Source organism: Haliotis rubra, unplaced genomic scaffold (assembly GCF_003918875.1).
Source record: "Haliotis rubra isolate DU_JTF1 unplaced genomic scaffold, ASM391887v1 Scf196, whole genome shotgun sequence".
Taxonomy (NCBI): Eukaryota; Metazoa; Mollusca; class Gastropoda; order Lepetellida; family Haliotidae; genus Haliotis; species Haliotis rubra.
Window position 1 is genome coordinate 720,720 of NW_025765958.1, and position 72,089 is coordinate 792,808.

The 72,089-nt window shown below is 39.0% G+C and overlaps 2 protein-coding genes across 2 annotated transcripts; one reads left to right on the top strand and one right to left on the bottom strand.

The window, feature by feature from the left end:
• The first annotated feature begins 21,816 nt into the window (after positions 1–21,816).
• On the top strand, positions 21,817–23,356 carry LOC124274914. The gene is made up of 2 exons (XM_046710282.1): positions 21,817–22,195; positions 23,145–23,356. Exons 1-2 carry the CDS (start codon positions 21,817–21,819, stop codon positions 23,354–23,356), a joined length of 591 nt encoding a protein of 196 aa, XP_046566238.1.
• Positions 23,357–23,612: 256 nt separating this feature from the next.
• On the bottom strand, positions 23,613–25,865 carry LOC124274915 (putative nuclease HARBI1). Its single transcript, XM_046710283.1, is given in 6 exon segments — positions 23,613–23,678; positions 23,895–24,050; positions 24,302–24,625; positions 24,955–25,109; positions 25,111–25,280; positions 25,653–25,865. Coding segments are annotated over 6 exon segments (1,044 nt in total). The 3' UTR covers positions 23,613–23,652.
• Between the last annotated feature and the right edge of the window lie 46,224 nt (positions 25,866–72,089).

Consider the following 72,089-nt stretch of genomic DNA (forward strand, 5'->3'; position numbering starts at 1 on the left):
AGCAGTTTACTTTGGAGGCTTAACATGTGTTTGTCTGCCCAAACTCAAGCTAATTTCAATACAGAGGCACACACATTTTGTGAGAAGAGTAGTACTTGAACGATGTTAATTGGCACAAAGTGATGTGACCAACAGTGTGACTTAATGAAGTTGTTTAGATCATTATAGCTCCGTAGTTTCCTTTGCTTTAAAAGGATGGAACTTAACCGATTTTTTAACCAAAGCCTTGCTACAATTAACCTTGTCCATTCACATCGTGTGACTTGTTATCGACACATTCAATTCCTGACAGCTGTTAGCAGCAGGAGGAATGTTGATGATATAGAGTTCATGTACAGATATGTAGTTATCTATGTCGTTTAATACCACTTTCGTGCATTGTGGGTGGATGAAGGCCGGGATCTATTATTAATTGACACATGGTCAGTGGAATCTTTAAAGTGTAATTGTCCTTCAGGATATATACGATGATACTGTGGCTTTACTAACTCCAGATAAACTCACTCGCGTTCTCCGCTGCATGGTATAGACACGGGATAAGAATAATGACGTACCACGTTCTTTCAGCCCTGCTGGATTTCTACTCAACTGTCCACATTAATAACATATCTTTTTTTGCTGTTGGTTATCGCACCAGTCATGCCAAGTAAGTGTCACTACGTGTTTTGTTTGTGTAACATTTCTCGCCTCCAGAACACTAAAACTGATACTTCAAACCGCAAAATATCCTTCCTCTATCCTTGAGATTGCCCTAAAAACGAAATATATCGATCTTTTAGCTGTTTATTCCTTGATAACATAACACGTGTATGTGGCGCGATAATTTGTTTCCTGGTTGCTATAGGGACTAGATGCTGACGTAATCTGAGAAAATATCAAACTGATGTATCGACTAGTCACTACTTATCACATCGTACATGGCCCCTTGAAATCTTAAAAAACTGCAACTGACGGATTTTCTATTACACGGATCAACATTGCCGTTGGCATACCGAACATAACTGTGATGACTTAAAGCATTTACAGTTATAGCACAAAGTTTACAACGTACTGTACATGTTCTGATTTCTGGGTACATGGTGCCCTGAATGCGGCGCCAACATACACAATTTCCAACGAAATCAGAAAGACTGGAATTGTACCATTTGAAAATATTCACGTATAAAGCGTATAGAGTTTTGTTCTAATATTTGTATGAAATAGTATTTCGTGAAATATCATTCCAACGTGCGACATAAGAGATCAACATTTGTTTTCTAAGGTCCTCTTCTAGTATCACTGTAATAATGACCTTGCATACACAAAAAAAACATGCAAGAAAAAATACTGAAATGTTTTCATGAAAACAATGTTCAGAACATAATGTCTTCTTAACCGTATGTAACGATGTACGTGGGCAGATGCCCTCAGTATAAATGAACGTCTTGTATGATCAATGTCCAGTGAGGCGTTTTACCATTAATGACAAAACTTATTCCGATGTCTTTTGAAAGGTTGTCAGATGTCGCAAACGAGGCAAGCCGTGAACAATTCTGTTGTATTACTTGAGCCTAGGCTTGTAATGGTCACATAATGCCAGGAGCAAGTTCCGACAGAGGCACTAATTACAGAGAACTTGAGATCAAAAAGCAGGCTGACAGGAAACTGACCTCAACTACACCGTAAAACTATCAGAGTTTGTTCAGGAATAAACGCATCTTGCCTTTTCCAGTGCTTGCAGATCCAGTGTAAATTGATTATACATTAGGGTTAGTTTAATTTCCTTCTGGAGTTGAGCACAAATAAAGCACGATGAAGTGCAGGGTTTCAACACACGCAATCCAGCTTTGCTCCGTTAATCCAATTGCTCGTAACAGGTATTTTCTGTAAAGCTTCATCCATTCAGGGAACCGCTGGTTTGGTTCCTTCAGATAATTCCTTCCGAGGAAATATTTCCTGTGTGGAAACTTGATCAGTTGTATCATCGGCATAGGATTCTTATTTAGGTAATGGGAAGTTCGCACAGCGTCAAGCATGACGTGACATACCAGTTACGGCCCTCATTTCGTTTGTACGTTATTATTGTATGCAGCTGTTTAACTTGATTCTGTAAAGTGAGTGCACGAGTTGGGTTTCACGCCGCTTTGAACAAATTTGTGTAACCTCCTGCAGTGAACACATTGAATGATAGTAAACAGTAGTGTTTGTCATAACGCTTTGTGTTTTGAGGTATCGTCATACGTTGAACAACGACGTATCACCTATTTTACCTCGTAGCTCCAGATTCAGTGAGGGGCAGTGGTGTAGTATATTTAAACATGTGCTGCAAGCTTATTAGCAAATCAGCTGCCTTTGAGATTATTGTGGAATTTTCCAAACGTTTACTTGTCTAAGGGGATCGGTTTGTTGCCTCACCAGAAGATCAGCATTGTGTTTGATGATCCTAGCCTAGCGGGCCAAGGATTACGATAACGATATGAAGATACAAATGGCGTTGATGACAGACATCGATCTGGTCGACCAAGGGCGACAACTGGAAGAAAGGGCCCTGCCTCTTAAATTGGAAATGACCTCCACAGAGCTACAAAGGTTTAGAGTGAGTGTACAGACGATTATTAATCGGCTACACAGAAGGACCGACGTTCACGTGTTATCACAATACTGACGGATCATCACTTTACTGCAAGACGCCGAAACGTTATGTTTTGCGATAAATCGAGGAGTACTTCAGACTTCCTTGACCCAACAGAGTATGGTGAAGACAGAACGATCGTTTTCCGGTGCTTCAGAAATGATGTTGTGTTGGATCACTGTGACTGACAGAACACTGTTTCTCACGGACATATCAAAGAACAATATTACCGTGACAACATGCTGGAGGCACAAGTGGTGCCACTTGTGCGCAGACGTAGACGTCATTCCGTGTTTTATTCAGGATGACAAAGTAAAAGCTAATGAGAACATAACCACCTCACCATGGCCAGTGCTCAGTCCAGACTTGACCCCCATTGAGCATGTCTGGGATATCACTTGACGGCGTGTTGGTCACTGTGCAACTACCAACGACCACTCTCAACGAACTATGTGCTGCACTGCAGGACGAACGGCATGGAATGAACCATGTTAACATTGGTCGTTTGTATAGGAATATGCCTCGTCGAATCCGGGATTGTCTTGAGAATAAAGGCTGATTCATGGGATATTAATTATTTTTGATGGTAAAAGACATGATGGACAGAAGGGTACTTTGGCCAATAATCTGTCAAATCTGACGTTCAAAGACTGATGAAACCCTCAGTCGGATGTCCCTGTTATTCTGGTAAACCATGTATGTAAAGGTATACAATAGTTGTGACACCTTTACATTGAATATCCCTATCTCTTGTGAATAGTACAATTTAGTTGCGATCCTATAATGACGTAAATGGGTCATTGTTAACCCAGCAACCTCGCAAACATAGAACAGTGATTAAACATGGATCAATTAGTGTTTATCATATAATGTTACAACACCGATTAATTTAATCTATACATGTGTAGCGTAGTAAATGAGTAATACATATTACACAAAAAAAGAGTGAGTGAGTGAATGAGTTAAGATTTAAAGTCACATCGGCAATATTTCAGCCATATCGTGACTAAAACTAGTTCTAAATTTATAATACATACATATAATGTATAAAACCCTGTCAACGAAGGACAGTAAAACCACTAGATTATCACAGATTGAGTTAAAACTAGCTAGCATCTATCTTTAAATGTAGAAAATTATTTCTGGACAATACAATGTAAAAATGGGCTATAGATCGCCAACAACTGAAGGTAGATCACCATACTAGGGACCATGGGGACTTACAGTGCCTTTGCTACCTGCATGGACCCTAGTTTCACACAAAAAGAAGTGACTCTTGTTCGTCGTCAGGTGTTTTTGTAAAGCCCTTCTCAAAATCTTTTCAGTGGCTCTGGCCTGACGCATTACACACAATCGTCAGCACACTGATTCAATTAATTCGATAAAAGTAGGTTCATGAACACCGAACACAAGCTGATTTCAATACCGAAGCACACACGTTGAGAGAGACGAGTAGTACTTGAACAATCCAAATCGGTGTAATGTGATGTGACCAATACAACGTTTCTGTATGACTTGATGGCCATTGCATACAACGTTTTGTAATTATGGGCCTCTTGTGCTTGAAGAAATTTCTTGAAGCAATTACGAGATACCCTGTAAGTTCATCAGTTGATTGTGTCGACTAGCGCCTGCTGTGCTGATATTTAACCAGAAACATAACACAATAGAAACAGAATATGACATGAGTGACCCGTTCATCGTTCGTTTATGCAGTTACAAACATATTCTATGGATCATACATGATTGCGATTGTAAATTATTATATCACTATCAGTTCGTTGCCTCTACGTTTTCATTCAGATGTATATTATACTGAGTACATGCTTTGATATTGTAATTAGATCTTTGATTCTCTCCAATTTGGATTCTATGTCAGCATATATATCAGAGTTGCATTTCACTTCCTCTTTCTTACCTCAAACTAACACGTTGTACTACAGTATTGCTAAAATAGCAGCACGTATATAATAATACACCAATTAAATCCCTGTTCTGAGAATTGCACGTCTCCAAATGACATAAATCAATACACCAGGGCCTGGTCGTGAATCAGACAATTCTTGAGAAGGGCGTTTTCTCAACAGAAGGTCTATAGTGCGTACAATGGAGAAACGCCACGAAAAGCTGTAAATGAATATCACCGTTAAACAGATCGAACGATGATACCAATAGCACAACCTTTGCAATTTTTAGTGGGCCACTGATGGAATTGTGCTCAGTCTATCACTGACATTCATAAACCAATCGTATAGTCAATCACCGTCTTGAATATTTCCCTGGGTACGTACTGACACCTTTCATAAAAGAATTACGATCTTATTGCTGAGGTGTTAAGCAACTTGAGCAGCCCTTGACCACTTCACTTAATATCATACAGAGGTGTCTCTGAACGTCTCACCCAACATCTCATCTTGCAATATTTCAGCCCAATGTCCATGATAAATGCGTATAACATTGTACATGATTCCTATCCATACTTGTATGATGCCAAAGTTATTTTAGGTCAGTTGAATGGAGGTAACATTGAGCTGGTAGTTCAAATAAACCTTGTTTGAGTTTAAGAAGCTCGTATGCTGACATGTCCCAAAGATGTAAATGCGAAGACACTAATGTTTGTTGGCTTCTAGGTCGTTCCTGTGCTGCGTATGCTACTTCAAATATCGGAATTTATACAGAACTTTGAAGAATATTCAGTCAGGAGATGTGATTGAGCACAAGACAGGGGAGGGAGGCCAAGGAAGTTCAGTATTACGGATCGCCGGCGACTTGGTCAGAATGTGAGTAGGGGAAAATTGAAATGCGTTGAGAATATCAGAAATGAAATGTGTAATTCCTCAGGTATTAATGAAACCATTAGACAAGAATTACAAAGACCTAACTGCCTGAAAAAGCGCGGAATTCCTTCACCATTGATGAAAGATACACAAAAAGAAAGACGTTTAATCTGGTGTAGGGCTCACAAAAATCAAAATTGAGATAAAGTTCTCTCTGGCTTTTTCCGAAAAAAATTGGGGAAATTTAGACAAGAGATAATGTGAAACCTATCTACCAATGCCCAAAACATAGCCCGAAATTTCCCGGTGGGGGTGGGATATTATCGCGTGGAGTGACGCCGTTGTGTATATTTACTGGAAATTTGACAAAGGAACGAAATGTTGACATCTTAAATGATCACCTCCTTCAAACGGCCCGAACACTGTATGAGTTTATTGAGTTAAGTTTCACACCGCACTCAGCTATATGGCGGGAACACTGTATGAAGATAATAGCATGCTAACGACACAAAACAGTGGTTGTCGGATGAAAAGTTTTCGACTGGCCCAGAATTATGAATTTACTGATCAACAATTTTTATTATTGAACAACGGTTTAAATAATGTAATGGCAGTGAAAAACATTATTAAGAAATATGAAAATACAAGTTGATAATATGCTGGTCAGGAGAGAGTACATCCCCTCCTGTCCTACCCCTTCCATAAGTAATATTCAATTCCATAACAAATATGCATTGGAATAGGTGATCGTAAACATTGAAAGTATATTGATACAAAGCAATGATTTCGTCATTTGTTTGGCGTTGTGATTTGAACCAGAATGTGATGTTACCAAACGCGAATTGCAAATGCAACCCTCATTTTCCAAAACACTGTACGCGCGATTGTTTGTGTTATGGGGTTTTGGGTCAATGCACAGGAATAACTATTTCGGTTAATGCCTATTAGCTTCGACCATCTTGTTTTCGCGTTAGTGCCTGGAAGCCGCGTCGCGTAACGAATTGTATAGCAATGCTTGACAGAAAGGTTGCCGCTGCCTGTGATCCGAATGATACAGTGACACTCATCTTAATGTTAATTAAACTTGATGTAATCATCTTGGGAGTTTTTAGAAGTCACTAATTTCATCTAATGCCCATTAATGTCGATCGAACCGATCGCCAATATTATCGTTGACAATGGTACACAACGTAAGGAGACCGTTACCTCTTGCATGATGTAGCCACTCCACAGGATTTGACGAGTGGTGTAGTGTCAGCAGTATAACTGCTCCTTGGCATGACTGACTGACTGACTGAGTTTGGTTTTACGCCGCTTTTAGAAATATTCCAGCAACATCACGGCGGGGGACACCAGAAATGGGCTTCACACATTGTGCCCATGTGGGGATTCGAACCCGGGTCTTCGGCGTGACGAGCCAACGCTTTAACCATTAGGCTACCCAACCGCCCCGCTCCTTGGCATGCATATAGCAACACAATACACTTTCGTATAAATGTGTGTAATTGGTCGTTCGTTGTGTCTCATAATAATGTTGATTTCTTAACATGACTGGTGTTGCTCACCACAAATCGAGTCATGTGATCAGAACAGTTGGACATGGCAGATATCAGCTTTATATATTTTCCTCGCTTGGGAAAAGACATGAATGCGTGGGACACAATGAAGGATGGGTATTACATATCACATCCTACACATCGCATCGGTCGACGTGCAATCCATTTTGTACATGAACATGACGAATGTGTCACAAGAACATTTAACATAATGGCTTATCGACAAAAGAGGGATCACGGGTGTCTCATTCGTCTACATCCAACACGTCAACTCTGGAGCACAGACTCGAATATTCTGTGGAGTGTTAGTAGTGATGACGATTATGTGAATCCACTATCCGCTGTTCAGAATCTTCTGTAGAAACCTTTAATCCTGTGTTTCACAAAACACGTTCACGTCTAACACATGCTTTCCCTCATCAAGCAAACACACTGCGCCATATCAAACAAAAAGTTGTCAAACTAAATTGACTCGATGGTTACGTTTCACTCTCTGTAATGTATTTTATTAGTAAACAAATATTTCTGTATATTTGCAGTCCAAGTCACATTTTGTTCATACTTTGATCTAATCATATAACTATTTCCTCGTACATCAGACTGAAACGCTGGGTTACAATTGAAACAATGTCTACAGCGGCGTCTAAGCACGTTTACTTACTATCTCCAAAAACAAAATTGCTGCTCATATACGTTTTGGGATTATAATGATAAGCGATGAGGCGACAGGAGATTTATAGCTTTGGGGAGGCTGTTGGTAGCAAGATAAGGATTCTGTTTTCAAAAATCTATTTCATCGTTGTGCAAGTTAGAAACTTTCTGATGGATACACTTATTTCATGAATGAGACACATAGGATGTAGTCATAATGATACAAGGACAAACACATCACTTATCGTCGCTTGTATGGATCGATCAGGGGAGCTACAAGTAAAACCGCCGGTAAATCATGCGTTCCCGACATACCATAACATAATTACAATACCCGTGGAAGACAAATATATATTAGCAATACTTTAATGACGATATTTCGCCTCCACCTTTCTCGTCAAGATGTGATAAATAGTTGATCTATGTGCGAACACATGTACATGTGTAGACACAATCACACCTTGTCAAATTGGGAAATTGTGTGTACATATGTCATGCATTGTTGGGTGTTAATCTATTATCACCCATGCGGATGAAGAGATTCCCTGCAATATCTTTTTGATATTTGCACAGTGTGCAAGTTAGTTAGTAATTCTCGACGTTGATTGGTCGGTCGTATATCTGGATGTTGGAACTACTTTCACACCACTACGTTCATTCATAATATTTCATCGATCCACTGATTAATTGACCGTTTTGTAATTGCACTTATTCGAGGTTTGAAAATAGAACAAACACAAACAAACAGGATTTCGATTTTGATGCTCATTTAATTCTTCATTCATACTTCATTAACAATATGGCGTCGTTTACTTAACATCATGTTTTGTAATAAAGAAATTGTCTAATCGTATTTTGTAAACAACTATGGCTACCCAGTTAACTGCAATCAACGTCAATGATCTGGTCAAGGTGGATGGATACATTACTGGACGTGCAACGAGAACAATACAACCACTAAATTCCTTTCGCGTGTGTGTGATAAACACTGAACATGGTGAAATGGAAGTCAGAAGGTACTGAATAGACTGAAAGTGGTGCAGGAAACGATATCGAGCGAGTCGGTATCTCGCCAAAGTCCCCACAAACGGGAGAGTGTCATAAATGACATACTGCAAGATGACTTTTTGAAAACACACACACACACACACACACACACACACACACACACACACACACACACACACACACACACACACACACACACACACACACACACACACACATAGCTTTGGTAAGTTTATTCCTGTTTTTGACCATGGCATTGAAAACCTTTTGGCTGCAAACGAAAACAGTTGTCGGACTAAATTTAGAGTTATCGTTCCTGACAAAGTCACTGACGCGAGCCAAAACTAGGTCACAGTCCGTTTTAGCATTATGTTGACAAACGATCATAATTGTGTATTGTCTTCTCAAAAATAGGTTCACCATTCCTGCGTTTTATTGTTCCCTTGCAGATTTTCACTGTTTTATAGGTTAACGTTATAAAATTGGCAGGTTTTTGCTGTTTTGTATCCATTAACAGTCACTCACCTTCTCACACGAGTAGGCTAGATCGACACTAAATATTGAATAAATGATTGCACTCGTTGAAATTAAACTTAAACTTTACAAGAAAGTGTGGGTAATAAAATCGCCATCAAACGAATTTGGAAACTGTTGAATTGTGTTGTTTTTCATAACGTTTACTAAGTACTATATTGTGGTTCGAATGCGATTCCATTAAGCTTGAGCAGTTTGGTTTCATCCGCGCATTAATATAGATCAGCTGATTTAGTTGTTAACACTTACGCAATAAGATGCGGCTTTGAGTTAATAAATACTGGGTTCTCGGTTTAATTACAGAATGGGTAATACATAGAATAACCCAGAAGGTACGAGTGATTACGGGAAATATGTCCCTCGTGAAATTAATGTTCAAGTGCCTGGCTAAAGCTCGGGGACAGTGAACATTAATTTCAACCAGAGGTGGACATATTTCCTGTAATCACTGTTTCGTACCTCGTTGGTTATTATCTCTAGAATTATTAATTACCCATATGGTGAAACATAACCAGTGTCATATGTGTCATATGTGGACATATCACTTTGCCTGGCAACCAGTGTTTCTGTATTTCGTCGTTATTGAAGGCGAAGATCCTCCATTTTGTATCCCTTGTGATGAAAGAATCACAGTCAAGCATGTCTTGCTTGACTGCATTGAATATTCCATCACAAGGGATAAATATTTTAATGTCAAAACATTGAAGGATCTTTTTAATAATGTTAGTTCTCATTTAGTTATTGCCTTTAAAAGAATTAGATTTGTTAACAGATTTGTAAATAGCTAAATATTTTATGATTGGAAGTTCGAATTAGTACCACAGATTGTTAGTGGCTGTATCCTCGAGGGGGTAAAAGTACTGTAAAATTATTGTCCTCCCGAGAGGGTACGTAAGTCCTAAAACATTCAAAGTAAATTTCAACTTTCCATTTTTAATCGTAGAATATGTGTGATTTTAACGTATGGCTAGATTTATCTCAGTTGCTAACAGCTGAAGGGATGGTGTAAATCCAGCTAGGGCCCATGCAGGAAGCAAATGTACTGTAAGTCCCCATGGTCTCTAGTATGGTGACCAGTGTTTCTGTATTTCGTCGTCTGTGACCTCATGAAACAAATTGAACGTGACGTCAATGAAGAGGGACGTCACACTTGCTAAGTCTGTCTTACTGCACACATGTACACGAATAAAATGGATAATAAAGACATACGAAACTCGTGCAAAATTTCAAACACATTTCGTATAGTGAGTGAGTGAGTTAATATTTATCGTCACATCGGCAATATTTCAGCCATATCGTGACGAGAACAGTTTATAATTATATTATAGATCAATAAAGTAGGACATTAAAAAACCTGTTGACGAAGAACAGTAAAACTACTAGTGTATCACAGATATCCATTTAAAACTAGCAATTAAATCTAAAATATTGGAACTATAAATGACAATACAATATAAAAACAGGCTATAGATTGCTAACAACTGAAGGTAGATCACCAGACTAGGGACCATGGGGACTTACAGTACATTTGCTTCCTACATGGGCCCTAGCTGGATTTACATCATCCCCTCAGCTGTTAGCAATTGAGATATATCTAGCCATACATTAAAATTACACATAATCTACGATTAAAAAACGGAAAGTTGAAATTTACTTTGAATGTTTTGGGACTTACGTACCCTCTCAGGAGGACAATAATTTTACAGTACTTTAACCCCCCTCGAGGATACAGCCACTAACAATCTGTGTTACTAATTCAAACTTCCAATCATAAAATATTTAGCTATTTACAAATCTGTTAACAAATTTAATTCTTTTAAAAAAGCAATAATTAAATGAGGACTTAGATTAGTAAAAAGATCCTTCACAGTTCGGGATTTGAAATAGATATCCCTTGTGATGGAGTACTCAACACAGTCAAGAAAGACATGCTTGACCGTGATTTGTTCATCACAAGGGATACAAAACGGAGTATCCTCACCTTTTAATAGGTACTCATGCGTATATCTTGTGTGACCAATACCACATCGTCGTATGATGACCTCTTCAAATCTGGACTGACAACCCAAGTAAGTGTAACCGATGTAGGGTTTTATTTCATGTAATTTATTGATACCTACTTGGGTGTCCCACTTCTTTTGCATCAGATCACGGATATAAGATCTTATAGCAGCTTTGTAATCAGAGTATGGGATCAGAAGTGGTGTCACAGATTTGTTGAGTGCTGCCTCAGCAGCAAGATCGGCCATTGTGTTACCAGAAATGCCAACGTGGCTGGGTAACCAACAAAAGACGATGTCGCATTGGCCAGTAGCAAGCTCATTATACAATTCAATAATTTCTAATAAAAGTGGATGTTTAAAGGAAAGATGTTTTATAGCCTGAAGACAAGAAAGAGAATCGGAAAAGATGATGTATTGCTACATTTCGTATAAGTCGTATGACACACTTGCTCGTGTAATAATCTCTGTATAACATACAGGTCGTATATTACATTTTCATGCGATTTAGGGTATACGTGGATAAGTTTAGGCTTTTCATGGCATTTATGTCCTAAATAGTTACATTTTGGCATGGGCACTTAACCTGATCAATTCGCAGAGGCACTGACGAAAACAATTTATACAATACAAAAATGAAAATCTTGTGAAGAGTTAAACCTGTCGACGATGGACAGTAAAAATACTAGAGTATCATAGATATGAACATAAAACTAGCATGTAAAACTAAAACAGTGTAATTAAAGAAGACAATACAATGAAAAACACAGCTATAGATCGCCAGCATCTGAAGGTAGATCACCATACTAGGAACCATGGGGACTTACATTACTTTTGCTACCTGCATGGATGAAAATGCATTAAACTCTTCTGACATTTTCGTGAGGTATCATTGGAACAATTATCACTGAGTAGATTACGTCTTTCATACTTCCTAACAATTATTAATTTGGATAAAGATATTCAGGTATTATGTATAGTTTAGGTAAACAAGTCAAAACGTAAATGGAATGCCTTATTACACGTTCTCAAGGATGCGATTGTGACAAATCTGTAAACTGAAGCATAACTGAGTCTTCTACCAAACATATCATGCATTTGAATTCAGCACCCACTAAAGACTATCCTTTAAGTTAAGCCACACTTTGGTATTCAGGGGCTTATAACCATGATGCATTGTATTGTGATTTCCATTCAGTGTGTGAAGGAATTTCAAAGTTGTTAACCTGGTTCTATAATGCTACCGGATGACACGTAAGATATGCCGATCACCCTCTCCTATTGCCCTGTCATCAAAATTTAATCACAACACGTAGGCGATTTTGATTTCCGGATAGTGACAGGCGATGAAATCTGGATCCATGTCTGTGATGTCTAAATCAAACGAAGAATCTATTGAATGGAAATATTCCAAAGCCAACGTCTTACAGCAACCAGATCAGCTGCAAAAATTCTGACCATCTTCTTTTTGGACGGCAGATGAATCGACTCTTTACCACAGGTAACAACTATGGATGATGAATGTTTCGCCATCTTATTGAAAAGATGGAACGTGTCGCGACAAACGTCAGCATTGTCCTCTCCTCCATTATACGGCAGTCAAATCCACATAAGGCAAGTCACAATGGCTGCTCTTCGGGAATTTGGAAGATTTTCACCCCTTCCATCTTATTCCCCTACCTGTCCCCTTGGGACAAACACATCTTTCAGATTTGCATTGTCAGAGATTTAAAGAGGACCAAGCATAGTTTGCTGCTGTGGAAGGTTGTCATGTTTTACACCATGACAATGTCAGCTAGTTACCTAAAGTAAGAAATTACATTACATTACATAACAGAACATGACATGTCACAACATAAAAATTCCCAGACACATACATTCAAGAATGTACCACTGTTTTCACTGTTGTATTGTATACATAAAGTCAATCCGCGCAAGCTAACTTATAAACTGTCATCAAGCATTTTAAAATAAACTGTACAGGTCAAATACCTGACATTTACATTGAAACATGGAGAAGAGGAATCACAGAAAGAGACTATAGACATTATGACGTTGCGATATGTGTGGTTTGCGTAATTACCGAGAAGGATTTCCCTGAATGGTGTTTAACTTACAACTGCTTTGACGTTGATGCTGCAATTACTGATAACCGCAGTAAAACAGCATATTTATTTTATCTGTGACCTTTCCTACCGTGCACTTTGTTACCTCGCGGAAACATAACACATCGCCTCCTATGACGCCAAATCACGCCTACAGAAAGGAATGTGAGATAACAACTATGCACGACTGTGAAAAGCCAAAACACTACAGTGTGGTAAGGGACTGAAGCACAGCACCTTTCTTCAAGGGTTACGTTTACAGTCACAACTTCTTGACGCCCACTAATGTTTGAGTATCGATATTAGTTCATGGAGCATGGATTTTACATGTAGGATGGTGTGTTGTCGAAAACGTGTTTTGCTATATTTTAATGCGAATACACCATTTAAACTTACTCACTCACTCTGGTGACCCCCGCCGTGATATTATTGGAATACCTAAACGTGGAACATAAACAAACTCACACAGTCACTCATGACCTATAACAATTTAACTGGAAGAATGTCCTTATGTTCAAAGGACATGGACAATGTTCTCGCCGGAAAAGGGATTCGAACGCACGGCAATTTATTCAAACCTATGCCCAATGGAATCATGAAGTATTAAATGACTGATATACATGTATATTCAGTTATAAATAATGCATGTTGCTATACAAAATATTCATTTGAGTGATTTCCCAATTAGCGCTAGCTGACTGTTCCGATTGTCCAGTGGGTCATGACGCATGTGCCTTATGAAACTAATATTGCAGATGTTTTCATACTTCAGTCAGCATCACTGCTTGAACTGCGTAATTTTTTCCTGGATAAGCAAAACTGGAAATCCATGGCCATATTTGTATGCTAATCTTTTCATACACATGCATAAGTGCAATGTTGTTTGGTTCATAAGAACATTTAAGAAAACATTTCGTTACGTAGCGTTTTATTTTCTCCTCGACTAACGCTCAAGTGAGCGGGCCGGTGGTGTAGCCTAGTGCATAAAGCGTTCGCTCGTTATAACGAAGACCCGGGCGCGATTCACCGCCACGTTGACGAAGTCTTGAGTCAGTTGTTGTGACGTTGACCTTTTATTGGGGTGTCGTCATCCGGGACTGTGTACAACTCTTCGATCAGTGTATGTAAGTCGACATTTTCTTGTATTGGACCTGGTATTGTTATTTGTAACGGAACTTCTCGCTTCATAAACAGACGTGAACGTGCACTGTTCTACAAAGATACACGCGTTGTCACATATCTTTTGGGATCAACATTTCAGAAATAAAAGTAATTAATATGATGTAATAGTATCAGTAAACATCGACAACTGGTCATGCAAATTCAGTAAACTATCCTTATGATGAAGTTAAATGAAGCTTTGTTCGTTGTACGCATTACAGTTACCATATACAGCAAGTGTCCATGACAAAAACCAACCAAACAGTTCGTTTCACCTGTCAGTTTCTCATAAGTATGATCCCTCGTAAAGGTGGCTTACTGAATGCACTTCAGTACCTGGTTTAAGTTTATCACGTCTATCTCAAGTCCTACTTATGAAACTGTTACATGACCTTCGTTGGCAGATGCCGGCATAGGTTAATTATAGCCAGTGTCGTAGCCCCTTCTTCAGACTATGTTTACTACTCCATTAACACCTTTCACAATTAAATGTGACCAGCTGTTATGCTTTCTTAGTGCCATTTGGTACGGTTTTAAGGTTAACCTTTTTCTCCAAGTTCAGTGAGAATCTCATTCCTCATTGTTGACTGATTTCCGTCGTAAACATAATGCGAACAGGGAAGTTCATGTGCGGTTTCTTTATTGATAGCATAACAAGCAAATGTAAGGCGATATTGTATTTACCTGTTGGCCTTTCGTCTTAATGGTGCCTTAATACGACAACAAATATGGAACCGCTGTATTGAGCTGCACTGCATCGTTCATTGTATTTCCAATCATCATGTGATGACACATAATGGTAAAATGAGTGGAGGCAATGTGAACTGGGTGTCTCCCCCTCTCCTTACAGTTACAGACGGGCGCGGATCAATCCACCGACCTTTCGCTCTCTGTCCACAGGGCATGGATCATCCGCGTTAAACATACAGTTAACGAAGTAACTTTCTGTTTGTTTGTTGTTTAACGCCGCACTCAGCAATATTCCAGCTGAAACTTAAGCCGAAGGCCGTAATGACCACAAGTTGCCAGTAGCTAGTTTCTATAGAAACAAATTATCATTGAGAATGTGGCGATCGCAAACACACAGGAAACTGACAACGAGGTATGTCCGGAAGCAAGAGTATCTTGCATTCGCCAGAGCTTGAAGATCAACGGCTCATCTATCCTGCACAAGGATGGTTGTGGTGTGGGTTTGCACACAAGTCAATCATGATGAACTGCGAGCTCTCTGCACACAGGATGCCAGTTATTGGTCAGTGAATTCAGCTAACGGCAGGTGCTTTCTGTGATGCTTACTGCCTTCATTAATGATTAAATTTTGGGAACATAGACACTTCAGGTAAAAGAACAGAGACGGGGCTTTTATCTCTTTGAGCTTTAGGCTAGACTGAATTATTTGACTTATCCCAGAGACGCAAGGCAAATTCTAATGGATGTGTCCTCAGAAATGCTGAATAGGAACATTCTATCTGATTGATTGTTGATAGTGACGTTACATGATTCTCAGTATCCATAACTGGATTAACATTTTACACCTTCTTGCATCATGGACAGGCCCAACTGTAGCAGTAGGAAACCGATGTTTCGACTTTCTCAAATGTATTCCTCGACAATCTAAAGAATGATAAATATTGGATCAAATGGACACCAACATAACATTGACAGGCGAATATTGTTATCTGGATGAGCGGGAAAAGGGTATTTGTGTTCCCGTGTCGTTTTCTATTTTGAGCGACCACATAATTCCCGTGTAATAACTAGAAGTACACGGAATGTAATAAAATCCTCAACGTAAACATATTTTGAACCATTTTGGATAAAATATTCTTGGAAAACATTACATAATGTTAGGTAAGTAACCAGATGTAAGGACATGCTTTAATCCAACCTTGTCGAAACCCATCAACACAGATTTTCCCTTTGGTATTATCATGGATTTCACAGTAATTTAAAGCAACAAAGTCGTTGTTAAATATCTTTATTCTGAGCAAGTATTCATATGAATCACTATTAAACAGTGATGAAATTAGGCAGCATCACAAACGCTTGCAAGTGCAGCTCATCTGTTAATGTAAAACTACCCCTACTATTGGAACACTTGGATTGAGTCAAGACACGGAGTGGCAGCGGACATCCAATTTTCATTCAGACGTCAAAGTTTAAAATGCAAAACTGTATAGTATGACCAGAAGTTATTGAGAATTTTAGGAATATGTTTAATTGGATTTCTAGTATAAACAACCTTGACCAGCTATCAAGTGCTTGGTTTCATTCAAGAGAGACAACTGCGTTAATCCTTTTTCATTAGTTTGTGAAGAGTTATCCCCCTTTGTTTACTTGCTAGCAGACGACATTTTCAGTGATCCCCAGTATGGATGATTTAGAGAAGAGGAAGTTCATTTTAGAGTATTATAACAAGGACATCAGATCAGCTGAAGTGATTTCAAGTAGAACAGGTATCCCTTTGTCCACTGTTTATCGTGTTTTGAAAAATATTGCAAATGGACATGGCGTTGAGCACCAGGGAGGCGCAGGTAGGCCCAGAAAATTGACTGTCGGTGATAGGTGGCGGCTTGGTATTCTTGTTTCTAAAAACAAACGAAGGAGTTTAGAAAACTTAAGGCTGTATATGATTGATAGAGGAACTGTGGCTGTCTGTAAGGAGACAATTAGAACTGAGCTGCATGCAATGGGTTGGCAGAAAGGTCGAGGAATTCCATCACCGATCATGAAACCTGAACAAAAGGAGCGAAGGTTGAACTGGTGCTTATACAGCGTAGAAATTTTAACTGGGACAATGTGATTTTCTCAGATGAAAGTTCTGTGTGGCTGTTTCCTAATACACTGAAATTCTGGACCAAACAAACTGAAAAACCTTTGTATCAGCGCCTGAAGTACAGTCCGAAATTTAACGTGTGGGGTGGCATATCTGTGTTAGGGACAACGCCCCTCTGTGTATTTGAAGGGAAGATGAACAGTGAGCGGTGCACAGATATTCCCAAGGGACATTTACTTCCATCTGCTTACGTGTTCTACGGAAAGTTTTGGATTTTCCAGCAGGACAACGACCCAAAATATTGTTCAAACCTTTCATAGGCCTGGTTTCCGACCCAAAATATGACATTATTAGATTGGCCAAGCTATAGCCCTGACCTAAATTCAATAGAAAATGTTTGGGGACTTATGGAGGAAAGTATCAATAAGAAAAATCTGACAAATATTGCTGAAATGAAAGAAGAGGTGGTCCGATATTGGGACCGCATGGACCACGACTTTCTAAATTCTTTGATCAGTAGTATGCCCTGCCGCATTGAAGCCTGCATTGGTTCCCATGGTGACTTGACAAAATACTAACTGTTCACCTGTCTTTGAATCTGGAGTTATGTTCTGCTAATATTCACATTAACACGTGAGTAATGAGAGAAAAAAATAATAAAAATAAAATCTTTAAATTCTCAATAATTTCTGGTTGTACTGTACAGTTATCTTTCGTGGACTCGTTCCATGCATGGCATCAATTCGTATGGTGTAAACTGGAGACATGATGGAAAGAATTCGGAAGTAAATACGATTTCAAGCTGAGCTATCTTCCAATTCAATTCGGTGCAGCAGCACATCTATTCAATTTGTAGTGGAAATAGCTAAAAATCAACACTTTCTTTCAATTGATAGATTTTTAGTTGCATAATACAATTATTGATTGAAGATCGTGTACTTTCATAGCAAAGTGAAGCTCAATTTGTGGGATCGGAAACATTGTATTCGATTTAATTAAGTGTCTTTAGAAACAGTTATATTCCGAAGACAAAATGAGAATTTTACAGCTGTGTCTCTGTGGATACTTTTGCTTAAACTGTTGATCGAACAACGTCTATATCTAAAACAACTTCAATTCAGGACATATTTCTTTCGAATACATCTGTATGCTATAAATTTTTAATTGGCGGAAAAATTTTTTCAAAAGTTGCCATGAGCCAGTTCCGACTGAAAATTGTCTCAGTGAAATCCCAATGCACACGGGAAACCGAAATCAAATACACGATGAAAACACTGTGGCTTCTCCGGAGCCAAATGTCTCATCCCTTTTCTACCGGTTGCAGATCAAGATTCATCGATTGTGCAGAAGGATGGTTTTCTTCTGGGTTTGGCAGAAAGCAGACAGGACGGACATCAGGATGTCCATACATACGCTGCTCCAGCTAATGTTCAGTTATTTTGCCACCATACCACAGGTCTTTTTTCGGTCAGACTTCCCCCATCCATTCATAACGAATGACCAGCCAGGTGAACGGAATTGGGTGTTCTGGTTGATGATAAAATATAGCCTGTGTAACAGTCTACAAAAGGACAGGTGAATTGCAACAAGCTGCCGCGACCAAAACCTGATATAGGTAACATACACGAGTACATTTTATTGCATTAATCTGATTGATAAAATAGCAACACTATCGGTATGAGTGTAGTTGCAATCTAGAAAATACGGATGCACTATATTTATTAAAATAGTGTTGGTAAAAGGAGGTATGTATGCAGGTGTTTGACACACGTTTGTGCTTGTGTGCCTGTTGGGAGTATGGTTGACGTTCCAGATGAGTGTAAATATGCAATGTTGGTGGTCATGTATCATTGTGTTAAGAGTTTCCACTCTTGCCGGGCTGGGCGGGGCTGGAATGTAGTGGCCCAATTACAGTGCCACCAATGGTTATTTTGAGTTCCCTTTCCTATGGGTCTCTCGTTCAAATCAATCAGATTCTATCTATCGTGTCAGTTGCAACTCACCTGCGCGTAGTAAAAGACATGATCGAGAAGCCTGATCTACATTGTAATTTTACAGATCTTACGAGGGGTATTTCATCGAATCACTTGAACAAATTGATTAAAAGCATGCATAAATATTTGTCGACGCCCAGTTGATACAAGTAGGAAACGGGGCCTCGTCGAGATTTTGTGTTTCCAAGAAATCTGTACTGTCGCAATAGGCGACGTGATGCACCGGGTGTGAGTGTGTGTGAGATGGGCGATGACGTTCATTGTATAGGCGACGTACACAGACTTACTGGAATGTCGACACCAACGGCCTTATCTGTAGAAATGATGCATTATCATAGGATAGTAATATACCGCACATATCCACGTAACTGCTAGTATATGCTCAAGGCAACGGTTTTTCTCTCAATCATTGGATGCCAATCTCAACGGCACATCATATTATCAATCTCAACACCCTGGGGATGACACAACTCTTGCAACCAATAGGCGCACTAAGTTATTACGGCTTTCCTATCCTTACGAGGTACCTATTTACAGCTGGGTGGACTGGGACACTTGGTCACAGTACTTTGTTAAGATGACGTCAGCCCTCTCGTCATACAGTCTTTTGGATTAGGTTTTTGTCATTCTGAGTGTTATGAAACAAAATTGTTCACGTCAACTCTCATTGCTTTTTGGTTACACTTTGGAAGAGGCAAAACATCATAACAAGAAACTGAATTAGCTTAAAACAAATCAGAAGGAATTCCATTGTAATCAAAGGTATTCCAGAAAAGGCAACTGAGCGATAAAAACGAACTAGTGAGTGAGTGAGTGAGTGAGAGCCCTTTGCTTACTTCGAAACTGCGAAATGTTCACAAGGATTTGTATTCCATTAACACTCCACTGAATTCTTGCATAGACGTTTGCAGAAATATATAAAAAATATGTTGCCAAGGAAAGCCGGATAAGCAGCATTTCAAGAGAGTTTGGAATTGAAATTGCTCAACATCAAGGGTTTTTATCCACAAAATAGACGCTGTATTTACACAATACAACCAGTGCTCTAAAGGGCGGCTCAAATTGTTGATTAGAAATGTTTTCATTAAATACGTATACGTTTCTGTGTTCTCAGGAATATTTTCAGAACTTGAGGAAAACATTTGAAGAACTTGTTTTCATAAACACATGCTAAATGTTACAAAATAAGGCCCTTACTGATTGAAACAACTTTCCAGCAATGATTACATGTAGTTTGTTTTGTTCATGGAAGGTTATGGTATATCAATTTACTTAATCCATCACAACCTAAATTCGTTTCACAATATTTCCTCAAATTATAATTGCTTAGTACACCACTAGCATAGCAGGGTTCTACAATATAGTTTCCAAAAATACTTTGCAGTCGCTATAAAGAGATTTTGAAAATCTCCCTAAACACTCTCACATTGGCTCCAAACTGACTCAACACATAATATCTTCAACACACGGATCTAATTAGTTCGTGAAAAGCAGTTTACTTTGAGAGCTTAACATGTGTTTGCCCGCCCAACTCAAGCTAATTTCTATACAGAGGCACACACAATTTGTGAGAAGAGTAGTACTTAAACGATGTTATCTGGCATAATGTGACGTGGCCAACAATTTGCTTCAGTGTGACATAATGACGTTGTTTATGCCATTATGGCCCCGTAGTTTCTTTTGCTTTTAAAAAGATGGAACTTAACAGATTTTTCACCAATGGCGTCATAAAATTGCGGGATCGGAGAATGTGACCTAATACACATTCACGTCGTACAGCAAGAGGAATGTTAATTATATACGGTTTATGTACAGATATGTAGTTATATATGTCGTTTACCACTTTCGTTGCAATGGGGGTGGGCAGCTATTGTTAATTGAAACACCATCAGCGCAATCTTATAATATGTGTAATTGCCCTTCAAGATAATTAGATAGATGGTAAAATAGGAAGCTGATATTATGGTTTGACTTACTCCGGATAAAACCACATGTACTCTCCTCAGCATGCTATGGACACGGGTTAAGAATAATGACGTACCACATTCTTCCAACCCTGATGGATTTCTACTGAACTATCCACATGAAAAAACATTTTTGCTGTTGTTTATCACATCAGTGATGCCAAGTAGTGTCAACACGTATATATTTTTGTCTATCATATCTCGCCTCTAGAAAACTAAAATGGATACCTCGTAAAATAACCTTCCTCTTTCCTTGAGATTGCCCTAAAAACGAAATATATCGATCTTTTAGCTGTTTATTTCTTAATGACATAATACTTGTATGTGACGCGATAATTTGTTTACTGGCTACTGTAGGGACTAGATGCCGACTTGATCTGAGAAAATATCAAACTGATGTATTGACCCGTCACTACATGGCCCTTTGATATCTTGGACCCAGTTGTATCAACGCGTAATTATGTAATCATCAATTAAACACTAATCATTGATTAAATTCTTAATGTTTGATTAGTTAATGAAGTGTTTAAATACGGTTGTATAAACCCTTATTTAAACACCCATTAACTAAGTATGCCTCTAATAAAGGTCCCGTCATTAAACCATGATTAACTTAGGAGAATCCCCTAATTATTATCCATGATGCATTGCATGTAAACACTCATCGATCGTCTGCATCATGGCTGCCGCCAGAAATCGCAGCAAAAACTTTGAAAGTTGTGAAATACAACTTGAAGATCATATCGGTGTGCTAAACAGCAAACTTACCAACTCAATAACTAATGACAAAAAGAAGCAGATATGGGACAAAATAACGGCCGAGATCAATAGCCTTGGGGTAAGCAATAGGACGTCCAAAGAAATCAAGACAAAATGGAATAATATGTTTCAAAATGCAAAAAAAGAGTTTTCAGATAGAAAACTTCAAACGCAAAAAACTGGTGGCGGTCCATGTCCCAAGCCTGTTTCCTCTTACATCGAGAAAATCATGGATATTTATTCGGATTCCGCATGTTTCAACGGTGTGGCCGGAGTGGAATCTCCTGTTCCCTTGCAAGGTAAATATTTCTACAAACTGATAATAAAGATCATTAATTTTAATTTTGATTGATGTTAGTATAGATTATGTATGTCGATGCAAGTATTAAAACAAAATAGCAAGTAGACGAAGACATAGGCTAGCTTGCGACTTCAAAACATAATGTCGAAATTGCGGACAGTTTCATTTCATATTCTTACCTTCTGTACAATGCAGTTGAACTTTATTCAATCACATTTCACCCGCTGTACATAACGTGCGTCGTCTTTCAACGAATATCCAAATCAATGTGAAGGCCGTTCACTCTTTTCTCACAAGAGTGAAGTCCCCCTGTTACTATTTTTGTACATGGAACCCATCCCGTTACACTTTGCATACGCTTCCTATTATGTTTCTCACAATGCAAATATTTAAGAAGCGACAATATTAAAAAGGTTGTGCAAAAATATAGCAAAGTTAGTAACAGACAGACGCATTTGACGCTGCTGTTATTATTAATTATGCTTTAAAATTTAGAATATTTCAGGGAATTATCATCGAAAACTCGTAATGTAATTACATCAAATAAAAAACGCTGCAGGAAATACAGGCCTGTGTCAACAGTATCAGTAATGTGATGTAATTTCCAGAGACTTATACTGTATGTTAATTTCGTGTAGCATAAATATTTTCCATGAATTTAATTTTCGTTGGGTCCTAATTAAAGTGAGCACAGTAATCATCTCAGCTACACCCACAGAATTTCGACAGAATTTTCCGATTCCATCAGAATTAATTAAATAAAAATTGTGTTTTCTACACTACATTCACTTTAAAGTCTATTGAAATTAAGTTAAGTGGCAAATATTTTTGGCTCGGGTCCGTATTTGCATCTGTCATTTTTATTTTATTTTCAATGACTTTGTGGAAGGGTGGCATATTTTATATCTAATTTAAAAAAACAAACCAAAATTCCTATCTATTTTCAGAAACTCAAAGTGTAGAGATCCATGGCTCTCCTACAACGTTGGACTTGTTGAGTCGCGTGTTGCAGGAGCAACATGATAATGATGTAGCCGTCCCATCGCTTGATGCAGAGATGCCAAGCTGTAGCTACACCGCTGATATTGCAGCTGAAGGCAACTTACAGTCCTCCGTGGAGAGCAAGAGTCTGTGCGAAGACGGGTATGTAGATATATAGGTGTAATAGTTCCCTTATTCAAGTTTTCAATAATACCATGCAGTTTATATTTATTGCTACTGGCAGGAAGAGCAGTTTAACCTTTATATATAGTTATGATCACAAAATTAAGAATGACGGGATGTTTTATTACTTAGTATGACAAATATTTATGGCATGTAGGTTAATTGATATACATGTCGTAAGTTAGTGTAAATCAGAAAATGCAGTCATATTGACGACGTGTTTCAGAGTCACGGCATCTACTAGGGGAGAAGGACCGAGGATTTCCAAGAGGAAAGTGAAGCCTGATGATGTCACACAGCTCCAGTATGAGGTCCTCCTGGAGCAGAAAAAGAAACTGATCGCTGAAACCACCTACTACGAGCTGATGAATAAGAAGTTGCGGAAGGAGTTAGGCGAATGTTAATGATCATAATGTGATTGTATTACATGTATTCCACAGTGATTATTACAAGTGCTGACCTACATGTCAGTGCTACGTATTATGTCTGACTGAACAAGTAAGAGATAGTTATTGATTAAAGTTTCAACGCACTGATGAAGTTTCTTGTTATGTATTCCCTTATGTTTCGTCCGTCTTCCCGGCCAGCATAGTCAGCGCCGAAGTCGCCTTCTTCCTCCTCCCCATCTTCCGTCTCGCACATGGGTTCCCAGAGATCGATGGCGATGTTGTGCAAAACAGCACAAGCACCTGGACATGTGAAATTAGGAAAATGAGATTTAGGTTTGATATTCCTTTGATACTATTAGCACTCATATTTATTCTACACTAAGAATGACAGATATATACCTCAAACACATACCAAGTTGGAACCCAATCAACATTCAATGAAGGAAAATTGTTCATCAACCATTGTTAAGGGGTTAAACAGTCGATTTGGGAAATAAGGGTCCTGGGAAATTCACGAATTTTAATGTGGACGTATGTTTTTAAAATATCACCTATGATTGTACATGCTCTCCCTGGACTCAGCCTGATTTCACCATGTAGAACGTGGAACCTGCGTTTCCACCACCCAAATGCGCGCTCTATTGTGACCCTCGTCCTTTTCTGAGCGGAGTTGAAGTTCTCTTGGTCCTCAGAAGTAGTTCGCATGTATGGTGTCATAAGAAATGGACGACAAGCATAGCCGCTGTCCCCAAGAATAATTCCTGTTTGAAGTGTAGCTTTCTGATTTTGCAAGCTCTGTCCAAGTTGACTCATTTTGAAAACGTGACTGTCATGAGTGCTGCCAGGCCATCTTGCCACTACATTTGTGAACTTTCCTGATAAAACAGTAACAAATTATGTGTAAATACGTATCAATATATCATAATTAATCAATATATACTCTTCACATTGTAGAGAATATGAACAGGTGAAAATATATAATGTATTCATTCACACAATGACTAATTTCCCTTGAAACGTTTACGTAATATTTCGCATCTGTTTATTGGGCTTAAACGTATTCGAGTCAATAAAATGAATTAGGATTGGTGGACAAGCCGTTTAGCTTATTATTCACACCACTACCATACAACCTAGGTGATTTAGTATTTTATATACTTAATAGATGTACGTTTGAATTTCGTAAATATGTCACATCGTGTACCTTGATGATTGCAAACAGCTTGAACGTTTATAGAATGAAATCCTTTTCTGTTTACATAAGCTTGTTCGTCTGTTGAGGGACCTTGTATTCTTACGTGAGTTCCATCGATGCAGCCTATTACTCCAGGGAATTTAGCAAGACGATAGAACTCCTTTCTTATAATACTCTTCCACGGTAGGCCATTTAACAAACTGTGGTAGAAGTCGTGCTAGCGCTACGCTAACTTTTCGCACAACCCTTGACACAGTAGATATCTCCACTCCAAACGTGTCGCCAATCACTTGCAAGAAGCTGCCAGTTGCATAGAAGGGTAGTGCTATTAGCACCTGGAATAAATTCAAACTTTCAATAATCTAAGTATTTCGTACGCTTTTGAATGTATGTTTAGGACTTCTGACAAGAGTTCCTTCCCTTATCACAGTGGCCTTGACATTGTTGTTGGACAGCGATACGATAATTTTCAGATGGAGTGGTGTTTGGGTATGTAATCATTAAAATAGACTGGATAAGACATGACTATTGCTCTCCCCAAAGGAATATATATTATTTGTGATTAGTAATTATATCCATTTTTCATTAATAAGTGTAGATTCAGTTCTTCAATAAATACTGTTTTCAACTTAGTTACTTTCCGTGTGTGACAGTGCGTATTTCGTGAAAAGTTTCTATTTTAATAGACTAATCATTGTTAGGCGTACCTGTAATTCCACACTCAGTGCTCTAGATCTCGCTGTCATAGGACGTAGATTGTCGCCAATCAACCCACAGATGTACTGTATCGCTTCAGTACCGAAACGGTACCTCGCTCTGACTTCTTCGTTGCTCATATTTTCCAAGTGATTTATCCGTTCACGAAAATGTTTCTCTTTTCTCCGACGTCCAAGTTGATGGAACATTATGTCGTCTGCCATGTTGATACAGCTAATGATGAGTTAATGATACCCCCAAACCTTCATTAGCTTAATGATGGATTAATGAAGGGATTCCTTTATTAAGGGTTTCATGCAACTGAAGATAATCAATGATTAACTAATCATAGTTTAATTAACGATTAAAGCTTTATTAAAGTTTGATACAACCGGGTCCTGAAGTCTTAAAAGACTGCAACTGTCGCATTTTCTATTATACGAATCAGCTTTGCCGTTGGCATGCTGAGGTGGCTTGAAGCATTTGCACTTGTAACACATAGTTTACTGCACATGTTCTGATTTGCTCAGGATCCCACGTATCATTCCCTATATTTAGTTAGACTTGGCGGCCAGAGGTCGTACATGTGCACATGACGCCCTGAATGCTGCCTCTACATACACAATTTATATCGAAACGAGAAATACTGTAATTGTACCATATATAAATATTCAAGTATATAGCCTGAATAGAGTTTTGTGCTAATATTTGTATTCCAAAATCAACAGACGTTTCTCTTTTAATGTCCTCTTCTAGTACCACTGTAATAATGACCTTGCATATACAAAAACACGTGCAAAAATGTGCTGAAATGTTTTCATGAAGACAATGTTGAGAACATAATGGTAACCGTATGTAACAATGTACGTGGGCAGATGCCCTCAATGTAAATGAACGTCTTGTATGATCAAAGTCCAGTGAGGCGTTTTGATATTAATGACAAAACTTATTCCGATGTCTTTTGAAAGGTTGTCAGATGTCGCAAACGAGGCAAGCTCTGAACAATACTGTTGTATTACTTGAGCCAAGGCTTGTAATGGTCACATAATGCCAGGAGCAAGATCCGACAGAGCCACTAATTACAGAGAACTTGAGATCAAAAAGCAGGCAGACAGGAAACTGACATCCACTACACCGTAAAAATACCAGAGTTTGTCCGGGAATAGACGCATCTTGCCTTTTCCAGTGCTTGCAGATCCAGTGTAAATTGATTATACATTAGGGTTAGTTTAATTTCCTTCTGGAGTTGAGCACAAATAAAGCATGATGAACTGCAGGGTTTCAACACACACACTCCAGCTACTGCTCCGTTAATCCAATTGCTCGTAACAGGTGTTTTATGTAAGGCTTCCTCCGTCCACGTACCATTGGTTTGGTTACTTCAGATAATTCATCCTAAAGAAATAAAAGAGCTACACTGGGTTAGAGTCAGTGGACTGACGATTCTTAATCGGCTACACAGAAGGACCGACGTTCACGTGTTATCCCACTACTGACGGATCATCACTTTACTGCAAGACGCAGAGTCAAGGTGTCATCTTTAGGCAAACGTTATGTTTTACGGATAAGACGAGGGGTACTTCAGACTTCCATGACATGTACAACAGGGTATGGTGAAGACAGAACGAACGTGTTCTGTGGCTGTGACTGACAGAACACTGTTTCTCACGGATGTCTTCCATGCAGACAGCTTCGCTCCAGTAACAAAACCTTACTTCACATTCAAAAATGGAAGTTGAAATCCTATGGTTTTCGTTCCCATCAAGTGGCGGCCGCGATGAAGTGGAATGAGCTACCAGCCCACCTTAGAACAAGCCCAACAGTCACATGTTTCAAACCAAACCTAAAGACATAACTTATCTCTATGTTTTACAAGAGACTCCTAAATTCTATCTTGTCTGCGCTATGAGCATGCTGTCGGTGTGGATTTAGCGCAATACAAATGGACTAATTATTATTATTATGTATCAATGGACAATATTACCGTGACAACATGGTAGAGGCACAAGTGGTGTCATTTGTGCGCAGACATGGACGTCATTCTGTGTTTTATTCAGGATGACAAAGCTATTGAGAACATAACCACCTCACCATGTCACCATGTCCAGTGCTCAGTCCAGACTTGACCCCATTGAGCATGTCTGGGATATCATTTGACGGCGTGTTGGTCACCATCGATTACCAACGACCACGTTCAACGAACTTTGTGCTGCACTATAGGACGAACGGTATGGAATGAACCACGTTAACAATGGACGTTTGTTAAGGAATATGCCTCGTCGAATCCGGGTTTGTCTTTAGAATAAAAGCTGAGAATACATGACGTGATGGACAGTAGGGTACTTTGGCCAATAAACTAACAAATCTGACGTTCAACGATTAATGCAAGTCTCAGTCAGATGTCCCTGTTACACTGCCAAACCATTTATTTCAATAAATGTATAGTTGTGACACGTGGCAAATGAGTAATACATATCGCTCACACACACACATGCACACACAACACAACACACACACACTGTGACTTTTGTTCGTCGTAATAAGTTTTTGTTTTGTTTTTCTTAAAATACTTCCAGTGGATCCAATGTAATACACACAATCGTCGGCACACCAACTCAATCAAATCGACAAAAGTAGGTTCATGATGACTTCGGGATGTCAGCTTGTGTTTGTCCTCCGAAAGAAGGCTACTTCCAATACCAAAGCACTCATGTTGTGCGAGAAGAGTAGTACTTGAACAAACCAAATCAGTGTAATGTGATGTGGCCAACACATTGCTTCAGTATGACTTGATGGCCATTGCATACAACGTTTTGTAATTATGGGCGCCTTGTGCTCGAAGAATGTTCTTGAAGCAATTACGTGATAACCGGCAAGTTCATCAGTTGATTGTGCTGACTAGTGCTTAGTATGCTGAAATTAAAATAAAAAAATAACACAATGTGACACGAATGGCCTGTTCATCGTTCGTGTATCCAAGCGATGGGCAGTTACAAACAGATTCAAAGGATCATACACGATTATGATTGAGCAAGGTTATTATATGACTTTCACTTTCGTTTCGTTGCCTTTACTTTCTTCTGTGACATGAGAATTAATCTGTCATAATCTGATTCTCTCCAATTTTGATTCTATGTCAGCATATCTATCAGAGTTGACTGTCACCTCTCATTCTTACCGAAAACTAAAAGGTTGTACTACTAAAACCAGCATCACGTATAGAATAATTAAAACATCCCTGTTCTGAGAATAATATTTAAAGGGTGAATTGACAATTTAGTGGTCACTAGACAGTGGCACGTTTCGAAATGACATAAATCAATACATCATGTCCTGGTCGTCAATCAGACATTCTGGAGAAGGGTGTTTTCTCAATCGAAATATCCAGAAAGGCCTCATTAGTGCATACACTGGAAAAACGCCACATACTGCGAATTAATATCACCGTTAAACAGATCGAACGATGGTATCAATAGCACAACCTTTCATAGGTTTAGTGGGTCACTGATGGAATTGTGCTCTGGGGAACGCCCTGCCAGCCTTGTCTATCACTGACATTTATAAACCAACCCTTTATTCCATCCACGTCTTGGACATTTCCCTGGGTACGTGCTGACACCTTTATAAAACTTTACGATCATATTGCTGAGGTGTTAAGCAAATTGAACTGGCCTTGACCACCTGATTTAATATCATAAGTCTCAGTCAACATCTCATCTTGCAATACGTCATCCCGATGTCCATGATAAAAGCGTACGTTGCACATGCCATTAACTACCGGAAACTGGACATGTCTTCGTGCGACTCTAATTCAGAGGCATTTTGGACAAATGCATATTTTTCATTGACAACAGCGTATGTCACCAATTCATTCTATAGCTTTCAAAGGATCGTATCAGATGACAGACAATGGAAAATCGTGACTGGGCATAGCATATTTACAATAGTGTCTTTCAATATATTGACATGCCTGTTTAAACGCTCGAAATCGATCCTTCTTCACAGTACACGAGTTTTCCCTCACGTCCCTATGCTTTGGATAAATCTGTTATACCTGATATTTAGATCATCCGATGTAATTTTAGTGCTCTCGGTTTATAATGTTTGCAAAACAAAACGGTTAAGGTTTTAAAGACGTCCCACGGGTTGCATGTTGTGGTGAATACACTGAAACAGTAGCTGGACGTGGAATATGTGGCGTACATGCACCACGGCAAACACGGGAAAGTAATGTCATCACACAGGAGACCCCAAAAGAGTAGTGATGCATGGTATCTCATAATAGCGGTGTACATTAAACTTAATTACGTACGGCATACAGAAACTACCAGGAATTATGAATTAACTGATCAACATTCTTTATTGAAAGACGGTAAATGTCTGCCTAACAATCGACAAGTACATGTACATGCAATAAGGGAAGAAGTAATCGTTAAAACATGTAATGACAGTGTAAGAATTTATGAGGAAATATGAAAATAGAAGATTGGTGGCAGTATGCAGGTCAGGAGTGTCTATATCCCCTCCTTCCATGCCACTCCCGTAAATAATATTCAATTCCATAAGCAATATGCATTGCAAGAGGTGATCGTGTACATTGAAAGTAAATTGATACAAAGCGATGATTTAGTCATCTGTTTGGTCCTGTGATTTGAACCAGAATGGTATCTTACCAACCGCAAATTACAAATGCATCCCTTGATTGGCAAAACACTGTACACGCAGTTGTTTGTGTTACGGGGTTTTGGGTCAATTCACAGGAATAACTATTTCGAGTAATGCCTATTAGCTTCGACCAGCGGATCGGAAATACGATTGTACGATGGTTTTCGCGTAAGTGACAGGAAGCCGCGAGACGTCAGGAATTGCATAGCAACGTTTGACAGAATGGTTGCCACTGCTTGTGATCTGTGAACCGAATGTCACAGTGACGCTCATGTTAATGTTAATTAAGCTTGATGTGATAATCTTGGCAGTTTTTAGGAGTCACTAATTTAATCTAATGTCCATTAATGTCGATCGAACTGATCGCCAATATTATCGTTCACAATGGTACCCAACGTAAGGAAACCGTCCAACATCTTACATGATGTAGCCACTCTACTGGGTTTAACGAGTCAGCAGTAAAACTGCTTGTGGGCATGAGTATGGCAACACAATTCATCGTTCGTACAACCGCTACAAGAAACGTCAAATGCATTTAAACTGGCTGTTAATTTGCTGATGTACCAGCGGAATGTTATTGAGACAAGTTAACGATATCAGATTGGAACAAAATACATATTTCATGTATGTCCTTTTTTCTTTGTTTGGCAAATGATACAATTTTGCCACATAAACTATAAACACTAAAATGAGCGTGTGTTTGTGTTTACGTCGTTTTATGCAATACTCAAGAATATCCCGGTGCACAGCTAAAGCTTCATCAATGTTACATTTTTGGCAAGCTAGATTCCTTTTGATCAGGGGTTCGAATCTCCCTTCTCACTGATCATGTTTAGACGTACGCCAGCATCATGCCAATGTTTGTGGGCTTCAGCAAAGTGATCACCGTCCCAGATCTGCATTACAATAAACTGACGTGCAGTGCCCACCAATTTGAGCATCAGCTTGGAATTTATGAATACGCTGCTCGACTGGGTTCAACACGAAACAGCCTGTGGGATTGTTAGATGGGTGCAGTTTTATTTGTCTTTTACACATGCGCAGATATCGTTTTGTTTCTTGTGATTAATGTGTTAGCTTCAACTATTTTACAATATTTAGAAAATGGTAAAATGTGTCGTAACTCATGACGTAAAGTCTGGCTGTCGGTTGTTGCGATTATTTCAAACGTAAAATATTGATTTAGATGTCACACTTAATGTACATGTTTCTGTTCAAATTAGGTTTTAGTGTTCTCAAAAGCCGTGCACAATTTAATGAGGCATTTTTTTGTGTGCATGTATATATGTGCGTGAGAACTTCCATTACTATATTGATATGTTCATCACAAAAGTATATTTCTAAAAGGGGGAGTTTCTGCCAGAGAAATTTGACCTGTACCTTATTTTATCTCACACGGTGATTTTGCTGGTTGCGTCATCATCAGGAATGATCACATTTATTTGCAAATGGGAAGGACAATCCAGATATTGAATTTAATTTGTAAACGTTGCGAAACACTCCTCGAATATCACACTGCATATTTCTAAAAGGAACCAAAATGAATGAAATGTTAAAATCAGCGATTCCAACACAGCTTGACACAATGGACTTCCGTCATCTCTGGGGTCCAGATTTGACAACGTCTTTGATAGAATGAAGAAAGATACTCTTTCGGTGTCGGACCGGGAAAGCGAAATTGCAACCTAACATAAAGTGAAATTCATCCCCAATTTTACTCTTAAATGATGGACAAAATCTATTTTCTTTATCAATATTATGTTATCTACCAGTTTCGATAGGGCGTCTATGGTTACAGGTTCTAAGTTTTGTGGTATAAATACGTAAATCTAGATGAAGTTGCAACAAGTAAGTTTTAATATAAAGATTATCCTTAAAGATATTATGATATAGGCTCGTCTACTGTTTGCTCTCCCGGACTACACTGATCACGTCGATGACCTGATCCACATTCAGTGTTCAACCTCCACATGAGCATCAATGTGACTTAGCGATAAACAGTCCATGGCTCAAAGATTTATTGTTATTTATTTATTTATTGAATTTCTACAATGACTACGGTATCAGACGACGACTCACATTTCTTTGTTTTTCTTGTGTAATGAGAGTCCCGGGAACGCTAAATTCAGTGTTCACTGTAGCTTGGCGGTTCCCGCAAAAACGACACCTAAATTGATGAGGTTTGGTCCAGATTTCGCATTCCCGGGCCATAACCACTCTTTCTACCAAAACGGGTTATTTTGTTAGGGTTATAGAGGTTTTCAATAAAATGTACGGGACCGACTGTCACGCTTCGCGACGTTACTAATGAAATATACCCGTTGCTATGTTGCAAAACAACATGTATTCACTAATCATGACATATATCTGCATCAGTACATGGGAAACGTTCGGTCGAGACCATACTGTTTAGCGTGAACTGAAACAGTATGCGTAATGGGTATTCCCAGACGCATTGATTACCATGTATTCTGTTCAGATGTGCCCTTCTTTCGTGTAACCTTGTGTAATTGGTCGTTCGTGGAGTCTCGTAATAATGTTGATTTCTTCGCATGACTGGTGTATGGGTCTTCGTGAAGAGAGATGGTAAAGTACTCTGAATGCAACAGTATCTGAAACTTCAAAATATATGATGATAAATCTTTGAAGGGCATTTAGAAGTGGAATGCAGAAGGAAAGCAATATTTATGGATGTCAACACCTTTATTGTGAATAACATGACGTTTCCCACATATATGCTAGCTCCTTAATCAGGTATACACTCACTTCATCAGCACACACTCCGAAACGTCTTGCTATTCACAACAAAGAAGTTGACATCCACAAATATTGCTTTCCTTATATACTCAGCAGCAAAAACAACAACATCAGTACGAATTGAAAATTAAGTAGGCACTGTAATCAAATCATTACAGAAATTGACATAAGCATAAGCGGATCAAAAACATTTTTTGTGTACAATATCTTGACACATCAAGGAGTAACTCAGCAGAATTTCAAGACATTACGTGAACGTTTGCAGTCTGTTCATTGCAGTTAATGAAGGCCATTGGCACCTGGAACCACATTTTGAGAAATGCCTGGCGCAATTAATCGGCTGTGTTCGGCCTTGGTATGACATTATTCAGTCAGTTCAATTGGGTTTAAATCAGGACTAAGGGCTGGCCACTGTATAATGTTGACACAGTTCTGCTGTAGGAAGTCCCGTGTAGCTCTGGCAGTATGGGCCCAGGCGTTATCATGCTGGAAAGTGTTGTTCCGGTGACGTGCGAAATGTGGTATGACGTGGGGTCTGAAAGCTTGGTCGATGTAGCGCACCGCTGTGATGCCGCCTCCTCTCCCTGGACCAAGTTCTGGAACACCACCCACTCTCTGGTTTAGGCCTATTCCACCCCATACCATGATGCTGGCACCTCCCCATGAGTTTCTTTCCATAACACATTAGTCTGAGTAACGCTTGCCACGTCGTCGCAGTACCGACTCTCATCTGTGAACAGAACAGTTCTCCATTGGCTGTATCGCCAGTTGTGGTGTTCTAGGGCAAACTGTAGACGTTCAAGCCGATGACGAGGGGTGAGGATAGGTCCACGGTAAGGTCTACGGCAATGGAGGTTCCCGCTGTTACGACGTCGGCGTACTGTATCAGTACTGATTGGTCTTCCGTGTGTTCCCACTGTCAAGCGTGCTGTTTCGGATGCCTGCATGAAGGGATTCTGTACATGCTGTCGCACAACATGGCGATCTTGTCGTCACTCATGGTCTGCCAGTACGGGGGCGATCATTTGTGGTCTTGGTGGCACGGAAACGTTGCTGCAGCCTGTAGATGTTCCCAACATTGACCTGGAAATGATTGGCAACGGCTTGTGCAGTGTGGCCAGCTTCAAGTCTTCCTAGCGCCTGGTTCCCCTGAGCTGTCGTGAGTCGTGGCATCCTGTTGACGTTGTAATGTGAATGTTTCAACCATGTTTTGGGGTGCATTTTATAAGGCTAGTCCTTGTGAACAGCATGAGTTGCATGAAAAACATGGAGAACACCGTACCATCTTCGAGAGCAGGTTGCGTTTTTGAGACCGTTTCCTGGGTTCCATTCCGAGTTTGGGAAGGAATGTCTTTGCTCAGATAAAGTTGGAGATGTTGCCAAAGATATACAATCAAAACATTAAATGAGTTTACAGTTATCCGTTTCTGCGAAGGACGTTTCTTTTGCTGCTTAGTATATTTTGGTAGTTAACATAGATGTGAAAATCATATTTTGTATGCATGGATATTAAAGTTCTTAAATGGCATTTTGAGGTTGGACGAACATGAATACATGACATGTTTCATGGATAACAACTTCTTCATCAAGTAAACAATGAAGGAGCAAGAATTAGCTGTGAAAGGGCGTGATAAAGAATAAAAAGAAGTTGCCTACCATTAGGTTTTCTTCGCTAGAAAAAAGACAGGAATGCGTGGGACACATTGAAGAATGGGTATTGCATGTCACATCCTACACATCGAATCGGTGGGCTGTGGAATCCATTATTTACAAGAACATGTAACATAATAGCTTATCGACATAAAGAGGTGTCTCATGCGTCTAAATCCAACACGTCAATTCTAGAGAACAGAGACTCGAATATTCTGTGGAGTGTTGGTGGTTATGTGAATCCACTATCCGCTGTTCAGAGTTGAGTCTTCTGTAGAAACAGGAAACCTTTAATCCTGCGTTTTAAAAAATGTGTTTACGCCTAAGACACACTGCGCCATATCAAACAAAAAGTCGTCAAACTAATCTCGACGGTTAGTTTTCACTCTTTGTAATATATTTTAATGATCAACAACTATTTATGTATATTTGCAGTCAAAGTCGTATCTTGTTCATGCTTTGATTACAATATAAACTATTTCTTCGCACATCAGGTTAAAACGCCGTGTTATGATTAAAACCATGTTCAGAGCGGGGTCAAAACACATTAAAGGTCACATGCAACGTAAATCACAACTTTGCAGATTCTGATACCTTTCGGTATGGACTTACCGAAACAAATCATCAAAAATGCAAATTCGACTTATAAAGTTGAAAAATAACGCGATGAAAAAAACCGCGCGAAATCGGAGTTCAAACGATTCACTAATTTTCCCCCAGCGCTTGGGGGAAAAAGTGGTTTCAACAGCTGGGCTACGCTGCGCTCATAGCACATGCGCAGTGAAATAGGTTCGTGCAGCTTGGAAGCGGGTTGTCCCGTGAATACTCGGTGAAGGCTTTGGTGTGAGCTATTTTTCTAATGTTTTGTTGATATTTCACAGGCGCGAGCTTTTTATATGTTATGACAGTAGATTACCGATTTAACTGTTTACATAATTTCATTTGTCTATTTCACCACACGTTCTTCTTACCGAGTCACTTTCTCAGTTCGATACTTAAAAGCAATGTCATTATTTAGCGTTGACAGAGTTTCTAACCATGATATAGATATGTCGTTGTTTTATTGACACCTATGTGTCTGCCCGCCTGTCTGCTAATGACAATATTCAATACACAAATTCGATCACTGACCACATGCAATATGAACTGAACCCCGATCAGGCTATACACCATAAACAAAACACATTGATTTATGGCCCGAGTTCGGTCTCTGTCACGTTATGTAATTACACAGACAGGCAGGTGTGATACTTGTACACATGACATGTTATGATGTCTGTTGATTGCAAAATGTTATACACAAAAAATGAGCATGTATTTACAAAACCCAACATCTCTATATATACACACACAATGAGCCGTGAGGGCATCTGCATATGAAGCAGCCGTTACACTTGAGTGCACACCCACCCGCTCTGACTGGGTTCGGTATCCCGGGTGCTTCGTTTCTTGGGAAGTAAACCCAAGTACAAAATATTGCACTTTTGATTTGCGATTGTACGCTTATAATTTTGTTAATATGTTTTTTCATAATCAGCAACTGTATATTATATGTCATGAATAAGTGATAATTGTGTTTTAATTATGTTTGATTTTTTGGTTGCATGTGACCTTTTAAATTACTGCTCATATCTGCTTTGAGGATTATAATGATCAGCAGAGAGGCGACAGGAGATTTATAGCTTTGTGAATGCTGCTTGTAAAAAGATAAGGATTCTGTCTTGAAAAACGATAATTACAGGATGGTTGTGCAATTATAGGAGACACTTATACGATGTAGGGATAATAACACAATGACAAACAGATCACTTATCGTCGCTTGTATGGATCCATCTGGGGAACTACAAGTAAACAGCTGGTAAATCATGCGTTGACGACATACCATGATATAATTACAATAACTGTGAAAGAAAAATAGATATTCTAGCACGACATTGTGTGATACTCAATTCTGATTGGATGAGAGCTCATCAAAACCGCAGTTGAAGGACCGCTAATTAAAGTGACCGATGGATCGCGTATGAATACAATGAACACGTTGACTCTTTAGTTTGTAAACAAACATGTCGTACATCGGCAATTTCAACCTCGGCAGCATCTTTGATGTTTTTGAAGTAAAAACCGAATGGTTTGAAGAAGAATTTATTTAGCTGAAGGAACTTCGAAGCAGGAAAATTCTACAGGTAGCGATAATTCGTCAGCAGCGCAAAAGCTGCAGTATTCCTCCATACTTTAAACCGGGTTAGATCTGGCGGGAATGACATCGACAACACACGTCCAAGCCTGTCCGCTTCCGTCCCAGTCATAATGCCCAGTCCTTCCACATCTACTTCCACTGTGTATGTTTCCCACATAAATGCTGGCATGTCAGGTCTTTTCCAAATTGGGAATAGTAGCGTGGTTACCAACAGTTACTTCCGTGAATAAAGTTAGCGGCGACTAAACTTAGCACCTTCACTGCTTGAATTGGGGCGAATCGATTGTCATACAGTAGGGGATATTAGTAACTCGCTTGAGAAAAGTCAAATATTATAATAGTATTTGCTCACAATATAAACTGTATTTTTGTAATCTATTTATGCTATTTGTTACAAATACAAGCATATTGGTTCCGGAAATAAAACATTCATGTTGTTGAAAATGTCTTGTTTTGTTCATTACACAACCTGCCCCTCAATGATACGATTCGAAGCATTTTTCAAGAAAACGGCCCCTTCACGCCTTGTGTTCTCACAAAAGAGTCCGGTTTGAAAACGCGTGTCAGTCGTGCTAGAATGAAGATAAAGCTACTCTGTTTTCAGTTTTGCAGTCCTTTAGAGTTGATTTAAGACGGCTGAATGTTCGGTTCGGCTTCGGTTTTTAAATTACATTTAGCAGTCTGAAATTAACGATAAAGGACAGCAAAATTGAAAACAGAGTAGCTTTATCGTCTAATTAGCAATATTTAATGATAGTATTTCCACGTGTCTCGTCAAATGTGATAAATAGTTAATCATGTGCGTAAATGGTGAAATTGTGTGTATATATGTATCGTATGAATGACAATGTCGTACATTATTGGGTATTAATTTAAAGACATACAAATAGTATTACACTGGCATGCGGTTTAAGGTATATGTGGACACGCTTAGAATTTCCATAGCATTTATGTCCTATATAATGCCCCTACATGGTGGGAAAGACACTTAAGCTAATCAATTTACGACTCCCAACGCTTTACAGGGGCTATTTTCCTTATTACCAGAGCATATGTTCCATATGTGCATAAATTGTACACAAAACTCTACCGTACGAACAATCAATGTCCTATAGAAGATTTTTGAGAATATCTGTTTAAACATTTTAGACAAATGCATTGAACCGTTCTGACATTTTCGCAAGGTATCACTGGAACCATTTTCACTGAATAGATTTCATTGTTAGTACTTCCTAACAATTAATAAATAGGATAAAGATATTCAGGTATTATGTATATTTTAGTAGGCTAATTCAAAACGTGAATGGAATGCTAGTTTGACAAATCTGTCGACTGAAGCATAGCTGAGTATTCCATGCCCTTGAATACAGCACCTCCTATAGATTATCCTATAAGCTGGGTATCCAGGGGCTGTTAACCAACCCCACCCAGTGATGATCCATTTCCGATTTCCATTCAGTGTGTGAAGGAATTTCAACGTTGTAAACCTGGTTTATGGGTTTCAAGAATGATACCGGAAGAAATGTAAGTTATGCCGGTCACCCCCTCCAACTGCCCTGTTATCAAGATTTAGTCACAACATCTGAGCAAATTTTATTTCAGGATAGTGGCAGGTGATGAAACCTAGATCCATATCTGTGACCCCGACATGAAACGAAGAATCTATTAAATGGAAATACCTTTCATATTCCAAAACTAAAGCTTAAAAGCAACCACACCGACTGAGAAAGTTCTGACCACCTTCCTTCTGTACGGCAACAACTTTTCAATGGGTAACAACTATGGATGATGAATGTTTCGTCATCTTATTGAAAAGATGGAACGTGTCGCGACAAACGTCAACATTGCGCTCTCCTCCATTATACGGCAGTCAAATCCACACAAGGAGTGTCACAATGGCTGCTCTTCGGGAATGTGGAAGATTTCACCGCATCCATCTTATTCCCCGATCTGGCCCCTTGGGACAAACACATGTTTCAGATTTGCATTGTCAGAGATTTAAAGATGAACAAGCATAGTTTGCTGCTGTGGATGGTTGTTGTGTTTTACACCATGACAATGTCAGCTAGTTACCTAAAGTAGGAAATTACATGACAGAACATAACATGACACATGATAATATAAAAATCTCCAGACTCTTACATTAAAAAATGTACCACTTTTTTCACTGTTGTATTGTATGCATACATTTTAACTATTGGAGCCATGACACTAACTCCTGCAATTACTGATGAACAATCAAACAGCATATTTATTTTGTCTGTGACTTTTCCTACTGTGAACTTTGTTTCCTTGCGGAAACGTAACACATGTCCTATTGTGACGCCAAATAACATTTACAGAAAGAATCTGAGATGCACTATGCAACTATGCACGAATGTGAAAAGCCAAAACATTACAATGTGGGAAGCCACAATATCATTGTTCATGGCTTATCGCCAATGCAGATATGTATATCCGTTAAAGGGGTTGAGGCAGAGTACCTTTCTTCAAGGTTTAAGTTTACAGTCAGAACTACTTGACGCCCACTAATGTTTGAGTATCGGCATTAGCTCATGGAGCATGGATATTACACGTAGAATGTTGTGTAAAAACGCCTTATCGAAAACGTATTTTGTGACATGTTAATGTGAAAGCTGAGACAGAAATTCTAATGACACTATTACCTTCCGGACAATTAATATCCTGCTCTTTTATTGTGTCATTGTTTTTTCTACGTATTTTTACTTGCCGGAAGCGGTTCGTTCGACTGTTTGTTATTTTATGTCTCAATCGGCAATAATCCAGCTATTTGATGGGGGCCAGTAAATAATCAAGTCTGGGAAGACAGTCCAGCTATCAATATTGTGAACAACAGTCCATGGCACTGTGATGTGTTTACGTGCAATAAACCACGTCACCAAGCAAGCAAATGATTCTGTGCATGGAGGTGTATAATGCCACCATTTATATGTATGCGATAATATTGATTCTTTTAACTGGCATTTCTGAAACATGTACGCCTTGTGCAACTGACAGACATAAAATGTTGACTGTTTGTATGGACTATACTTTCATTTGAGGATTTGACTTATACTTAACCCAGCGACCTCGATTAAATGCTTACATATTTGAAACTTGTTCCGGGCAATCCACCATCCGTCATCATTAGACAAATAACGAAATCAGCCCACTGCATCCGTAACCCACTGCGTGGTCAATGGTGGCGGAAGGTATTCCAACCTCTGCAGGTCCATCACGAGTACCTGCGAGCGTTTCCCCACAAATCGTCGCACCTCTCAATTTACCATGATAGCGTTATGTATTCTCGACACACGTGACTGTTAACACAGGGAATATGATATTAAAATCACTTCAAATGACAACTTAAACTTGTGAATTTTATGTGTACGTGGATATATTCTAAAACAGAACTGGTCCCCTTAACTGACGATTATCGTAAGTGGTGATTTGATTCAGGTTCGATTAATTTAAGGGTACTGTGTGCGTAATATTCACGAACTTACGAATATTCAAGTGTGCAATTGTATTCTTGCGACGACAAAGCACGAAGGAAGTTTCTGGCAAGTCGAGATGGGTGAGTAGTAGTATATCTCTCGTTATGCCAAGTTCGTCCTATTAATTTCACAATTTAATAAATCAGTCGTTAGGGAAGTATTTGCAAATTTGCATTACATCCAGTGTTATACACTGAAATATAAAATGAATTGTACTGGACTTTGGAGGTGGTATACCATCTCAACGCTTCCCTTGTCGCTCTTTTTGTTTGAACAGCAACATGGATTTTGTTATCATCGCAAAATAATTTAAGACACAGGACATTTATATCCGTCCTCAATCCTGACACGTATCAGGCACTCCGGCAAAGAAGAGGTTATCCTCACGACACTCCACCATTCAGGGTTCTAAGTGTTCACAAACTTTGTGGTTTATGAAGTTCATGCGATTGAATAAAGACAGTTTCTGCTTTATATGTCTGACTTCTTTTCTGCATTTGTATTCAGTCTAAACTCTGTAAAGAAGGCCGACATGTGCTTCTTGTTCAGTTCTATTCATGAACACATGCTGATATGCAATCTCATGTGCTATTTGCGAGTTGATCCCACTTTCGAGGAGCAGACACTTTTAGTAAATATGTTGAACTGCACAGATACATTAATGTACCAAATGGAATCACAACGAAAGGTACTCAGCGTCCAGTATTACCTATACTACACCATGTCAGCGTAGTGTGCATGAAACGCACCCTAAGAGTTGTATTTAGTCTTCCACTCCTTCGTTCCTGTTACTGTCTGAAACCTGAGTTAGCGGTCAGCATGGACATGGTCTCGTGGTTGTTAAGCTGCCAACGTCATAAAATGATGCTGTGGACTTTCAATTGACGTGTGACGACACGCTGTAAAATACCGGATTCCAATGTTCCTGTTGCACATTGTGTGACAGCTTTCGATTAGTCTCAGCATGCTGAAATTTCAATTAAAACGATCAAAAAGCAGTGTATGTCTGAACCCCGCACTTTTGAAGATTGCTTCGCGAGGTAGACATCTGGGATTGGATATCCGTCCTTTTATAGTGAACGATGGAAGCATTTTTTCTCGAATATGAGTTTCATTTTCTCGTAAACCAAACATGCAATGTTAGCAACTTTTAGCTAGGTGTATTTCTTCTAGCTTCCTTAGGTCAGTACAGGCTTGTGTGAAGAACGTATACGTAAGATTAATTATAGTCTTAACTATTGTAAATCACGTCGACAACGAGTTTTTACTTTTTTCAAAACCCTTCTTGAGACATGGATTTTGCGATGTGTGACAAATTCATATAATCTCAGTGTCCGATACAGAAACAAATACCATGCAAACTTCATGTCAGATAATATGACTGTTTGCATTTCGCCCATACTCTGAACATATTAACAAATTTTCGTATATAAATGCGATCTCATGCAGGATTACCTTCCAATGAAGGCCTGATGAGCAGCCACATCAAGGCACTTTGAAATGGAAATTGCTGCGAATCAACGTTTTCTATCCAACATTGGATGACGTGTTCACATCAATGACACGGGGAAGCATACATTTATATTAAGTGAGAGCTGCAAACGTCGCTAGGGGAACTTTAAATGTCAGTTGCAACCGTACTAACTTAAATCAGATTTATTGTTTTGTTATCCACGCAACTGCAAACAGATCACATCAAGTCTATATTTGTTGGTTCATTTTCTGACGTGACTGGGTAACTATAAATTTATGATCAACGAAAATAAACTTTAATAATTGCAACTGGGTTCACACTTATTTACTTATTATGATTTACAGACAGAATGGAAATTGAATTAATTTTAGGGAGTTGTATGTAAACGTGTGGAACATTAAATGAGTAACATTTTTAACAGACGGAAGAAAAGATCACTCATGGTCGATTCCTAGAGCTCTTGTGAAATCGTTCGAAAATTGCTCATTTTGGCTCCGGACTGACTCGAATCCATGGGCTTCAACACAGCAATCAAATTATCACGACAAAAGTAGGTTCACTTAGGGAGCCTAATATGTATTTACCCTACTCCATAATCTGTTTTGATGTTGAAGCTAACACGTCCTTTGAGAAGTGTAATTTGATGTGAACAACAGAATGTGAAAATTTGACATGTATCCCCATATTACACGTTGTTGGGGATTTTGTGCGCGCATGTCCTACCCTGCCTGAATTCATTTCACTTATAATATCATTCTAACAAAAGTATTATCTAACTCTAGTAGGATTGGAGTATGTGTTATTGCCATAATGATCACAGCTGCAGGTAACAGCTAGGAGGGTAACATATTACATACTATTATTACATGGGTCGTTCGCGCATATTATCTAACACTCATACCTCATAGTGTCCATATCTTGGTTTATAAGTGCTTCTTTCAGATTTATATTACAGCGAGCGACTGATATTTATTAAATCAGCCTCCACGCATATTCTTTAAATATGTGTTCCGTTGTTATGTAGATCAATGTTTAAAGAATAACCATTACAATGAAAAGCAATACATGAATGCACTGTGATAGTTAGTTTTGTTTCATGGACCGATAAGACTGATGCCATCAACAGCTGTTTGACAGAATTATACCTGACATGGCTGATATCACACCATTAGAATCAGCTAGAATAAGCTGTATACCTATATTGAATTGTATTTTTGTTTCCTCCATTCTACAGGGCGGTTGGATAGCCTAGAGGTTAAAGCGTTCGCTCGTCACGCCGAAGACCCGATTCCCCACATCGGTACAATGCATTCAGCCCATTTCCGATGTCCGCCGCGGTGATATTGCTGGAATATTGCTAAAGGAGGCACAAAACAATACTCACTGCACACACTTGCATCATTATCTACATTTTCAGTAAATGTAATATTTACCACATTAAATATTAGATGAACAGCGCGTTTCATGAAATAATCTTTCTTTCGGTCAGAACGTGCTTCTGGATGACTTCAGGAAACGTCATGTTGCCGTTGGCATTTTGAAACTTAACTTTCCGTTGAAACCTCCCCCTAACGTATGTCCACAACTACGTTGACACCTTGGCAATGTAGTCACCACCACCACCACTTGGGCCAATGTAGCTGACTTTTTATTGGCGTGTCGTTCACCTGGTCTGGTCGCAACTTTTTCGTCAGTGTATGAAACCTTCACGTCTTCAGTTGTGTATACAAGTATAAGGGTATTGCTATTTTCGAGGGCATTATCATTTGCAGAAGCCCTAGGTCTTCCATTAACCGCCCGACGAAGGAGGAATTTGGTATTTGTGTTGAAAAGAAAAGGAACGAAGAAGGAATTTGACTGTAAGTTTACCCAAAACAAACTTCTGACGGGGTTGACTGACCGAATGCAATTACGTCATCGAACAATTCAAGTGACGTCACAACAGAACGTGACGATATTCGACCTTGGCCTTTGACAAGACCATAGCCTGCAACATGTCAAACTATGTCAGACACAACGTCAGTTTTCAGTGTTCGGTTTTGGTCCAATAACAACGTTTATAGTGCAATTGTTAAGGTTAGCACCAGCAAGAAAGCTAATATTACCGCTTTTTAAAGCGGGAATTCGGGTTGCTTTGACTTGTTTGTCCCAGAATATCTACCAGTCCAAAGCCAATGTCGAATGAACCGTAAGCCCACGCACCCACTATGACGTCACTTGACAACAGACACAGATATAATATAAAACTAGCGAGCAAAGCTAAAACATTCCAACTAAAGAAGACAATACAATATAAAACACGGGCTATTGATCGCCAACAACTGAAGGTAGATCACCATACTAGGAACCATGGGGACTTACATTACTTTTGCTACCTGCATGGACCCTAGCTGGATTTACACCATCCCTTCAGCCGCTGGCGATTGTATGATAATTTAGCCGAAATTTAAAAGAAAAAAAATACTACGTTTAAAAACTTGGTACCTGAAAATTTTACTTTGAAAGTTTTTGGGACTTACGTACCCTCTCAGGAGGACAATAATTTTACGCTACCTCAACCCCCTTTGAGGATACAGCCACTAACAATCTCAGTGGATAATATGAACTACCAATTATAAAACTTTATCTATTTACAAAACATATATCAAAATTCATTTAAGAAATCTATCTCTTTTAAAAAAATCAATGATTAAATGATAATTAACACTAAAAAGGTCCTTTACTGTTTTCATATTGAAATATTTATCCCTTATGATGGAGAATTCAATACAGTAGAAATAAGAAATTCATTACAATGACAATTTGTCATGCAAATTCAGTAAAGTATGCTTAGAACGAAATAAAACCACCCACAATTCAAGTTCGTTATATGCATACTTTGACATTTTACTGGGGTGTGGTCATCCGAGTCTGTTTAAAACTCCATCAGTGTATGTACGTCAACAATTGTGCATGTTAATCACGTATGAGACAGGTATTGCCATTTGTAACAGAACTTCTCGTTTTACAAACAGACATGTACGTGTCCTTTATTCCAAAGATACGTGCCTTATCAAATATCTGAGATTTGAGATATAAGAAATTCATCAATATGACTTCATAGCATCAATACACAGCAATAACTTGTCAAGCAATTTTGATAAACTATCATCCTTGTAACGAACGATTACAGTGTACAGTAAGTGTCCATGACAGAAAACAAAACAGTTCGTTTACCCGTCAGTTTGCCATAACCGTGCTCTCTAGTTTACTGTATGTACTTCAGTACCTGGTTTAAGTTTATCACGTCTACCACTAATTCTCCTGATGAAAACTGCAACATCACCCTCGTTGGCAGATGCCGACATAGGTTAATCATAGCCAGTGTCATAGACCCTTCTTCAGACTCTGTTTACTACTCCATTAATACCTTTCACAATTAAATGTGATCCACTGTTATCGCGGTAGATACGCCCTCCGATTGTCATTAGGTACGGTTTTAAGGTTAACCTGTCTCGCCAAGTACAGTGAGAAACTCATTTCTCATCGTTAACTGAACTCCGTCGTAAACATAATGCGAACAGGGAACTCCATGTGCGGTTTCTTTATTGATAGCATAACAAGCAAATGTAAGGCGACATTGTATTTACTTGTTGGCCTTTCGTCTTAATGGTGCCTTAATAAGACAAAAACATGGAACCGCTGTATTGAACTGCACTGCATCGTTCATTGTATTTCCAATCATCATATGTGATGACACATAATGGTAAAATAAGTGGAGGCAATGTGAAATGCCTGTCTCTCTCTCGCTTTCCTCTCTCTCTCCTTACAGTTACAGACGGGCGCGGATTAATCCACCGACCTTTCACTCTCTGTCTGGAAGGAACTGTTTGTTTGTTGTTTAACGCGGCACTCAGCAATATTCCAGCTGTATGATGGTCGTCTGGGCCAGACAGTCCACGAATTGGCATCGACCTGCGTAGTAAGGAAACAGTGAAATGCCTCAAGTAAGTCACCGAGAAGGAACACCCACCTCTTACGACAGTGGGTTGCTGAAGACAAATTCTAACCCAGATCGTCAGGGGTCGCCATGTTCTGATTTATATTTCATCATAACATATAAAGAATACAGTGGACTTTTGCGATCAACCCTTCTGCACTAATTGTCCTGTGAGACATTTATACACTAAATGGTAAAACCTAATCCTGATACATTTTGATTAGTTGAGGCCAGTGCTGAACTATACTGCTGTGAAACTTAAGCCGAAGGCCGTAATGACCACAAGTTGCCAGTAGCAAGTTTCTATAGAAACAAATTATCATTGAGAATGTGGCGATCGCAAACAGACAGGAAACTGACAACGAGGTATGTCCGGAAGCAAGAGCATCTTGTATTCGCCAGTGCTTGAAGATCAAGGGCTCATCTATTGTGCACAAGGATGGTTGTGGTGTGGGTTTGGGCACAAGTCAATCATGATGAACTGCGAGCTCTCTGCACACTGGATGCCAGTTATTGGTCAGTGAATTCAGCTCACAGCAGGAGGTTTCAGTGAAGCTTCCTTCCTTCATTAATGATTAAATTTGGGGAATTATAGACACTTAAGGTAAAAAAACAAGAGACGGGACTTTTATCAGTGGTTTATAGCAATTTGCCCTCGTTTAAACCATCTCTTTGAGCTTTGGGCTTGACAGAATTATTTGACTTATCCCAGAGACGCAAGACAAACTCTCATGGATGTGTCCTCAAAAATGTCGTATCAGAACATTTGATCTGATTTGTGTAGGGTTGACAGTGTTGTTACGTAACTTTCAGTATCTATAACTGGATGAACATTTTAAACCTCCTTGCATCGTGGACATGCGCAACTGTAGCAGCAGGATACCGATGTTTTGACTTTCTCAAATGTATTGCCTCGACAATCTAAAGAACGGTAAATATTGGATAGCATGGAAACCAACATAAACATTTACAGGCGAATATCGTCATCTAGGTGACATTACGAGAAAAATGGATTTATCTTTTAAACAAATGTTATGTTATGAGCGGGAAAAGGGTATTTGTGTTCCCGTATCGTTTTCTATTTTGAGCGACCACATACATTTTTGTGATATACCAAAAGGAGGTGCAAACTATGAGTAACTTCTAAAATACACAGAATGTATTTAAAAAATCAACGTAAATATGTTTTGAACCATTTTGAATAAAATATTCTAAAAAAAGCGTTATATAATGTAAGGTAAGTAACCAGATGTAAGGACATGCTTTAGTCCAACACTGTCGAAACACATCAACACAGATTTTGCCTTTTTTATTAACATGGTTTCACAGTAAATGAAAGCAACAAAAATCATTGATGAATATATTTGATTTGTGACCTTATCATTAGCATGCATTTATATAAATCACAATTAAACAGTGATGAAATTAGGTACCATCACAAAGGCATGTAAATGCAGCTCATCTGTTTATGTAAAAATACCCCATTGGAACTCTTGGAATCAATCAAGACAGGGACTTGCAGCGGACATCCTTTTTTCACTCAAAGGTCAAAGTTTAAAACTGTCTACCAATCACAGATCACCCGGTTACATCAGATACGGGGCACCAACTTAACTTACATAGATGTTTAAAGGCTAATGGGCTAAAAGGTCCAATTATTTTTTTCGGGTCTTATTTTATGTCCGACATCAATTCTTATGGTGTAAATTGGAGACATGATGGATAGGTTGCAGAAATACGATTTCAAGCTGAGCTATCTTCAAATTTAAGCTACTATGCGGGTATGTAAGTCCCAAAACATTAAAGATACATTTATACTTACCAGATTTTTTAAACCTAGTATGTTTGTCATTTTAAATTATGGCTAGATTTAACTACAATCGCCAGTGGCTGAAGGGATGGTGTAAATCCAGCTAGGATCCATGTAGGTAGCAAAGACACTGTAAGTCCTTAGTATGGTGATCTACCTTCAGTTGTTGGTGATCTATGGCCTGTTTCTATATTGTATGGTCTTCAATAGTTAAATGTTTTAAATTTAATTACTAGTTTTAAATTTATATCCTTGATAGTCTAGTTGTTTTACTGTCCTTCGTTGACAGGTGTTTATAGTTTACTTTTAATCATTATCAATCTATATACAACTTGGTTTGGTCACGATATAGCTGAAATATTGCCGATGTAACTTAAAATCTTAACTCACTCACTCACCCCATGGTCCAGGAGGGGTAGTATGGTTATCTACCTTCAGTTGCTGGCGATGTATAGCCCATTTTTACATTGTAATGTCAAAAAAGAGTTTTCTATACATATATGCCACCTAGTTTGAACTCATTTTGTGATAATCTAGTAATTGTACTTCTAAACAACTTCAATTTAGGACATATTTCTTTCGAACACATCTGTATGAAATATATGTTTAATTGGCGGACAAAGAAAAATGCAAAAGTTGATAACATAACTGTAATTGAAAGCTAAAACATACAACAAAACCATTTTGAAGGCATGTCATGTGGAAAGAGCAACGTCACCTATGGCACTGAATGTAACCTTTGTGGGTTCATTTATTTGGAGAGTTATCAGAGATCGGGCATCAAACATCATTTTTCTAATTGTATTCTCCAAGATTCTATTTCCGCATCCATTAGCCTACCTCAGAAAATGTCCGACTATCGTGTAATGTCATTTGGGCATGACACAGTACCACGTACGGTATGCAAATGTCGACTTATTTAGTCTGTTTCACAAGCAAGGCAATTATTAACTTGAACGAAACAGTTTACAAGACACTTTTTTCAGAAAATGGTGATCTTGCAGGCCAGGGTACATTTTAACTCAATAACATTGTTCTCATTTCTGCTGCATAGCATGATCAACATACTGTCCACTTCAGAAGCTGTCCGACATGCGACGTAAACGTTGATGTTCTGCCATCTGGAATGAATGGCTTGGTGCATCGTATATGCGTTGATTGTTTACGACTGTCCGCGTCGATGCCTCTCTATTGCTTTATATATTTAGATAATGAGTGTTACTGTCTGTAACCCGTCTCTAAGGTACGTCCTTTGAACGAGTGGGCCGTGAACATGGACACGGTCACGTGGTTGTTGCGTCATAAGTTGCTAGCGTCATAAGGCGCCATTGTGGACTTTGAACTGACGTGCTGTAAGGTACTAGATTCCAATTTTCCTGTTGTTCTATGTAATAAAACAGGACACGTGGTCCATTTCAAAACAGTAAATTACATCACCACTCATCAATTATGCTTCAAATTTGGACATCTCCTCTGCGCGTCTTCATCAAACAAATTCCGAGCAAGAGTCATATGAATGACACTCTTTGATATCTTGGTACACAAATCACGCCCAATTGCACCTGAAACCTGTGAAATGTAGACACCAAAGACTGTAATATTACTCTATTGAAAGGAGAAACGCGATGTAATTTTTCTTACAACAGAATTATCGATAATTTCTGTCACTCTCAATCCTTATGGATAAATCATGAAACATGAAACCTGTTGTTATTTTGTCGTTATACCCATATAACAAAACTATGTCACTATGCAATTCATTATGCGTGAGACTAAGTACGTCTTTCGGTGGAATTAAAGAAGATAATTATGTCCAATTGCAAAATACAAAATCATATGAAACATCTACTTTATCAATGACTGTGATCATATGTATGTGATCCATTGGTCAGAATGCAAAATAAAAATCCAAAGAACGACTTGATCCAAACCTAACGACCGAGTTGGACAAAAAGTCACACGAGGGAGCCTCCGTATGTTTTTTTTTCAATAATTGCGTCGCTGCATGTTGCCTACATGTTGTTAAGCAATCATTTTAGGTCTACACAGAATACGAGGGATGAGCTGACTAATTACAACGGTAATAAAACGGTATATTAACACATCATTGGCCAAAAAAGATACTATTTTGGAAACTGGACCAATTCATTAAGGTACAGAGACTCTATAGTGCTATTCCCACTATATGCCGTGTATAATGTTTCATGACCTACATGTATGGTGCTTATATAGTCTCATATGTTCTTACAGGGGCGGTGGGGTAGCCTAGTGGTTAAATCGTTCGCTCGTCACGCCGAAGGCCCGGGTTCGATTCCCTACATGGGTTCAATGTGTGAAACCCATTTCCGGTGTCCCCCGCCGTGATATTGCTGGAATATTGCTAAAAGCGGCGTAAAACCCAACTCTCACTCACTCACTCATATGTTCTTACCAACTGAAACTATCTGTATATATGAGTTTGAAATTCTAGAATATTATGTTCATTTCAATAAATATCCAAAGTTTCAGACGTCAGCCTATAAAAGTTCGAAATCAAGCAAAGGACTAGTTCTGTTTGCATAGAACCTGAAAACGAAAACAGCGTCTGTACCAAGCTTGATGGCAAAAGGGGTAGTCATCTTTTGCGATTATCCAATCGTTAGTGTCCCTACATGTACTACAGTATGACCTCAGGATTTCGGCCCTACATTTCTCAGTGTTTTGAGACTCTATTTGATATATTATAAGTACTCCATTTGCGAGGAAATGAACTTTTCTATCATTGTTTAACATAAATGGTCGGGTTTAGGAATTTTATTCAGGTTTACGTTAGATGGTAGCGAGGTAGATTAATTAAACTTAAGGGGACTTTCCTCTTTTGGGTTTTTTGCAATTTAAATAACAATGTATGAAGATATAAAAAAAAACGTAATATTCTAAATACAATCAGCTATACAAAATGTTTGTATCAATATATTATCATCTAAATATATCGCAAATAACAAATGACACAATTTAAACGTTTTCAGCTGCACGATGTTTACACAATTGGATACGATCACACCTTCCAAAACAATCCTGTTTTTGTGTTTCCATGTTTAACGTTGTTATTTTCACGAGTAACTTAGCTGTCTTGAATCATCAACACAGTATGTGACAGTTTTGGACACGTATTTCGAATACTGAAGACACCTTCCACCCCCACCCAACAGTTGCACGTGAGTCCATATAGTGTTTTAACAATTAGTGTTTTAATTCCTTGATGATATAATACCACGAAAACCATCAATATTGCTCTGAAGTGCATACACCCGCTGGTGACCAAAGTGTTGGGAATCACGTAGGAAGCAAAAGTACCCGTGATTCCCAGTGAGGTGAACACGCTTTGGTCACTAGTGTACTATAGCATATCTGCTGAAACATTCATGGTAAACATCGGTACAAAATCTGTACCATAACTTCAAACTCATAACATAGAAGTTTTCATGCAAACATTTCTCAGTATTTTATTACTTACAAGCATCGTTTTGCCACTGTGATTAAAATTTAACGTTTGGAAAATTGAGGGTTATACCCCACTATTATTTAATGATGGTATGGTCTGTAATGGACAATTCTTTGATATTCTCACGTAAATAAGTTCCGACGTAAATAAGGTGTACATTTAAGAGGAATATAAATTTTGACACAAATCGTGAACAAAAATGTTGTATTGCTAGAGCCAGAGATCCTTATGACATCGAATTGCCATAAGCCAGTTCCGACTGAAGCAAAATGTCTTAGCAAATTAAGCACACAGGAAACCAAAATCTAATACACGATGAAACACTGTTGTTTCTTAGGAGGCAAATGTCTCTTGCCTTTTCTCCCGGATACAGATCAATTCATCGATCAAGTACGCAAGGCTGGTTTTCTTCTAGGTTTCGGCAGAAAGCAGACAGGACGTGCGGCAGGATGTCCGTACATAGTCTGCTCCCGCTAATGTAATGTTATTTTGCCACTTACTACAGGTCTTTTCGTTCAGACCTCCCCCATTCATTCATAATTCCGTTTGTCTGGATAATGACCAGCGAGGGGAATAGAAATCGGTGTTCTGGATGATGATTAAATGCTTTGTATTTGGTCATCAGTGTACGGGCTTCTTCAAGCTCAATGGGTTTCTTCTTGATATGTCGAAAGATCAGGACGAAAGGAACGATTCAGCCCGAGATTACAAAGGTGACGGAAAGTATGTTTCGACGCAAATATATACCTAGATGCTTGATCGGCATTTTAGAAGATGATATTAGATGAACATAGAGATTTTTTCTGGGTTACATCTTCTTTTTATTCTCGAGTACAACGTTTCAGGGCTTGTTCTGGCCCCATCATCAGGTAAAACTGAACAGTAAACGGCATCTTATATATTCATAATAACATGTATTCTATTAGCCATGTCATCTGTATCTATTGACCACCACATGTATTGCGTCGTCATAGCATTGTGACGTCATAAGCATTGTGACGACACGGCCAGAGTTAACAGTTACTGTTCAATTTTACCTGATGATGGGGCCAGAACAAGCCCTGAAACGTTGTACTCGAGAATAAAAAGAAGATGTAACCCAGAAAAATCTCTATGTTCATCAAATTTATACCTGCTCAACTGTCTACAAAAAGACAAGTGAATTCAACACCGAACCAGATATAGGTAACATACATGAGTACATCTGCTTGCATTAATCTGAAAGGATCAAATAGCAATATCATCGTTATGTGAGTGTAGTTACAATCTAGAAAGTACGGACACAGCATACATTAAAAGAGTATTGGTTAAAGGAGGTTTGTATGGAGGTGTTTGACACGCGTGTGTGCCTCTTGAGGATATGGTTGACATGCCAGATGAATGCAAATACATGTATGTAATATTGGTGGCCATGTAGTGTTACTTTGACTCATGTAGGGAAGGGCAGAAAGTTGTGGTTCGATTGCAGTGCCACCGATTGTTATTTTGCAGTTCCCTTCCATCTCTGTCCCTGGTACAGACCAATCTGTTTTCATCTCTCGTGTTAGGTGCAACTACAATGTATCTAATGAAAGAGATCTGATCGATAATCCTGATCTACATTCTAATTAAACAGATCTTACTTGGGATGTTTCATCAAATCTCTTGAGCAAATTGATTAAATACATGCAAAACATATTTGTCGACGCCAAGTTGATGCAAGTAGGAGACAGGACCTCGTCGGGATTTTGTCTTTCCAAACAATCTGCACTGCTCGGAAGAGGCGACGTAATGCTTTGGCTGGTGAGGATAAGTGTAGGTGGCATGGTCGATGACAAGGCAATTTGGCCAAGAAGTTTAACTTTAGATTCCGGTACATCGATGATGTAATATCATTCAATAACCATCAAATAGCCACTTGCCTCCCACTGATTTACCCAACTTGAAATTAAGGAGACAAGTGAGGTCACCTCAAATGTTTCATATATGTATTTAGATCTATGCATAAAGATTCAGGGTAACAAAACTTTCCATCAGTCACTTCCCTTTCATTTCGAGCAATGTTCCAACAGCTCCAGCGTTTGGTTGTACTTTTGAGGTACAATCGAACGTTCTCTTTTTATCAGGATTTCAAAAAGCGTAATACCGCCATTGCTCAGAAGTTTTTGATCAAGGTTACAATATTCAAGGCCTCATTAAAGTTTCGAGACGTTTTATGGTAGACATGTGGAGTGGAGGAAATTTTCATATTTGATGCATCAGTGACAATAATGATGCCCAATGCAATTCCCTATTTTGTCTTATACCATACGTACCCGAATGACGGGTGCCACCGGTGGGACAAGATACACTTACTTTGTATCGTCACTATTTCATAGTGATTCATCGAATCACTGGATTGTCTGGTCCAGACTCGAATTGTTTACAAACATCATCACACAGCTGTATTACTGCTGAAACATAAATATACTCATGATTTAGTCATAATCGACTGTGCTTTTAGCAGAGAGATCTTATGAATGTGGAAAGGCATATACAGACCTACTGAAATGTCGAAACCAAAGGCTGGAGCTGTTGGAATAAACATTTGGAAGTTGAAGTCAGCCCTCTCGTCATACAGTCTTTTGGATTAGGTTTCTGTCATTGTGAGTGGTATGAAACGAAATTGTACACGACAACTCTCATTGTTTTGGGGTTATGCAAGTCAGATTAGAGCACATTACAAAACATGATGCTAGTAAGAAACGGGACAATGGTCTGGATTTTGTGTTTACAGCCACCTATACCGCTCGCATGGTTGTTGAGTTGGGCTTTACGTCACATCGGCAATATTTCAACAAGAACATTCATGGATATTTCAAGTACAAAGTCAAAATGAGTTTTAGTGTAAAAAAAATATATTCATTACATTCTTATTCAAAAGCAGAATATGTCATAGCACCAAATCCAGCGGCAAGCGATTCGTTATTCACATTACATGGTTACAATTTATGATACACGTCAACTTCCCTCAGGTAGTTAACAATGAGATGCCCGCTCACGTGGGAAAACAGATCTTTCAGATTTCACGCAGACCGCCTCCGTGGTGTAGTGGTTAGAGCGTCCGCCCGGAGAGCGGAAGATCGCGGGTTCGATCCCCGACCGCGTCATACCAAAGACGATAATGGTACTTGTTGGTCCCTGCCTGGCGCTCGGCATTAATGGGTACAACAAGGACTGGTCGGCTCGGAGTCAGTATAATGTGTCTGAGTGGGGTATTCATGCTTCACTGCGGCATGGTATCTCAGTGGGCTAGTACAAGCAGATACACATACACACGCATGCACATCGTGATATATGCGAAATATTCTCAAGCACGACGTTAAACCCAATTTCACCTCACCTCACCTCAGATTTCACGCATCATAATGTGAATCCCTTGCGAGGCGCCAAAGTTCATCGGGTGGTGTTCATGGTAGCAGCGGCGTACACAGACGTACTGAAATATCGACACCAAAGGCTGGAGCTGCTGGGATAATGCACTGGGAGCTTGAAGTCAGCCCTCTCGTCATACAGTCTTTTGGATTAGGTTTATGTCATTGTGAGTGGTATGAAACAAAATTGTATTTCAATGTATTCTAGAAAACGCAACTGGGCGATTAAAACGCACTAAAGCGACAGGTTTTCCGCTTACTTCGAAATGTTCACATGGATTTATCTTCCATCAACACAATATGTTTCCAATAAAAGCCGGATAAGCAGCACATCGACACAGTTTGAAATTGAATTTTGCTCAATCCACATAATAGATGATGTATTCACATGATGCAATCAAAGATAAAAAAAATACATTCTTTTGTGGGCAGCTCAAACTGTGGATTGGAAATGTTTTCATTCACGTATACGTATACGTTTCTGTGTTTTCAGAACTAGAGGAAAACATTTGAACAGCTTGTTTTCATAAATACGTACTAAATGTTTCAAAACAGAAAGAAGAAGTACGTTCCTGAATGGGGCAGTTTTTTAATAATGATTTGGTCCCTAGTATGGTGATCTACCTTCTGTTGTTGGCGAACACTAGATTGTTTTTATATTGTATTGTCCAAATAGTTTTATTAGTTTTAACTTTCCACGCTAGTTTAAATTCTAACTCTGATAATCTAGTTGTTTTACTGTCCTTCATCGACAGGTTTTTATAATATACATATATTCCATTTCAATGTCAAATATGTTCTCGCCACGTTATGGCTGAAATATTGCCGATGTGACGTTAAATATTAACTCACTCACTCACTCTAATAATGATTTGCTTGTTTCGTTCACGCAAGGTGGCGGTAGTATCAATGTACTAAATTGGTAATTGTTCAGTACACTATCAGGCAGAGCAAGGTTCTAAAATATAGAGTTGGATATGTCATAAACAGACTCATTAAGCAAAATCCATAAACCGTGGCGTGTAGAATCCATATTTGTACAAGACTAAGCGAGTAGCTGGTAATACAGATTCAAGAAAATCAAGGGATTTTGTAAAATCTTTTAAACATTCTCATATTGGCTCCAAAATGACTCAACACACAATGTCTTCAACACACCGATGTAATTAGTTCGTGAAAAGCAGTTTACTTTGAGAGCTTAGCATGTGTTTGCCCGCCCAACTCAAGCTGATTTCAATACAGAGACACACGCATTTTGTGAGAAGAGTAGTACTTGAACAATGTTAATTGGCCTAATGTGATGTGACCAACAGATAGCTTCATTGTGACATAATGATGTTGTTTAGGTCATTATAGCCCTGGAGTTTCTTTGCTTTTACAAGATGGAACTTAACAGAATTTTAATCAATGTCACGATAAAATTACCCTTGCATGATTGGAGAAGGCGACATAATGGCCACATTGACATCGTGGCTCTTGGTAAGGGTGACTTGTTATCGACACACACAATTCCTGACTGCTGTTAGCAGTAAGAGGAATGTTAATGATATACGATTCATATCCAGATATGTAGTTACATATGGCGCTATAAATGTCGTTTGATACCACTTTCCTTGCAGCGTCGGGTGGGTGATGGTCGGTAGCTATTGTTAATTGACACACGGTCAGTGGAATCTTAAATGTGTAATTGCCCTTCAAGACAATTAAATACAAAGTAAAAGTATGATACTGATAGTATGGCATGTGCTCACCTCTGCATGGTATGGACACAGGTCAAGAATAATGACGTACCACGTTCTTCCAACCCTGCTGGATTTCTACTCAACTGTCCACATTTAAAACATTTTTGCTGTTGGTTAGCACAGCAGTGATGCCAAGTAAGTGTCACTACGTGTATTTTTTCCTAACCTTCCTCGCCTCTAGAAAACTAAGACGGATACTTCACATCGTGAAATAGCCTTCCTCTTTCCTTGAGATTGCCCTAAAAACGAAATATATCGATCTGTTAGCTGTTTCTTTCTTGATCACATAACACTTGTATGTGGCGCGATAATTTGTTTACTGGTTGCTATAGAGACTAGATGCTGACTTAATCTGAGAAAATATCAAACTGATGTATCGACCCGTCACTACTTATCACATCGTACATGGCCCCTTGAAATCTTGAAATCTTGAAAAACTGTAACTGTCGGATTTTCTATCACACGGATCAACATTGCCGTTGGCATGCCGAACATAACTGTGATGACTTGAAGCATTTACATTGATAACACACAGTTTACAACGTCTTGCACATGATTTGCTCAGGATCCCACGTATCCTTCCCTGTGAGTAGACAGACTTGGCGGCTAGAGTTCGTACATGAATGCGGCCTCTACATACATACTTTCCATAGAAATGAGAAAACCTGGAATTGTACCATCTATAAATATTCAAGCAAAAAGCCTGAATAGAATTTTGAGCTAATATTTGCATGAAATTGTACATTCGTAAAACTTTATTCCAACGTGAAAACTAAGAGATCAACGTTTGTCTTCAAATGTCGTCGTCTAGTACCACTGCAATAATGACCTTGTATATACATGAAACAATGATGTTGAGAAATGCTTTCATGGAAACAATATTGATAATCGTATGTCTTTTAACCGTGTGTAACAATGTACGTAGGCAGATGCCCTCAATGTAAATGAACTTCTTGTATGATCAAAGTCCAGTGAGGCATTTTAACATTAATCACAAAAATTATCCCGATGTCGTATGAAAGTTTGTCAGATATTGACGCAAACGAGGCAAGCCCTGAACAGTACTGTGGTATTACTTGAGCCAAGGTTTGTAATGGTCACCTAATGCCAGGAGCAAGATCCGACAGAGGCACTAATTGCAGAGAACTTGAGATAAACAAAGCAGGCCGACAGAAAACTGACATCAATCAACTACACCGTAAAATACCAGAGTTTGTCCGGGGATAAACGCATCTTGCCTATCCCAGTGCTTGCAGATCTAGTGTAAATTGATTATACATTAGGGTTAGTTTAATTTCCTTCTGGAGTTGAGCACAAATCAAGCATGATGAAGCGCAGGGTTTCAACACACGCACTCCAGCTATTGCTCCGTTAATCCAATTGCAACAGGTGTTACTCCATCCATTGACGGCTTCCTCCATTCATGAACCATTAGTTTGGTTACTTCAGATAATTCCTTCGGAAGAAATATTTCCTGTTTGGCAACTTGATCTGTTGTATTATCTGCATAGCATTCTTATTCTGGTAACTCGAAATTCGAATAGGGCCAAGCGTGACGTGACATACAAGTTACGGTCCCTTTGTGTGTACGTTATTATTCTATGCAGCTGGTTAGCTAGATTCTCTAAAGTAAGTGCGCAAGTGGGGTTTCACGCCACTTTGAACACATTTGTGTAGCCTCCCACCGGGGACCCATTTAATGATCATAAACTGTAGTCTTTATTATTAGGCAGCGTCATACGTTGTACAACGATGTATCATCTGTTTTATCTTGTAACTGTAGATTAAGTGAGGGGCAGTGATGTTGTATATTTCGACTTGTGCTGCAACCTAAAAGGCATCCACAGTGGCGCTGAGAACATAGTAGAATGGCATGTGAAGACTATTCTAGAATCATCAGTCTTCGAGACTAGTTGTAAGTTGAAGTTCATCGCCAGATACATAAAGTTAGCAGAAATAAAGTGAACTCAGCTTTGAGAGCAGCAAAGCAAAAGTTTGTATCAGATGGTATGACTAAAAATAAGATCAACTCATAAGAACTGTTCAAACTGTTGGACCAACTTTTAAAGGGTAACTCTGAACACAAGCTTCCCGAGCACAGTACTCCAACTGTTCTGGCTGAGAAATTTGCTACATACTTTCAGGACAATATACATCGGATAAGAACCAATCTTAATACAGTCATTGTCACGACAGTTCTAAAGAAACCTGGAGCTGATGAAAACTATTTGAAAATTTCCACCCAATTTCAAACCTTTCATTTGTAAATCTAATGGTTAGAGAAAGTGGTAGTTGGCAAACTGAAAGCGCATCTTGAGACAAACCACCTCGCAAAATCGTTTCAGTCATCCTACAAGACATCTCACAGTACGGAGACAGCTTTGGTGCGAATCCACAATGGTATCATTGTCAATATGGGCCAGAAGAAGGTGACAGCGCTTGTGCTCATTGATCTATCCAGCGCATTCAATACCATATATCATACATTACTCCTGCATCGACTGAAACATCGCATTGGGATAACATGAACTGCGCTCAAGTGGATTTCCTCATAATTGCGAGGTCGCACACAATCTGTCAAAATCGGAGATGTACAAACATCAAAGTCACCAGTGTTATATGGTGTTCCCCAAGGATCAGTTCTCAGCCCCTTCTGTTCACAGTCTACATTCTCCCCATTGGAGACATTATCAGGAGGCATTTCATTGGTCTCCACATATATGCGGATGATACGCAACTCTACTTTGCCTTTGAATCAGACGATGTTTCACTCAATATCAACAAACTTGAGCTCTGTATTCATGAAATCAAATCGTGGATGACCTCCAACTATTTGATGTTGACATTGGCTCCAAACATCAGCTTATAATGTTGAAGACTGCTTCTCCATCACTTTCACTTCGGACTGGCGACACAGACGTCTTTGATTGTCACTGAACTCAACTACTGTAATTCACCAACCTCTCCACTAAAACACTCCAGAAACTACAAAGAATCCAAAATTCCGCTGCCAGATGTATCACCCAAACTCCTAGTCATGACCATAGCACCCCGGTACTACAGTCTCTACACTGGCTCCCAACCTCTGCACGAATTTCCTTAAAAAGCCTCTACAGCGATAATTTTCCCTACGATAACTTTCCCGACTATCTCAAACAAACTCGTCTCCTGTATGTACCTCGGCGAAGTCTCTGATCCTCCTCTGACTCTCTCCTCACACAGATCTCCAAACCAACTGTCTTACCGAGCCTTCTCCTTTGCAAGCCCTCAACTGTGGAAACTCTTCCAAAGAAAATCAGGAACTCTTCATCGAAAGAAACTTTTAACTACCTGCCAAAGACCCATCTGTTCACTGCTGCCTTTCTGTAAAAGCTATATGAACCATTTCCTTCCCCAATATTCTCAAAGCGCCACTGAGCATCTTTACGGTGGATATGAGGAGCTTTATAATATTAGGAGCTTTATAAATACATTATTATTATGTTATACAGATTAAAGATAGGATGCAGCAGAGAGGGTTCGGGTGATCCTGGCACAGTCAGGCTGGTAAGGCTCATCATCAGCTCAGGGCCCTTGCCCCCTCTACACGCAGCCCAAACAACGAATGGGACTTCTCCCAGGAAACGCTGCCTAGTCGAACCCACCAAGACCTTTCCGGAGAATATGTAAACTCCCCAACACTGCAGCCTTCTGCATTACCCAGAGCGTCAGAAGGGCTGTGCTCCGGGTGACTATTATTATTATTATATTTTACAGATTAAAGATGAAAATGCAGCAGAAAGAGTTAGGGTGATCCTGGCACAGTCAGGCTGGTAAGGCTCATCATCAGTTCAGGGTCCTTGCCCCCTCTACACACAGCCCGGACAGCGAATGGGACTTCTCCCAGGAAGAGCTGCCTAGTCGAACCCACCAAGACCTTTCCGGAGAATTTGTAGACTCCCCAACACCGCAGCTTTCTGCATTACCCAGAGTGTTAGAAGGGCTGTACTCCCGGTGGAGAACCCGGGCAATTTCCTGATCTGCGCCATGATATCAGGAGGTACCAAACCAAGGGCACCGAGAACAATGGCGAGCCTGACGACAGTGTACTTGGGATGCAAGCGAGACATTTCAGGTCCGCATATTTATCATGCTTTTCCTGAATCTTGCCAATCGCATTGCTGTCAAAAGGGACAGAAAATTCAATGATGTAAATAAATTCCTGGGTTTATCAAAAAGGACAAGATGAAGTTAGTTGGCTGGGATTCTTCTAAGGCTGTATATGGGCCTATTCCAAAGAAGTTTGAAAGCATCATTTTCAATGACGCCCTGGACATGTTCAGGGTCGTACCATGGATGGACCTCCGAGTCAAAGCCATAGGCATGGCGAAGACGATAGTAGAAACAACGAGCCATACCATCATGTCGTTTAAAGTATGCTGTTTGTGCCAAGGAAGGGCATCCAAAGACAAGGTGTTGGGCAGTATCTGTAAATTCATTGCACAGTCGACATTTCATGTAAATTTTTTCTTTACGAATCACATTTAGGCGATTGTGGTTGGGATGTGACTGAGCCCTCAGTTCCAAATTTAAGACCAGACGACTTCATCAAGGCGAAGGAGTCGTGTTACTGAGAGGTGAATATTACCATCATTGTCTTTATTGCTATAATCACTGCTCTTGTGCTATACCGCCTTTGATTTCGTATTACCAGTCTAGTTTCTACTGTTATAGTGGTACTTTGGTATTTAGAAGTTCAGAATACAGATGTTGATTACATCACAATTCTTCGTTGCTTGTTCACCTTGTTCTTGACTGTTTCATGGTTAACAATTCAGATTTAACTTGTGAATCAACACGTAACAGGATATATAACCTTCATAATCACGATATAGCTGAAATACTTCTTAAATAACATGTTTAAGTATGATGTATATATGAAACAGTCTCTTTAGTTCAGGGTCCCGACCCACAAATCGTTCAAAACGTCAGCTATTTGACCGTCATTGTATATTTGCTTGCTAAACTTTAGACACGAATATTTTCAATGGGGAAGTTCAGCCTCCCACGTATGTTTCCATATAACTCTGACGACCACGTGTGATGTAACAATACCTCAAGGACGAAGCCATGATCGTGACAATCCGTGAGATGCTGAATAACTGAACTAAATGCATCGTGATACGTGTTAGTATGTTCCCAGATAGCATTCGGACGTTGGCCAAACGTTGGCAATGTTGGCAAAACCATTGCCAACGTTGTGCAAACGTCTGAATGCTATCTGGGTTGCTGTTCATTTCAGTGAGAAAGTCCAGGTTGAAAGGTGTTCTCATATTGTATTAAGCTAATACACAAAACACAATAGTTGTGACACTTTTACACTGAATATCATCTACTTGTTTAGTATAGTATAATTAAGTTTTGATCCTATTGTGACGTAAATGGGTTAATCCCTGCAACATCGCAAACATAAAACAATAAACAGGAATCAATTAATGTTTGTCATATAATCTTACAGCACCAATTGCTGTTGGCTACAACCTACTCTTTTTGTGATCTGTCTGTGCTGTACCGGCACACCTAATATCAGTATGGTAAATAAATCAATATTGAATTATTGATCAGTTTAAGCTGTACATGTCAAGTACAGTAAATGAGTAATATATATTACACACGCAAAAAAGAAGTGACTTTTGTCGGCGTCAAGAGTTTTGGTATGACACCGTTCTTAAAATACTTCCAGCGGCTCCAGACTGATGTAATACACACAATCGTCAGCGCACCGACTCAATCAATTCGACAAAAGTAGGTTCATGATCACTTTGGGATCTCAGATTGTGTTTGTTCTCCGAACGCAGGCTGCTTCCAATAACAAAGCACTTATGTTGTCAGAGAAGAGTAGTACTTGAACAATCCAAATCGGTGTACTTTGATGTGACCAACACATTGTGACTTGATGGCTATTGCATACAACGTTTTGTAATTATGGGCGCCTTGTGCTTGAAGAATGTTCTTGAAGCAATTACGTGATAACCGGCAAGTCCATCAGTTGATTGTGCCGACTAGTTCTTAGTATGCTGAAATGTAAACAAAAACATAACACAATAAAAAATATGACATGAAAGACCTGTTCATCGTTCGTGTATGCGAATGATGGGCAATTACAAACAGATTCATGGATCATAAATGACTGTGATTGAGCAAGGTTATATATTCTTCTGTGCCATGTGTATTATTCTGCGTACATCCTTTGGAAATGTAATTGTATATCTGATTCTCTCCGATTGTGATTATGTGTCAGCATATATATCAGAGATGACTCTCACCTCCACTTTCTTACCGTAAACTAACAGGTTAAATTATAGTACTGCTAAAGCCAGCATCACGTGTAGATTAATTATTTAACATCCATGTTCTCATACAAACATGTACAGGGTGAATTTAGGACACTTTAGTGGTCACTAGACAGTGGCACGTTTCGAAATGACATAAATCAATACATCAGAGCCTGGTCGTGAAACAGACAATTCTTGAGAAGGGTAATTTTCAATCGAAATATACAGACAGGTCTAATTTGTGCGTACAATGGGGAAATTCCACACAATACTGTGAATGAATATTACCGTTAACAGATCGAACGATGACACCAATAGCAAACCTTTCATATGTTTAGTGTGCCACTGATGGAATCAGGGGAACGTCCTGCCAGCCCTGTCTGCCACTGCCTGGGTATGTGCTGACACCTTTTAATAAAAATCACGATCATATTGCTGAGGTGTTAAGCAAATTGAACTGACCTTGACCACCTCACTTAATATCATACAGTGGTGTCTCTAAACGTCTCAGCCATCATCTCATCTTACGTCGCGTTTGAGGAATCGAACCCGGGTCTTCGGCTTGACGATGGAATGGTAAAATCACTAGGCTCCCATCGCCCCGCGGAACATAAGAATACACACAGGGTCTGAAACGTCAGTGGAGCTTTGGATTATTTGTGTTCATTACTGGTGACACAGATATGCTCACCTTTTTCTATAATACCTGGTATCATTACTCTTTGATAGTAACTGAATCAGAATCGTACAATCGACTCTGCTATTTAGCATGGGGAAATGGTTTTGTCTTTTTAACTTGCATGTTTTTGAAACTGAGAAAGCTGGACGTTTAGCTCTTCTGTATCTCGAAAGTAATGTTTATTTCTTACTACACAGTTGAAGCTATTAAAAGGAAAATGTAGTTTTGATATGATTCTTACATACTCGATTTATCTGTCTCGCATGTATCTTGCTGGTATCGTGCTTGATTATCCGTTGGAATTTGCTGTTCAGTGGAAATATACAAGAAGCGCTTCAAAGTACAAAATAGAATCATATTTGGTTTAAATTTGACGATTAAATTTGAGTAAATAGCGCGGTAAAATTCTACACAGACCTGCACATTGACCAAAAACAGGATACAGAATCGGCAAAACTCATATCTAGACGTAAGTAATCTCTGCTAAATGCAATCTCGATTTTATTAGGGACTTTATCGTGAGAATGTGCTTTGTAATCACTATCAGGTGGTGAAAATAATAGGAGATGTGCAAAAGTGAGTGTATCCAGCCCAACCGATGTGACAGTTACAAACACATGCACGAGTAAAGTCCATGATATCACCTGGAAAAAAAATTAAATGTACAAACCCACAGTACATTCAAATATAGCTTTTATTCACACTCTAAATAGATATACCCGTTATTATATTTGTATGCACATTCCAACTTATTATACTTTAACCATCATGGGGCGGTGGGGTAGCCTTGAAGGGTTAAGGTGAGTGAGTTAATATTTAACGTCACATCGGCAATATTTTAGCCATATTGTGACGGCGAAAAGTAAGGTAGTAAGAATAAACATATGTATACTTATTTTAAAACCTGCCAGCTAAGGACAGATCGCCAACAACTGAAGGTAGATCACCATACTAGGGACCATGGGGACTTGAAGGGTTAAGGCGTTTTATTTTCACGCCAAAGACCCGGGCTCGATTCCTCACATGGGTACAATGAGCGAAGCCCATTTCCAGTGTTCTCTGTGATGTTGCTAAAAGCAAGGAAACCAACACTCAGTTATTAACAGATACAATCATTTTTAATACAACAAATATATTTATATTGTAAACTAAATAGGCATCCTTCTACGGAATTTGTTTTTGATTTTGAAGTTCATATATTGCTACAATAAACACATTCCACTCAAGGTTGCTAAAACTGTTTGCGAATAGCTCTTTAGGATTTCAATGTTCGATCGTCTTCCTGAAGACATATTCCAGGTTTCTCAGAAAAAATAAATGCCCGTGACGTCAGTAAGACACGTGTATCCTTAGAAGTGTTAAGTTTATTATGACAAGTCTACCGCACACCCCTGGCTCGCTACTCAGACAGACCTCAGTTGCTGATGTACGTATACTGATCAAATGTGGAGCTTCATTCTAGACAATTAAATCATTACCTACCAGAAACTGGAATTTCTATGAGCGACTCTAATTCAGTGGCATGCGGGATAAATGCATATCTTTTATTGACAAGACAGTATGTCACCAATTCCTTCTATAGCTTTCAAAGGCTCGTATCAGATGACAGACAATGGGAAATCGTGACTGGGCATAGCATATTTGCAATCGCGTCTTTTCAATAAATTGACACAACTGATTAAACTCCGAAATCAACCCTTCTTCACAGTACACACGTTTTACCTCACGTCCATATGCTTTGGTTAAATCTGTTTTACCTGGTACTTAGATCATACGATGCGATTCAGTTCGACGTTAATGTTATCTCAGTGCGTGTTCGGTCATCGTGCTCTCTGTTTTTAATGTTTGGAAAACAAAAAGGTAAGATTTTAAGGACGTCCCACGTGTTACATGTTGTGGTGAATACACTGAAACAGTAGTTGGACGTGGAATATGTAGCATACATGCACCACTGTAAACACGGGAAAGTAAAATCATTACACAGTAGTGATGCATGGTATCTCAAACGTGTAGTGTATATTTATCTTCATTACGTATAATAACTCTTCGGTACGGCATATGATAACGGCATAAAGAAACTATCAACAATTTTGAATTAACTCGTTTGTTTCTTTTGAATGACGGTAAATGGCTGTATAAAAACCGACAAGTACATGTATATGCAATACAGAGAAGAAGTAGTCGTTTAAGTAATGCGATGGCAGTTTAAGAACTTGTGAAAATACAAATGGAATAGATTGGTTAACATGGGGTCAGTACTGTATACATCCCCTCCTTCCCCAGCCCTCACTTAAATATTATTCAATTCCATAGGCAATATGCATTGGAATAGGTGATCACGAACATTGAAAGTAAAATAATACAAAGCGATCGATGATTTAGTCATTTGTTTGGCAATACGATTTGAACCAGAATGCTATATTACCAAAAGCGAATTGCAAATGCATCCCTCAGCTTCCAAAACACTGTTCATGCGCTTGTTTGCTTTACCAGGTTTTGGGTCCAATGCACAGGAATAACAATTTCGTCCAATGCCTATTAGCTTCGACCAGCGGATCGGAAATACGATTGTACGATGGTTTTCGCGTCAGTGCCAGGAAGTTGTGTCACGTGAGGAATTGCATAACAACGTTTGACAGAAAGTGTGCTGCTGCCTGTGATCTGTGAACCGAATGTCACAGTGACAGTCATCTTAATGTTAATTACGCTTGATGTGATCATCTTGGCAGTTTTTAGAAGTCACTGATTTCATCTTCTGTCCATTACTGTTGATCGAACCGATCGCCAATATTATCGTTGACAATGGTACACAACTTACGGAAACCGTGTCACCTCTTACATGATGTAGCCACTCTACTGGTTTTGACCAGTTAGCAGTCAAACTGCTTCTGGGCATGAATATGGCATCACAATTCATCGTTCACACTGCTGTTGCAAGAAATATCTACGGCATTAGCTGGCTGTTAATTTGCTAATGTACCAGCTGAATGTTTTTAGGACAATTTAACGTTAATGACCAGCTAATGATAAGAACGTAGGATATGACGTTTGGAACAAATATACTGAACATCATTGAAAACGCAAGACCTGTAAATTTTGAAATATGGTAATAGGATTGTTTTGAGAATGAAAATGAACGTTGGAAATGTTGTTAATAACACAAAAGACAATAAATAATGCTGTACAGTAAAGAACGGATTGCCCCAAACACATCATGGAACACATCACCTGACAACAACAAAATTCATGCACAACACACACGAAAAGCACAAATTGCATGCGTAAAACATGCTGATTAGGGGTATAAATGACCGTCGGCAAAAAAACGTTCTCATTTTAGCTGTACCTCCGCAAGTAAAGTTTATTTTGCAATGCCAAGATTGTCATCATAGGAACGACAACGGGCGTTCGGCATGTTGCAGGTTGGCACATCAAGCATGATTATTGCCAGACGATTTGGTAGCCACCATTCCACCATAATAAGACTTGCCAACAGGTACCAACAAACAGGAACCATAAGTGACTGTCAAATTGACTGTCAAATTGAGTTATCTGATAACATAATCCGAACGCAACCACCCTCAGAAACAACATGCAAAATGTGTGGTATGCATGTACTCCACACTTCATACATGCACGCTGATCGGTTACAATCTTCCAATAAAACGTGTCTTGTATTCATGGATATTAAAATTGATATTAGTGTCCTCATCTAGCGTTTTATAGCTAACATACAATAGGCCATGGCAGATAAGATATGTATGTGTTTTTTCTTTGCTGGAGAAAAAACATGAAAGCGTGGGACACAATGAAGGATCGGTATTACATATCGCAGCCTACTCATCGCATCGGAATCCATTAGTACATGTAACATAATAGCGTATTTACAAAAGATGGGTCACTGGTGTCTCATGTACATGTATATACACAATATACCCCTGTCAAATTGTGTGTATATATGTTGCGTATCAATAACAATGCGATACATTGTTGGGTATCAATTAAATAGCATACAAGTTGTATTACATTCAATTTGTCATGCGGTTTAGGTTACATGTGGATAATCTCAGGATTTCCATATCAGTTATGTCCTAAACAGACACATGTTGGTTTTGCCACCTAACGAGATGAATTAAAAGTGACTTACTACTCTCAACGATCTCCAGTGACTATTTACCTCTTTAGCATAAAGACAGGTGTTATACATGCGACACATTAGAACATATATAAAGCGGGGTGCTACACTACTTCTATGTGAACTCAAATACATCTATTTAGCATACAGATGAAAATATTTTCCATGGATGTGAAAGTAACATCCTCGGAAATGTACATCACATTTTGTGAATATCAGTTTAAACATAGACAAGTCTTTTGAACCGTCCTGGCATTTTCGTGCGGTATCATTGGAACAATTGTCACTGAATAGATTTCATCTTTAATACTTCCTAACATTTAATAAATAGGATAAAGATATTCAGGTATCATGTATATTTTAGTAGGATAATTCAAAACGTAAATAGAATGCATGATTACACGTTTCCAAGAATGCGATTTTCACAAGAATGTCGACTGAAGCATAGGTGAGTATTCTACCAAACATATCATGCGTTTGGATTCAGCATACACTAAAAGATTATCCTATAAGTTAAGCTAAAGTGTGGTATCCAGGGGCTGTTAACCATCCCCTCTCACTGATGACCCATTGTATTCTGTTTTCCATTCAGTGTGTGAAGGAATTTCAACGTTGGGAGCCCTGGTTCACACCCCGCCTGCGCCAAAAGTTACAACGTTTATGGGTTTCCAAAGTGCTACCGGATGACATGTAAGTTATGCCGGTCACCCCCTCCAATTGTCCTGTTATCAAGATTTAATAACACCCTGGATATTTTCATTTCAGGATAGTGAAAGGGTGTGAAATCTGGATCCATATCCGAAGAATCTATTGGATGGAAATACTTTTGATATCCCAATGCCAAAGGTTTTTAAAGCGACCAGACGGAATGCGAAAGGTCTGACCACGTTCTTATTGGACGGCAGATTAATCGACACTTTACCACATGATGAATGTTTGGCCATCTTACTGAAAAGATGGAACGTGTCGCGACAAACGTCAGCATTGCGCTCTCCTCCATTATACGGCAGTCAAATCCACACAAGACAAGTCACAATGGCTGCTCTACGAAATTTTACCCAATCCATCTTATTCCCCCGACCTGGCCCCAAAGGGGAAAAAACATATTTCAGATTTACGTTGTCAGAGATTTAAAGAGGACAAAGCATAGTTTGGTGCTGGGGAAGGTTGGATCCGTGTCTTGAATTTGGCTTTCTAAAACATATATGAGCGACATGAAGAAGATATTGACTTAATGTGTTGAACTACGACAGTATTTAAGTTCGCGGTATGCTCAAATATGTTGATATCACTTACAGAATTCAAAGAAAATATATTTCTGAAATCTCATAATCATAACCCACATCATTACACACGTAGAGCAGTGCTTTCGAAGATTACCGTTGTTTTACGCCATGACAATTTTAGCGAGTTACCTAAAGTAGGAAATAACATAATATGACATGTCATGAAATAACATAAAAATCCCCTGATCCATACAGTCAAGAACTTACAACTTTTTTTACTCTTGTATTGTATACATTAAATCTGTCAGCGCAAGCTAACTTGTAAACTGACATCAAGTATGTCAAAATATACTGTATATGTAACATTTGTCATTTATGGCAGATTTTACATCCAAACCTAGAGTAGAGTAATCACAGAAACAGACTCTGCACACTGTAGACATTATGACTTTGTGATGTGTGTGGTTTGCGTAAGGACTGAAGAGGATTTCCCTTCTAGGTAATGTTGAAGATTTCTCTCCCTGAGTGGTGTTTAACTTACAACAGTTTTGACGTCACAGCAGAAAATACCGACCGATGGATTTATTTTATCTGTGACCTTTCCTACCGTGCACTTTGCTACCTCGCGGAAACGTAACACATCGCCTGTTGTGACGCCAAATCACGCCTACAGAAAAGAATGTGAGATAACAACTATGCACGACTGTGAAAAGCCAAAACATTACAGTGTGGGAAGGGACTGAAGCATAGCACCACTCTTCTAAGGGTTACGTTTACAGTCACAACTTCTTGACGCCCACTAATGTTTGAGTATCGACATTAGCACATGGAGCATGGATATTACATGTAGGATGGTGTGTAAAAACGCCTTATCGAAAACGTATTTTGCGACATTTTAATGTGAAAGCTGAGACAGAAATTCTAATGACACTATTACCTTCCGGACAATTAATATCCTGCTCTTTTAGTGTGGGATTGTTTTTTCTACGTATTTTTACTTGCCGGAAGCGGTTCGTTCTACTGTTTGTTATTTTATGTCTCAATCGGCAATAATCCAGCTATTTGATGGGGGCCAGTAAATAATCAAGTCTGGGAAGACAGTCCAGCTATCAATATTGTGAACAACAGTCCATGGCACTGTGATGTGTTTACGTGCAATAAACCACGTCACCAAGCAAGCAAAAGATTCTGTGCATAATGTTTAATGTCACAATTTATATGTATGCGATAATATTGATTCTTTTAACTGGCATTTGTGAAACATGTACGCCCTGTGCAGCTGAAAGACATAGAATGTTGACTATTTGCATGGAATATGCTTTCATTTGAGGATTTGACTTATACTTAACCCAGCGATCTCGAATAAATGCCTACATATTGGACACTTGTTCGGGACAATCCACTATCCAACATCATTATACAAATAACAAAAGTCACTGTATACGTAACCATGGTACAGCATGGGATACCCACAGATAGACTCGATTAATGTAATGGCAGTGTGTGAGTAACATTCACGAACCTACGAATATTCAAATGTACAATTGTATTTTTGCAACAGCAAAGGACGAATGAGGTTTCTGGAAAGTCGAGATGGGTGAGGAGTAGTATATATGTTATTATGGCAAGTTCGACTTTTCAGTTTACAATAATCAAATCAGTCGTTAGGGTACGATGTGGAAAGTTACATCACATCCAATATAATATATTGCAATATATACTGAATTTTACTGGAACTGATCGATATTATCCTCACTTTTTCCTTGTAACTCCTTTTTCATATGCAACAACATTGATTTTGTTACCATTGCAGAATGATTTAAGACACAGTGCAATTTTATAATGTCTCCGCATGGTACTAATGGCGTTTGATCAATCCTCCAGCTGATAATGTATCTTACGTTCCGACAAAAGCAAAGTTATCCTCACAACACTGACCATTCAGGGTTCTAAGTGCTTAGAAAATTTGCGGCTTATGGAGTTCGCGCGATGGAATAAAGAACGTTTCTACTGTATTTTTCTGCGTCTCCTTTTCCGCATACATTTCGTGTCGAATGTCCGTAAGAAAGACCAACAGGTGCCTTTTGTTCAGTTCTATTCATGAACACATTCTGATATGACAGCTCCATCTAATCTCATGTGCTAGTTGCGGGTTGATCCCATTATAGAGGAGCAGACACTTTTCGTAATTATGTCGAGTTACACAGTTGAATTAATTCATCAATTAGAATCGCAACGAAATGTACTCAGTGTCCAGTAGTCCCCTATATTACACCATGCCATCGTAGTGTGCATGAAACGCACCCGAAAAAGTTGTATAGAGTCATTCACTCCTTCGGTAAAACCCGTGTGTCGCTCACGGTTGTGACGCTGAAGTTAAACAGAACGTATTCCAGACGGCTGATATACTCAATTTGCAGTGTGAGATTGTAGACAACCCGTGACATTACTAACGGTGTGAGAATGCATCTTTATTGCTTGTCGATGTTGCAGTTGAGTACGCGAGTGAGTCGCAGTTACCATTTGAGATGATACGGTGAAGAAATATTCCCAAAACGTGCATATTTATTTGTGAAGAACTAAAACCTGATCTGTCCATTTTCATGACCTTGGAACCAAAGGGTTAAAACATTCGCTCGTCAAGCCGAAGACCCAGGTTTGATTCCCCTCATGAGTACAACGTGTGGAGTCCATTTCTGGTGTTGTGGCGTAAAACTAAAGTTACTCAATCATGACCTATACCAATTTAACTGGAATATTGTCTTCATGCCCAACGTGAAGCAGACGTTTACTGTTTGGGGACCCGAACAATGTTCTCCCAGAAAAAGGGATTCGAACATATGTCAATTTATTCAAACCTATGCCTAGTGGAATCATGAATTACTAAATGAGTAATATACATATGTTATAGTGGTATTCTTACTCATAAACAATTCTACACATGAATATTAACAGTTGAGAAGTTCCTACATTAGTGCTAGCTTAACGTTTCAACAGTCCAATGGCTCATGACACACGAACCATTTTGAAACTCATATTGAGGATACTTTCTTACTTCAGTCAGCACCACTACCTGAACTTTTCCTCGGCATCCATGTCCATGTACATACTTGTTTGCTAACCTTTTCATACACATACATAAGTACAATGTCGTTTGGTTGATAAAAACATTTAAGAAAACATTTCATTACTTCGCTTTTTAATTTCTCCTCAAGTGAGCGGGGCGGTGGTGGTGACTTTGACATTTTATTTGGATGTTATCACCCGGTATGTTTACATACGTATTGAGATCAATATTTCAGAAATATGAAACTCATTAAGATTACTTCATAATACCAATTCACTGCGAGAATTTGCCTTGCAAATTCAATAAATTATGCTTATAAGGAAATCAAAGGAACCACAATTCATGTTCGTTATACGCATTTCGATGACAATATACAGCAA

Coding starts and splice junctions, on each gene's coding strand:
- LOC124274914 (XM_046710282.1), top strand. CDS start 21,817: ATGGCTGCCGCCAGAAATCGCAGCAAAAACTTTGAAAGTTGTGAAATA. Junction 22,196..23,144: donor ATCTCCTGTTCCCTTGCAAG/GTAAATATTTCT, acceptor ATCTATTTTCAG/AAACTCAAAGTGTAGAGATC.